At 33.4% G+C, this 52,325-nt stretch overlaps 2 protein-coding genes across 2 annotated transcripts; both read right to left on the bottom strand.

The window, feature by feature from the left end:
* Positions 1-13,015: 13,015 nt before the first annotated feature.
* On the bottom strand, positions 13,016-20,607 carry LOC132738057 (fibropellin-1-like). Its single transcript, XM_060725480.1, has 7 exons — positions 20,510-20,607; positions 19,445-19,551; positions 17,260-18,840; positions 16,428-16,907; positions 15,406-15,596; positions 14,015-14,409; positions 13,016-13,551 (listed from the first exon to the last, which is right to left on the bottom strand). Exons 1-7 carry the CDS (start codon positions 20,605-20,607, stop codon positions 13,374-13,376), a joined length of 3,030 nt encoding a protein of 1,009 aa, XP_060581463.1. The 3' UTR covers positions 13,016-13,373.
* Positions 20,608-20,722: 115 nt separating this feature from the next.
* LOC132738056 (uncharacterized) lies at positions 20,723-28,934 on the bottom strand. Its single transcript, XM_060725479.1, has 10 exons — positions 28,819-28,934; positions 28,191-28,435; positions 27,165-27,267; positions 26,249-26,415; positions 25,429-25,580; positions 25,077-25,227; positions 24,176-24,368; positions 23,761-23,900; positions 21,976-22,105; positions 20,723-20,860 (listed from the first exon to the last, which is right to left on the bottom strand). The coding sequence occupies exons 1-10, from the start codon at positions 28,852-28,854 to the stop codon at positions 20,723-20,725; spliced, it is 1,455 nt and encodes a 484-aa protein (XP_060581462.1). The 5' UTR covers positions 28,855-28,934.
* Positions 28,935-52,325: the final 23,391 nt, after the last annotated feature.

Raw genomic sequence — 52,325 nt, 5'->3', positions numbered from 1 at the left:
CCTGTACATTAAACAGAAATTATAAAGTAAAGGCAAGTTATGGGAACATTGTAATTTAAATTTCTTTTTCGGTAATATTACCCCACCCACTTTTAAAAATCTACTCTTACGGCATAAATGCCCAGAAAATAATTTGTTTATGCTTAACTTGTATATCTATGTTAAATTTATAAAGTACACACATTTTAAAGGCATTTTCGTTTATATTGTATAAATACGGAAAAACGAAAGTCATCATATTGTCAAAAAATGCTATTTTTTACAACTTTTTTGGTAAATTGATAGTGATAATTTTAATGTTTGCCATATAATTGTTATTTTTACTTGATTGAATCATAAATCAGCCATATTTTATCTGATATTGTGCAATTGAAACTACTTTGTACCAAATCCGTATGTAAAAAATCAAGAAACAAACATTATATGGTATTTTGTAATTTATGGCGGCCATATTGGCGGCCATCTTGAATTTTTGTACTTTTGCCCGGGCTGCCTAACTTAAGAATTGAGTTTTTAGAGACTACAAACAATTTGCTTTATAATGACAATGTTTCTTTTGGTGATACGGTAAATTGCAATAAAACCCCGCCATCTCTTGGACTATTACCTAAAAGATTCCTTTTTAACATATTTGATTGTGTGTGTAACTGGTGTTAAGTATATGTATGTAATTTTTTCAAGAATAATGGTCTTCATAAAACTTGCTGAATTTTTATCAGTAATGTACGTGAAAAAAAAAGAAGATGCTTTTATTAAATATTGTAAAAAAGTGAACACAATTACAGTGTTTATTACAGTGTGTGCAATGTTTTAATGATCTGAATGAGTGTATTTATTTGTTATATTATATTATCCCTATTATCTAGCCCTAACTTTGTCAATGGACCCTATAGTGTCTCAATTTGACCTTCAGCACCTTCATGTAGTGACTTATGTTTTTGATATTTGTAGCGGTGGTGTCCTCAATGGACCTCCATTTTTGAATGAGGATGAGGACTTTGGAAAAGTAATCAAAAACAGCTAAATTTACCTTATTTCCTATTTTTCCTCATAGTGAGACCATATTTAAAGCATTGTCAAGTCAGCATCATGGATCATCTCTTAGTGTTAACTGATATTCTCGTTTTTTATTGTTTTTTTTTTTACATGTGATATTTGTTGCTATGGTAACTTTGTTTCAGAACAATATGATGAAATTTTCACTCTAGCTATCTACATACTGCATGTCTATTGTTTGTGGGCTGAGTCATTGGGGATATGCTTCTAATTTTGGTGATTAATTATGCAGGAAATTATTTGGAAAGTCTCTCAAGGAAGTTTATATGCAGTTTCAGTAATTCAGCTGCGTTTGATTTTTGTCTAATCATGGAGAGGGAAAAAAACTGATTTGATATTGTTTAGTGGTTATTTTTTTATTTAGAAAAGCAAAGTACAATAAGTTATACATGTGAACATATTAGTATATATTTTTCTCCTATTGTACTGATTGTAACAGTCTAATGAGTCAGATTAAATGTTGCCTGCATTTAAGTCCTGTAATTTTTATAAACTTAAGTATAATATACAGATGGTTCTAACATATGTTTCATTCCCATTTAGTTATTCAGATATGATATTCTAAGACTTTTCAATGTTTTTTTAAAGGTCTTTAACCATTTGAGCATTTTTTTAGTAACATTAACATGATTAATGTCAGGCCTTTGCCAACAGTCTAGAGCCAGGTCAGCTTACTCTTCTCTGCAGTCTGAAAAGACCCTGCTGATAGCAGTTACTGTATTTCCATATTACAATATTAAAGTCCTATAAGTCAGAAATGATAATACAAAGTTCAAATGTACAGAGCAAAATTCATATGAATCGTGCAAAATTAAAATGGATTGTGTTAAATTTTACTAGTATTTAAACATTCAAAGCAGTATTAGTCTGTTAAATCCATTACAGAAATTAATGCAGGTGAGGAGTGTGAAATTATTGTAAAAGTTGTAGATATGTTTGAACCTTGTGACCTTCATCAGTATGATAAAAAGGTAGAATTAATTTAAGTTTTTGGGCTCAAGATGGGATATTTTTTTAACATATAAGGAAGTTAGTCAAGTAGGTTTACATATAGAATATATGAACTTTATTATCTTTATAGTTTTACTTGTATTTAACTATTTCCCTTTAATGATAATGAATCAATTTCATTACAATTTTTTTCTCCATAGAAATCTCTGAAATTTGGTGCCTCTATTTTGTGATGAAATTTATTTTACATTTATTTTTTTCTTTGTCTTTAACCATTAACCTGCTTGCAGCACCGGAATAACCTGTACATCTAGTGCAGAACAAGGTCAACTGGCAAAGTGTTTGCTATTGAGTCAGTAAATATTCTGCAGTTTTCCCATACAGAGAAAATCAGGAATGCTTTAGTCCAGATTGAAAGACGGAACAAGTTTACTTAAGATATTCAGCTTTGTAAGAGTTATTTAACGTATTTTTGTATATGTTCAACGGCTAAGTTAATTGGCATATATTGTTAGCTTGTACAAAATTTATTTAAGTGGTACTGCCCTTAAGAACTTTTTAATTTTTTTTCTACATTTGCAGGTGGGCAATATAGATTGATTTGGGACTCTTGTTTCATTTCTTCTTTCACTTACTGTTATTGTCCTGTTATAGTATTTCGTTGTTTTTATTCATTTTGTAAATCTGATTATTTTATTAGTTATCTAATGTTTTAACAAGTTTTATCATGTTTTACTATGTAAATGTACAGTAATATAATTATATATATATTTATTAATGTGTTTTGCTTAGTAAAATACTATTACTGCCAATGAATGGCAAGGATGTGCATTCCTTTATAACTTTTCAGTGTGCAAAACCATAATAAAATTTTTAAAACCAGAAGATGTGTCCATTCTTCTTGTGTGTCGTTATTATTCTGGTATTTACATACACAATGTAAAGGGTAGAGCAGGTTTCTCTGGGCAAGTTTGTCTAGTTAGTGTTCCTCAAGGTTAGAGCGGTAATGAAAACACACACACACACACACAAACGGTACAGCCATTAGTTTCTTAGAGAATCATAACAAAAAATTATCTGTTATTTATTTGTTAGAACTACACTGAGGTCCGACAGGGAATTTGATGCCAAAAATTATAACACATTTTCACATAAATCACTGTTTTATAACTAAAATGACAATTATTTACAATATTACCATTCCCTTTACAACAATTACGCTAGAAAAATGAACATTTCACCCACGCTTTTGATGCAAATTACAAAGCGTTGCAACGCTTTTCCTACGAAATTGAAAAAAAATATACATTTCAAACGAATCCAAGCAATGGATTGGGCCATTCTTTTATTTTACTTTTGAAGAGATAAGTATTCTGCCGTAAACAGATTGCCAAATACAGTTTTATACCTTTAATATTTGTTCTTCTATAGTATAATTGGACATTTTAGCTCCACTTTCCAAAGAAAAATATGAAACTATTGTCATGACCGTTGTCGGCGTTGGTGTTTGTTTACCTTTTCGTTAAGGTCCATTTTCTTAGAAACTATTAAAGCTGTTCAGTTGAAACTTGGTATACATGTTTATTGACGTAAAATAGAGAATCCTAAAATTAGTTTTTTAAAGTTGTGCACCTTTTTTATGTTGCTTTTATTTAACTATCCAACACTGGAAAAAGAATATTAGAGCGGGGACAGTTCTTATTTACCAATTGTTTTCACTTCTGAGAACTTGTAAAAAAATCGAGCAATTTTTGACAGAGTTATGAACCTTGGACTTAGAAAAAATCCAATTATTGAAGTTTCCGTTCATTTTGCTTCGCAATAATTCTTGGAGATTTTAATGCGGATGCCAAAGGACCTAAAATGCTCAGCTATAAGAACTTAAAGGAAAACATAACGTTACATGAATTCTGTTAAGGAGCATATCCAGGGCACATGTTTAGATTATGTATATCTATACTACTCAAAATTTGCTAAGGATCACTTTTTCTACAGTGTACTTTTGTGTATTTGTAATAAATGTGAAAATTTATTTAAAGGAATTAAACATAATTAGTTGGGAATTGATTTTAATGAAAATAATGTCAATGGAAGTGTTCCTTGACGCGTGTATGTTGCGGAAAGAGTGGCTGGTTTTGGAGATCACATAGTGGAATAAAAATATCTTGCAAATCAGGAAATGGTTGACGTAGGGTGTTTAATACCGAGTATGGTGTCTGCGGGCATAAATTACGGCGGACCTTGTAATGAGGAATCGTGGCCCATTCCTCTTTGATTGCACAGAGGCATACTGTAGTGCCTTAGCTCCTGAACTGTTGTTGGTTGGACGTGGCGTGAAGAAATGGCTGTCTGCGGCATATCCCAAGCGTGCTCGATTGGATTTAAATCCGGGGACCTCGCTAGCCAATCCATGCGGACTATAGATGCCTCCTCAAGATATCGGTTTGTGATGTGGGCTCTGTGTGCACGGCCGTTGTCATCCATAAGAATGAAATCAGGGCCGATTGCGCCAGCGTACGTGCGTACATGGACGTCTAAGATTTCATTGACGTACGTTACTGCCGTCAGTGTACCGTTTTCAATGATGTGTAGGTCCGTTTTCCCCTGAGCGCCCGCCCACACCATGACTGAACCCCCGCAAAAACGGTCGTGTTCTGCAACGCATGCTGGAGCTAAGCGTTCATTTGGACTTCTCCAAACCCTAGCTCGTCTGTTCGTGAAGACCACACAAAACCTAAACTCATCAGTGAAGAGGACCGGGGTCCAATCATTAACTGTCAATGTGACATGAGTCTGCGCCTATTGCAAACGCTCTTGAATATGGCTTTGTATCAAAGGAATGCGAATTGATGGCCTCTGTGACCTCCATCCATCATCATGCAACCTGTTTTTAACAGTTTGTATGCTTACACGCACATCAGTTGCATTCTGGAAGTCGTTACGTAAGGTCGTAGCGTTCGAGAACCGTTGGCGCTTGGCCTGAAGTGCAATAAATCGGTCCAGAGCTTGAATCGTTGAACGTTCCTGACCTCCGGCGTGGCCCCGCAAGACATTTCTAGTCATTTGGAATCGGTTCCACATCCTGGAGACAACGCTTTGGGATACCCCAAGGACATTGGCAACGTGCCTTTGTGAACGGCCAGCCTCCAACTTTCCAATACCCCTGTTCATCTCATCTTCACTAAGACGACGTCTAACCTGTCGATTTTCCATAGATTGTTAATTTCGAATACAGTTTTGCAACAAGAACTCCGCGAGTCGGATGTGTCGCCTTGTGAACAATATAGTTTAAGAGAAATGGCAAAGACAAAAATGAAATTTGAAAATCAACAAAGGGCAATAACTCTAAAAAAAAGAAATGCAGATCAGCAGTTTCTGTGCACTGCACTTCTTATCAATAAAATCTGTCATCCTATTAAGTTTCAAGTCTAAAGCTTTTATAATTTATGAGAAATGGCCTGGACAAAAATAAAGTATGAAAATTAACAAAGGGCAATAACTCAAAAAATAAGAAATGCAGATCAGCAGTTTCTGTGCACTGCACTTCTTATCAATAAGATCTATCATCCTACCCGGTATTAAGTTTCAAGTCTAAAGCTTTTATAATTTATGAGAAATGGCCTGGACAAAAATAAAGTATGAAAATTAACAAAGGGCAATAACTCAAAAAATAAGAAGTACAGAGTACCGATTCTTGTGCACTGCACTTCGGGTCATTATGAGAAGCATGCATACCAAGTTTGAAGTCAAACCGACTTATAATGACTGACTTATGCTCCGGACAAGCTTTAGGGGACGCCGACAACGACGCCGACGACGACAACGACGCCGACAACGACGCCGACACCGCCGACAAAAGTAACCCCTATATGTCGCCTTTTTCAAGGCGACACAATAAAACGAGAGAAGTCTTGCTGCTTGTACACGTTTTAAAGTGAAAGCACTTGGCCATAAAACACCAAATTTCCATGGGTCAACTTAAGTACACGATTATGAGGTCTCCGTACAGGTGTATCGTTAGCGGAAATGTGATTTTAATATGATGATAATAGGACTGAAATATGCAATGCCTAAAAGGTGATCCTTAGCAAATTTTGAGTAGTATATTATTTGACTTGCTAAACACATACCATGCCTGCTATGAACAGCCAACACATTGCTCCGACCACTACTATGTCACTCTGCAACTACAGAGGTCATCTGATTTAACAATAAAAAATAGTTATTGATATTTAGAAGTACATTCAAACCTGTCTAATGGTATATAATAATATGTCAACCAAGGTTTGTGCAGCATTGATTAAAAAAAAACATTTTAGCTTAGACACGTCGTTCTCGATAGGTTGATGCATTTCACATATACCGACAGATAATTCCTATTGATTTTAAGTTCAAAGTATTAATTTCATTTCCATGTTACATGTACAGTGCCCATAATGTATAATGCCGGGGTGGGAGCATAAGTGTTTCACAAACATTTCTTGTTGCTATTTATTTTGTTTTGCAAATTCATGGACCACATGAAATATACAAGATACTGTATATTTGTATATATAATACATACTGTTATTACCTATAACATACCTAAAATTAAAGTAAAACAGAAATGTAAGATACGCGCTTATATCAATAAAAAAAAGCAAAAAGATAAAAAAAAACCTATAACATAGTTTTCGCATTTTTCTTTTAAATTTTAAATCTGTTATAATTTATGGAACATAGATTTTACATAAAAAAAATCACAGCTTAAGTTTCCTTTTAGTTACAGTCTGACAAATTTAAACACAACAAAATAAGTTTGTTATTTGGCAAAATACCTGAATTAGTAGATTTAATATGACTAGGTACACAAGTATAACAAATATTTACAAAAGTACCAGACTGTTACTCATTAACTTCAATAAATCAACACTTAAGTTTGTTTTTGACGAATCGTCGGACTTTAGGATTGAAAATAAAGTAAATGATGGGATTGAATACGCTGTTTATGTATACGAGCCGTAATGCAGTCTGAACGCCAGCGTTCATCTCAAATTCGTCACTTCCGGTACCAAGTCGTAAAGTTATCCTGATCGCAAAGTAAGGTGTGAAACAAAGAATGTAAAGTAGGGACACCACTAGCATCATAACAGTTAGATTGTGTTCCTTAGATTTCTTCACACAAGATATCTTTACAGTCTGATTTGTGTCTAAATCTTCCTCTTGAATTGCGATATTCGATTTGCCGGTATCGTTATTGATATCGGTCCTACATTTATCTGTTATATCGGAGAGCCTTTTCTTGTCAATATCTCGGCCAGTTGCATAATTTATCAAGGAAACCTCGGTTGTATTACGTGTCATTCCGGAAATATCCGAAGAAACACGAGTGAAGCGTTTCGGTAATTTGTTTTTTAAAATTTCCTCAAATATTATCAAATTTTGAAACGTGCGTTTCCTCTTTTGACGAAGTTTTACTAGCGTGTAAATAATGTTTGAATAAGTGAACGCCATTGTTAGAAAAGCCACCAATATTAAACAAACGTCTATGCCATAGAAAGCTAAAGTTATGCTTCTGTACTGTTCATCTTTATGGGTCGTACAATACTGTCCAGTAAGCGTTCTGTTATTGCTAAAATCGTGTACATTTATGGGGACACTATCAAAAGTAAAAAAGTTTTTCACTGAAAGTAGAAATGTGATAATAGCTGTTGCACACATTGCTCGCTTGACCATTGCAGGAGTTATCTGTTTATCAAACGGTTTACATATTTTCCGATATCTGTCGATTGAAATTATCCATATAATTGCACACGAGCTGGAAATAGTCCACCTTGTGCTGAAATGTGATAGTTTGCACATAAATCCCTGGTAATATGTCAGACTTGAAAGCATTTCCAAAACACATGGGACAATCAGCACGCATACTGCAAGGTCGACCACTGCCAGGCTTACTATTAACGTTACTGATGCAGTAGTCTTTTGTTTCCTAATATAGAACACTACCGTGAGACAGTTACCGATTAATCCGGATATACCTAATATCACCATACATATTATAACTGGTAGAAGATGCATGGAAATTTCGTGCTGTTTCTCCAGAAGATTGGCCACCCTTTCCTCCATGGTGTTATTTATCTATGTTAACAAAAGGGTGGTTACTATGTACAAGTATGTCTCATGTACTAGAAGACCATCAAATGGTATTAAACAAAATAATCGTACAAAAAGTTAATCTTTCCGTTATGTATCTATTGAAATCATTGACAAAATAAAAATTTAAACAATAATGTAGGAAGTTTATTTCTCGTTACGACACTCCTTTGTCAGCAGAAAAAGGAGAGCATCCCTTGTAATTCAATCGGAACACCTCGGGCGATCTCCGAACTTGACGGAGATTGCCGAGTTGTTACGATTGCTTCGTAATTGTGAACAAACATACACGTATTTTGAAAAGTGAAACTTTACAAATTTGATAGTACATTGTATATTGTTTAAGAAATCCATTGAAATGCTTAACCTTCATCACACTTTCTATATCGTATGCAAATACAACAACAATTGTATCTTCTCTTTTTATTTATATAACCAAATTTCGGAGTTACCATTAGGGTTATTTCAAATGTTGACGCCTAACTCATATTTTTTATGCTTTGTCTAATCCTTATACCTACAATAACGCTTCATGTTGTTTTGCTTAATGACAACAATTTTCAAAACATTTTACTAAAAATAACCCGAATCTGGAGGCCTTTTGATCTGTTGAAACGTTTAATCGGAAATAATAGCAAAATTGTATACATACGACTATATTTGTACACTTTAGCTATTAAGCACCTGCGATATATATTTAGATGAAATTTAAAGCTTAACATATTATAAAAACATCAGATAGGTTTGTTACCCCGGACATTTTATTTCCTTTTTTTTTTTGAAAGATGATAATTACCAACAAGCAACTTACCATGAATCTAAGCGACAACAAACGCGAGCGTTCCTGAATTCTTATTTGTTAAATAAAAAAAAAAAAAAAAAAAAAAAACATGAACAACAATAATAGTGAAATGAACTGCGTATGATTCAAAAAGATGGTTTTCACTTTCATTTCAACTTTTTTCTTCCCGTTTAGGGAATATTTATAATCATGTTGATTTTAAAATTAACTATACAAAAAAAATGGAGACAACCAATCACCAAGTGACTAAATAAATAAAGCAGTTTCAGAACCATTATCCAGGAAATTAAGGCAAGAAATGTTAAGTCAGTGTGTTACTACATGTACTATATAACAATAAATACATTTATTTGTTTTACATCTCATATAATAAACATCCGGCAGTTTCAATATTGTGATATTCCATAAAAAATTATTATTGGATCCAATCTTATCACTTTTAGCCTCAGTTTTAATTCCCCCCCCCCCGTCAAAATACATATCAAATGCATATTGTACTCCTTCTACGTACATGTTCTAGCCTCGTTTTAATTTCCAGAGACTAATAATAAAGTCATATCAAATGCATATTGTACTCCTTCTACGTACATGTTCTAGCCTCGTTTTAATTTCCAGAGACTAATAATTAAGTCATATCAAATGCATTTTGTATTCTTTCTAGCATATTTTTCATTTTCTGAGCCTAAATGATCCATATCAAATCTATATTGTACTCGGTGCAACATTATCTTTAATTTAATACAAACACTGTTGATTTTGCGATTTCTTTAGTTCAATCTGGTTTCTAATTGGTGGTTTGAAATAAAGAGTTCATTACACATTGTTTAGAACCATACCTATTCTATTAGACGCGTACACAGTTGCTAAACCTATATTGCACTGGTCTAACCCCTTCTCCTGCCTGTTTTAAATGTCCTGTTTATGCAGCATCATTTATAGGCCTTCTGGTGTACTCACCAGCGTATGTTCCACTACTTTTCAGTACCTTAACGATAATGTACTCGGGTAGCGTAATTAGTACGAAGTGAAAGTTCCGTAAAAAGGGTAGTACTTAACACCGGTGTATTTCTGGAAAATGTAGACACGTGTATTACAAAATGTGTACCCGAAAATATACCAGAAGCCATTGAAAGAATGACTGGCATTTAACGCTCTTGCATGTTTTTCTAGAATATTGTAGAAACATGAATTTTAACATGACCGTAAAGTACGCGGGCTAACGGGCTAGCAGTCTAGCGGGCTAACAGTATGAACTGAGCGGGCTAGCAGTCTGGAGGGCTAACAGTGTGAACTGGGCGGGCTAGCAGCCTAGCGGGCTAACAGCGGGCTTAAATCTAAAACTTGCCCGCCAGCCCGCCCAGTTCACACTGCTAGCCAGCTCCACTGCTAGCCCGCCCACTTCACACTGCTAGCAAATGTATCATCACGTTTTCATGTTCAATCAGTGAAGTTTTAGATTTTAACCCGTTGGCCCGCCAGCCCGCCCAGTTCACACTGCCATTCCGCTAGACTGCTAGCCCGCCCAGTTCACACTGTTAGCCCTCCGGCCCGCCAGCCCGCCCACTTCACACTGCCCGGCAATGTATTATAACGTTCTCATGTTCAATTACATGTAGTTAAGTTTTAGATTTTAGGCCGCTGGCCCGCCAGCCCGCCCAGTTCACACTGCTATCCCGCTAAACTATTAGCCCGCCCACTTCACACTGCTAGGAAATGTATCATGTGGTTTTAATGTTGATTCAATTAAGTATTAAAGTTTTGCCCGCTGGCCCGCCAGCCCGCCCAGTTCACACTGCTAGCCCGCTACACTGTTAGCCCGCCCAATTCACACTGCTAGGAAATGTATCATGTGGTTTTAATGTTGATTCAATTAAGTATTAGAGTTTAGCCCGCCAGCCCGCCCAGTTCACACTGTTATCCCGCTAGACTGCTAGCCCGCCCACTTCACACTGCTAGGAAATGTATCATGTGGTTTTAATGTTGATTCAATTAAGTATTAGAGTTTAGCCCGCCAGCCCGCCCAGTTCACACTGTTAGCCCGCCCACTTCACACTGCCAGGTAATGTATCATAACGTTTTTATGATCAATCAATAAAGTTTTAGATTTTAGCCCGCTGGCCCGCCAGCCCGCCCAGTTCACACTGCTAGCCCGCTACACTGTCAGCCCGTCCAATTCACACTGCTAGGAAATGTATCATGAGGTTTTAATGTTCAATCAATAAAGTTTTAGATTTTAGCCCGCTGGCCCGCCAGCCCGCCCAGTTCACACTGCTAGCCCGCTACACTGTTAGCCCGCCCACTTCACACTGCTAGGAAATGTATCATGAGGTTTTAATGTTCAATCAATAAAGTTTTAGATTTTACCCCGCTGGCCCGCCAGCCCGCCCAGTTCACACTGCTAGCCCGCCCACTTTACACTGCCAGGTAATGTATCATAACGTTTTTATGTTCAATCAATAAAGTTTTAGATTTTAGCCCGCTGGCCCGCCAGCCCGCCCAGTTCACACTGCTAGCCCGCTACACTGTTAGCCCGCCCAACTTCACACTGCCAGGTAATGTATCATATCATTTTTATGTTCAATCAATAAAGTTTTAGATTTTACCCCGCTGGCCCGCCAGCCCGCCCAGTTCACACTGCTAGCCCGCTACACTGCTAGCCCGCCCACTTCACACTGCCAGGTAATGTATCATAACATTTTTATGTTGAATCAATAAAGTTTTAGATTTTAGCCCGCTGGCCCGCCAGCCCGCCCAGTTCACACTGCTAGCCGGCTACACTGTCAGCCCGTCCAATTTACACTGCTAGGAAATGTATCATGAGGTTTTTATGTTGAATCAATAAAGTTTTAGATTTTAGCCCGCTGGCCCGCCAGCCCGCCCAGTTCACACTGCCATTCCGCTAGACTGCTAGCCCGCCCAGTTCACACTGTTAGCCCTCCGGCCCGCCAGCCCGCCCTGTTCACAATGTTATCCCGCTAGACTGCCAGCCCGTTCAGTTCACAATGTTAGCCCGCTAGAATGCTAGCCCGCTCAGTTCACACTGTTAGCCCGCTAGACTGCTAGCCCGCCCTGTTCACACTGTTAGCCCGCTAGACTGCCAACCCGCTCAGTTCATACTGTTAGTCCGCTAGACTGCTAGCCCGCTCAGTTCACACTGTTAGCCCGCTAGACTGCTAGCCCGCCCAGTTCACACTGTTAGCCGCGCCAGACTGTCAGCCCGTTAGCCCGCGTACTTCACGACCATAATTTTAACTTGTCTTTGTGGAAAAAAACAATATCTATTTCATTAATTTTGTAGCGTTTTTTTTTTCTTCAGATCGACTAGAATTTAAGACCCTAGCTTGCACGTTCTGAAATGGGGTGAAAAATATGTAGAACTTCTATTTCAAAATATTGACCTAAAATGCACCAGAAGCCACCCTATAACATGAAGCATTTCAATGGTAAAAGATTATACTAAAACAGAAACATTTCTGTAATTGTTTATATTACAATTCTTCCTAAAATTTGATAACAATCACATTGGTTTACTTTTTCCCTGATAATTGATAAAATTACTAACATTAAATTGTTGTTATTTATTTATGGCACTTGACATGATGGTTATTTTAAAAGTGACATTGAATTAATGACCTTGACCATCAAGATCAAACATGAAATTTCAATTTTATCTATAACAATTTTTTTTTGTTTTGAAGGAGTACTCTTTACCATTATATTCTTCCTTAGAAACAGGAAAAAGTGGAGCATGGGCCCCGCGAGGCAATGGCTCTTGTAAAAATGATCAACTGGACTTGTGCGTTTCAAGATCAACAGCCTTTTACTTGAAGTTATGTCCATATGTGTTTCAGTTTTGCTATAAGTCATGCACCCCAGTTCGTAGGTTTTAAATACCATGTTATATTGGTCTAGGACAATAACTTGTGTGCACAGTTTCAGATCATTCGCTCACTTCGTTTTTATCCAGGATAGTTATTGTAATTGGAAAAAAATGACTTGAAATTGAAAAGCGTTGCAACGCTTTTCACTACAATTGAGCAAAAAAAATAAATAAAAAAATACGATTTACTTTATATTTGAGAATAATTCTTCATTATCATTTGTATACCCTTTTGTTTGATATGCTCAAATGTTCTAAATAAGAAATTCAAATTTTATACTTTTTAAACTTTTGGACCTCAGTTGAGTTCCTTTAAGAGAGCATATTAAACTGTTTCAGCTGACGAAATAGCAAACAAGTTTGTTAAGTGTGATAATCATCAGTTGAGTAAAGAATCTGATGTATTAGAAAAATGTTTTCCACATCATACTACACAAACACAGCCATATTATTTCATTTTTTTTGTAAAAATATTTTTTTTCATTCATACACATATAATATATATTAGAATCTAATCAAAATGTGATAAAATAGAATCAGTCAATAAATAGTTCAAGGTAATACACAGGACTGGGCACATCCGGGCGAGTAGTCTTTTGTATCACAGAAAGTAGCGTTGCAGTGGATATCTAAGCCTTCCCGATTGGTGGAATATTCAAAATCTTGGAATACAAATTTGGTCTCGTGTGTCGACTGTGATATAATGTGGGTATTGCTGTCAACCTCACACCTGTAATATAATCCGATAACACATCAATAACAATTAATCCCTTACCCATTTTGAACCAAAAGACACCAGGTATAGAGCTAGAGCCAGACCGGCCTGAATCTTCCATACATCCCGATAAAGCTCTGTCTATACTGTTGGCCGACTGACAATAAATTTTCATCTAAGTATCCCAATCATTGACAATAGAAAGTTCCTAAAAAATATCAATAAATGAACAATAATGCAAAACTTTGACTGACAGTATTATTTAAAAGAAAAATGGCGTAGAATTGGTCTTCATCATCAGTTTTTTTATATATTCGCCAGTAATTCTTGAAAGAATTACTTACTCATAGATGCTTCTCTTAATACAATGTAAAACATGATATTAAAAAGGTATCATCACCAACTAATAATTAAAAAAAGATTATGGTATGCAATTCGGGTATCAATATATTGCATGTAAAAATGTCAAAAAGCTTACCCATTTTTGATGATGAAATAGGTCATATTCTTTCCCGCGGCGTCATTTGGCGTCGTGTAACATGTGTGTAGCCTCATTTTTGTTGTCCAGTCGTTTGCCATAGTGTACACTTTAACATAAATGTCGTCTCCAAGATTAATATGTAGCGGATTTCCTGGTAACTCTTGCATGAAATTTACGTCTTTATAAAAAGCCAAATCTATCCGATATTGACCAGAAACTTCTATATGTTGTGTGTTGGCGTCATGATGAACGTGCGATGACGCTGCCTCATTCCTATCGACGTCACACTGAACTGTGAACGTCCATTCGTGTCGTCGAATTATATACGGGTTGATGGGATCATAAATCACGTAGAATAGATCATTTATGTACAGTAGCATATTACCAGATATCTGCGAATCACAAAAAAACAACAATATTTATGATAATTATCTGCAACAATTTCCCTATCAAAATAGTTCTGTCTTTTTAATCGTACCACACTTTTACTTTTTATTAGAAACATAAAATACAATACAAGTTCTATTAAAACTACATGTATAATGTATCGAATTAAGATGATTTATATGTATATTGTATTCAGTGATACAATCTTAGTACTAAGTAATGTTAGTCCTCTGGTATTTTAACACCAATTCTACACCTTTAATGGTGAGTAAATCTGATCATTGTTTAAAAAGAAATAGAAAATTAATATCTATAATCTTGACAGCGAGTAGAACTCATATTACGCTTCACAAAACAAAACAATATGTGAAAATATTGAAGTATTTTTTTATCTTTATCATTGTATAAATCTTGATGTATTTCATAAATTTGTTTTGTATATTGCATTAAGCATTAGTGTAACATAAATTGCTAAATTTGGAAAATTATATAATAGTAGATTAAAAACAAAGTGAAACTATAAGAAAGTTACAAAATATATTTTCCGGTTTCTGGCCGATGAATAATCCAGAGCAAAGTATCATATTTTATTATAATAATAGTACTCTCCTTTGGGATTTACTTCTGTGTTTCTTCAATTTGATTATGAAATAAAGAAACTAGTACGTGGTCTTGAGAAATAAGACAAAGTACATAATTTACAAGTATTTCTTGCAATAAAAGAAGCAAAAATCAAATATGATGAACATTACTTTGTAAGAACACGAGAAAGAGTGAAACAAGTGCCCAATTTCTAAGACTGTGAATATAAGTTTGGAATTCATTTGATCTTTAACGTTATAGATTTGCGTGCATTGAATTCCAAATAGGGTTTAAAGGTAGTCTTATATCAGATACAAAATTTGATTGGCCAACGTTATGTGCAGACTGGACTGGCTCTATGCTTCAAGCAAAGGTCTTTCACATTTAGTACCAGAAGGTCAATGGTTAACAGAGCATACCTGTTTATTTGTAAGGCACTCTTGAAATCCTTGCTGGAACAACAACAAGTTCCCGACTTCTTTGCCACCACACGCATTATCCCCAAAATGTATGTTATTTAGAACTATCACCGGATCCAGTTGTTTCAGTAAAGTTATATTAACAGTTATATTCCAACCAGATCCTGTGCAACCTGCGTCTATAGCGTCTCCTTTAAACAATACACATTTGAGCAGCGTTTGCGACCAGCATGGATCCAGATCAGCCTGCGCATCCGCGCAGTCTGATCAGAATCCATACTGTTCGCTATCAGTTTCTCTACTTGTTATAGTGTTTGCAAGCGAACAGCATGGATCCTGATCAGACTGCGCGGATGCGCAGGCTGGTCTGGATCCATGCTGGTCGCAAACGCATTACGTTGGTTTTGTCGTGACGCGGCATATTGTTTTAAATTGTAGAACAGAAATGCAAAAACACCCTACATATATCATAGTAATTGCTCATGTGTTTCAAGTAACACCATACAAAGAAAGAAACAAACAAAAAATGCCAACATTTTGCATATGAAGTGCCTATCCAAACACCATTTGTAGATTTCAATCATGTAAGAAAAAATAGAATGAAAAAATAGTAAATGTAATCTGATTTCAGCGACCTTACCCGCTAACAAACCATCACTTCACATCTTACTTGTATAGCATCTATGCATCAGAATATCGCCAGCAACCGTAAAGATCAACAGACAATACTAATATACCCTATACTTAAGTTTCAAATAAGTTGCTTTGTAACTGATATTTGACATGACGAATTGCTATAGTATTACTTTCACAATCCATTTTTGACGACCTGTATTAAGACCTTTTTGTATTAAAATCTGGAAACAAAGTGATCCCTTCGGATTTGTGATGAAAGTCCATGTAAAAGTTTTAGACATTTTTAAAAAGACAAAGGGATATCATTCTTATTCTTACAATGTACCTATGTTATAGTCATAAAATGATCGGATGCTTTTGAAATAAATAAATAATCTTATACGTACTCGTTTGTAAAGATGAAATTGATACAGATTCACATAGTTTGCCTGTATAGCCAAAAGGACATTGACAAATAAAAGCTCCATCAATAACTTCGCATGTGCCATTGTTTTTGCATGATTCCTCAGAACAAATCTCGGTGTAATTTTCACAATTCGGTCCAGTATATCCCGGTTGACAGATACATGTATAGCTTGATTGTTCCTCAAAGCAGGTTGCATTATTCTGACATGTATTATATGTACAATAATTGATATCTATCTCACAATTCGGTCCAGTATATCCCGGTTGACAGATACATGTATAGCTTGATTGTTCCTCAATGCAGGTTGCATTATTCTGACATGTATTATATGTACAATAATTGATATCTATCTCACAATTTAGTCCAGTATATCCCGGTTGACAGATACATGTATAGTTTGTTTGTTCCTCAATGCAGGTTGCATTATTCTGACATATATTATATGTACAATAATTGATATCTATCTCACAATTTAGTCCAGTATATCCCGATTGACAGATACATGTATAGTTTGTTTGTTTCCTCAATGCAGGTTGCATTATTCTGACATGTATTATATGTACAATAATTGATATCTATCTCACAATTTAGTCCGAAATATCCCGGTTGACAGATACATGTATAGTTTGTTTGTTCCTCAATGCAGGTTGCATTATTCTGACATGTATTATATGTACAATAATTGATATCTATCTCACAATTTAGTCCAGTATATCCCAGTTGACATATACATGTATAGTTTGTTTGTTCCTCAATACAGGTTGCATTATTCTGACATGTATTATATGTACAATAATTGATATCTATCTCACAATTTAGTCCAGTATATCCCGGTTGACAGATACATGTATAGCTAGTTTGTTCCTCAATGCAGGTAGCATTATTCTGACATGTATTATCTGCACAAAAACTGATATCTATCTCACAGTTTAGTCCGGTATATCCCGGTTGGCAGATACATGTATAGTTTGTTTGTTCTTCAATGCAGGTTGCATTGTTCTGACATGTATTATTTGTACAATAATTGATATCTACCTCACAATTTAGTCCGGAATATCCCGGTTGACAAATACATGTATAGCTTGTTTGTTCTTCAATGCAGGTGGCATTGTTCAGGCATGTATTATTTGTACAATAATTGATATCTATCTCACAATTTAGTCCAGAATATCCTGGTTGACAAATGCATGTATAGCTTGTTTGTTCTTCAATGCAGGTGGCATTGTTCAGGCATGTATTATTTATACAATAATTGATATCTACCTCACAATTTAGTCCGGAATATCCTGGTTGACAGATACATGTATAGTGTGTTTGTTCCTCAATGCAGGTGGCATTGTTCAGGCATGTATTATTTGTACAATAATTGATATCTATCTCACAATTTAGTCCGGAATATCCCGGTTGACAGATACATGTATAGTGTGATTGTTCCTCAATGCAGGTGGCATTGTTCAGGCATGTATTATTTGTACAATAATTGATATCTATCTCACAATTTAGTCCAGAATATCCTGGTTGACAGATACATGTATTGTTCGTTTGTTCCTCAATGCAGACTGCATTGTTCAGGCATGTATTGTTTGTACAAAAATTTATATCTACCTCACAATTTAGTCCGGAATATCCCGGTTGACAGAAACATGTATAGTGTGTTTGTTCCTCGATGCAGGTTGCATTGTTCTGACATGTAATATTTGTACAATAATTGATATCTATCTCACAGTTTAGTCCGGTATATCCCGGTTGGCAGATACATGTATAGTTTGTTTGTTCTTCAATGCAGGTTGCATTGTTCTGACATGTATTGGTTGTACAATAATCGATATCTACCTCACAATTTAGTCCGGAATATCGCGGTTGACAGATACATGTATAGTGTGTTTGTTCCTCAATGCAGATTGCATTGTTCAGGCATGTATTATTTGTACAATAATTGATATCTTCCTCACAATTTAGTCCAGTATATCCTGGTCGACATATACATGTATAATTAGTTTGTTCATAAAGACAGGTAGCGTTGTTCTGACATGGGGCAGTGTTGCAATAATCAATGTCCCTGTCACAGTTCAATCCTTCAAAACCGTCATCACATACACACGAATGTATGTTCACATCATTTGAACAACGCCCATGTTTGCATAAATTATTGTAACAAAAATCTCTCTCGTCGCAATTGAAGTTCTTGTATCCATCTTCACAGGTTGTATTACTTGTTATGTCATCCAAAAAATGATACGTTTTGTTGTAAGGAAGTATATAGTTTGATACCACGTTACATCTTTCCCCTGCAAAACCATCTGGACACTGGCATACACCGTGATTACATATTCCTTTCCTACAGTGATAGTCTATTTGTAATGACGAGGCATCTTGGTTAATGGTATGTAAGTCTGTAAAGATTACAAATATATAGCATTATCATAAAGTTACTCTAGCGATTTACTTAATAATTTACGATAATAACGTTGCCAAGCTCTTGAAAAACAAATGTCAAGCAGAATCATTAAATTATTTTCTAGACATAAATGTATCGGCCTGCAAGGGAGTATCCCTGCACTACCAAGACTTTTCTGTGTGAATAGAGCAATTGCCTTCCTCGTGTTATTTGGTTAGCTAACTCTCAAAAGTTTCGTGATAAATTAAAACCCATTTGACAGCCGCAGTGTTTTACCGCTCATATACAGAGGTACTATCACCTACATCAACAATCTTTCAAAAAGCGCTGTTGGTAGATTTAAGAATTTAGTGTAATTCATTTGAATAATGCAATTTAATTCATTTATCATTCAGTCGAACCAATACCAATTAATCTCTTACAATAAAAAAAACACGGATTTTCAATATAGTAGAACATACGATAACTTTTTATTTTATTTCAAGTATGTACAACGTCTGTAAGATAGTTATTATTATGTCAACTGGATCTTTGACCATAATTATGAAAGAGTGTCTTTACAATCTAACGTTTGCCTCATAAATCAGTAAGATACATACCGATACATTGTCCAATGTTGCAATTGATGTTGTCAGTAGGACATGTCTCGTTGCAAGCTTTACCATAGAATCCAGTAGAACACCAGACCATTATTTCAATATCAACACTTAAATGAAATATATAATTCAGCATATCTAAAAATTGGTATTCTTTACAATTTAAGTCATTAGTGCCATCGCATCCTATATTTTAGAAGCAAAAAAGGAGAAGATATATAAAGCATTTAACGCACTTCACTTGCCACTAAATTACGTTACTGTCCGAACGCTGAAGTCGATATTTAAAAAGATTATATTTCCTTTTTGGATGATGGGTTTAACGTCGCACCAACACAGTATAGGTCATATAGCGACTTTCCAGCTTTACTGGTGGAGGAAGATCTCAGGTGACCCTCTGTACATAATTTCTGACAAAACGGCACCTGCGTAGAACCACCGACGTTCCGTAAGCTAGCTGGATAGCTTTGTCACACGAAGAATCCGCTGGCGCGGCGAGGCAAGTGGTTTGAACGACTTAAACCACTTGGCCACGGGTGACCCATTGAACGCTTAGAACTTCTGTACATAGACCCATACCAACCATTCTTTGATGTCTGGGAAGACTTAATAATTTTGTTACTTTATTTCTATCTTAAAAAGAAAGAAAATATATCAAATGCTAACAAGGAAAAAAATGGGCTGCTCAAAATATCAGATCAAGAATTTAGCAGCATCTAGATCTGTCGTGAGCAAAACAATTCATCTCACAACAAATTGACATCCTTATCTGGTTTCATTTGTTTGTATGTCGCTAGACAATGATTATATGCACAAATCAAAACATTTATCAAATACCTACTTGTAATGGAGTTAACGTTCTAATACCATGTAAACCTGTTTTAAATATGATTCCGGATGTTTAAACATTGGTAAGTCATTCATTTTTCTAATAATTGTCTGATAAATAATGCACGTATACTTCGAATTGTCCTTTATATGAACAATTCTATTTTGGTAAACTTTTCTCCCTAATTACAATTACAATTACAATTCGAGTCGTACAGCATACAACTAAAGAAAACTTACCTGACATTTATGAAAATGTTCGTCTTACTTATCAATATAACTCTTGCTAGAAGATAACTTGAACTAACAACGTCAACATTGTCTAATTCGATGTCCATGAACGCGATAGGTTCTTTGTTCTTGTCGGTTTGATAGATTTCCAACTTGATTTTGTCATTTTTATCCTGTATAAAAAGAGGGGGGGGGGGAAACATACAAAACGTTTAATACAAGTTATGTGATTATAGGTCTTGCTAGAAGATAACTTGAACTAACAACGTCAACATTGTCTAATTTGATGTCCATGATCGCAATAAGTTCTTTGTTGTTGTCGTTTTGATAGATTTCCAACTTGATTAAGTCGTGTGTATTCTAAAGTGAAAAATAAAGGTTTACTAGACTCTTTTGTGCATTATCAATTACAAATATACAATACAATACAATACAAATACTTAAATTGCAAATAAAACATTATTACAATGTTTATAGCAAAATTATATATGTACATATCGTATTATTAAAATTCAATATTTTCATGTTCCCTAAGAATTTGCGATATATTAATGATAACAGTATAAATACAATTATGGTAAATCAATAAAAACTATAGTAATAAAACTACAATAAATTACAAAAAATGAACATTTAATATAATTTATATAGATAATTCTACAGAGAAATAGAGTCAATGTATGCATATGTACGATAATTCTCATTCAACTCAATAAAGCTACAATAGAAAAACAATAAAAAGGTACACCGAATGAATCAACTCAATGGCGCTTTGTAGTTCTGTGATCTCGACTGATAATACAAGCTGAATTGTCCGGGTCTTCAATATTATACTGTGAATAATATATATCAATGTGCGAATCGTACGACCCGGACGCACCACTAGCAAATGGTTTTGTCAATCTTTTGAAGGACAGCATGCCAGCGGGTGGCTATGCCCAACTACCACTTAAATGACTTACTTTAGTAATTAATTGACACCACTGTTATTTTCTTTTCTTTACTTTTTATATGGCATGCGTTAAATACCATAATCCATATTGTCCATACACGAATATATGATATTTAATTAGGTAACTCTTTCTCAGCATAGTATGCTGGTATGAATCTAAATGTGATTTGTCTTTTAAATAAGTACATGTTCTTTTCCTTCCTTTTGGTGTCTTTTGTTTTTAATTTCCAATGCTGGCACTCGTGAGTATACAAAAAACTAATAAATTTAGCTTAGCAAAATAAAGCCATATGACATTGCAAATATTTATGCATTTACAGAAATTGTGCTGTATTGATAAAATGGGTAAATAGATTTACTTTTTGACCAAAAATAGGCCAATACGTTTGTTGATAGACAGCTTTATTAAGGTGAATCTCTAAGTTATCGTTGGAAGTAAGGAAATATTGTCCTTAAATAAGTGTGAAATACATATGATTTAAAACATCGGCATAAGGTTTTATGAATAATAAGAAACAATTACCCATGTTTTACTGCTATGCCAAAACAGGGTGTTATTTGTCTTTTCCGTCGGATTCAATTCGTCAACAAGGTTCCCAAAGCAATCCATTAGATTAGTAGCCGGGGAATGTTTACGAAGTGTATGCTCAACGCTGCAAATTTGTAATGAAAATGAAACAAAAAATCAGAGTATTTTCACTATTTGCTTTAAAAAGAGTTTTATAGTTGAAATAAACTAAGGTATTACGTTAAGAGTAAAGGAAATCTTGTATACACTCCTCCTTTATTGTAAATATAATTTATGGAAAAATGACATATCTATCCCAATACCTATATTTATACGATCAATTAACAAACGTTCAGTGTGTTTCTCTATATTTAACAGCAAACTAAAGGCTGTTTCCCCTAGCCCAAAATAGGGATAATTTCCCCTTAAAATGCTTTATTTTCGCCTGAAATGTCCTCTGCACATTCTTCACTAGAACCATGACTCAGCAGCAGCCGACTAACTAAATTTTACTGACTTAAAGACAAAAAGCGAAAGCAGATACCCTCTGCAATGTAACATGGATCTTGAATCGAAATTGAAAATTCAATAAAATGTGTGGATAAATTCCATTCATAGCTGTTAGAATTTGATTTTAGGATTCGCCCATTTTTGATTTAGCATGCTTTATTCTCCCATTTAGATAGCCACGGTTTGATTTGAAAATTGAAAACAATTCACTGACGTTAAAATCGTCCGAATAACGTGATAGGTCGAGCGTTGAACTGTGAATATGGCGACCCGGGAAGTCACTTTCGTTGTGAATGACCATAAATACCTTTTTACGGTTATTTGAACAGTGTCTCTGCTCTAGTAATAAGTAACAAGTTCATTGCGAAAGTGGTGACAACTAGTACTGGTAAACTACTTTACAGCCTGCCTTTGAACGATGCGATGGCTGAGCTGTACTTTGGTAAATTCAATGTGGCTCACTTCAGTGATCCGAAAGGTGAACTACCAACACCAACAACAAATTAATAAAGAGAATTATGAATAAGACGGCAATATTCCACCATACTTAAAGAAACAACTTAATATTTTAGCGTATTTCACTAAACAAAATCACACATATTTAGTACAATAGAAATGATGAGAAATTCGACATGAAAGGAGAAAAGGCAACCTATTAAATTCAATAAATTTGATCTTATAAATTTGATCGTCTGTTACGTCTTTGCCGAGTTTATTACATTATGGTCTATTCTCTCAAACACGTTTGAATTCAAATTAAAAAGTCCTTGTTCTTAATTGTCACATATTATACATTTGAAATGCTTCATATCTAACGATCGTGATTTATTTCTTATTCAAATGACACAAGACCACGATTTACCTTACACTTTGCAATGAGTTATTTGCTATCTTTAAAACATATTCTTGCTAGAGTAATTTATTTTATTTAAATTTCAGAATCTATTTGCACCACCTTCTGGTACGCTTCTTTGACTTAACAATACTGGTGCAATAAGAAGATTCACGATAGAGTCTGAAACTTCGTTGATTTGTCCAGAGTAAGATATGCTAAATATTAATTTCTCATAATTTATTACAAATAAGTATTTTCTTAGAATCTGATACTTTGTAGTTTTAACAACTCTTTACATTTCTTATAGCATTTTATCTTAAAATTTTGTAAATCGTATAGCATTTAAAACTGCATTCCGTCTTTATAAGATTATTCAAGTCTTATATAGGTACATGTATATTTTATTTAGTACTAGTTAATTACACTTCTTACATTTTTATTCATATATCACTTACCCTTGGTATGTAAAATGAAAAGACGGTGTACAGCCACGTGCTGGACAATTTTGCTTTGTTAATCCTCTGAAGTCATTTGTGAAGTATATGTTGTTAGGATTCTCGAATCGTTTTAGTCGTAAAAGTAGTTGAAAATTACCCTGAAAACATAACGAGAGGTTTAGCAGTGGATAAAAATACAACAGAAAAATAATTACACTTTTCAATTATTCATTCTTTCATTTTGTTCAAATGTTTATAATTATGGCATAAATTTGACGCTATGCATACATACTTAACCTTTAATGATTGATTTACAATAACATCAGCATGTTACTTAGAAGGTTTTATATTCCTCGAGATAGACAATGTCATTTTTATAGATGCATGGATAAACATAGCACATACAGATATTTGTATATGAAAGAGGCATTACCAGATTGTGAGCATTACTGAAGTCATCACGCAGAACAGGGTCTATGAAATATTGTCTCTCCTCATATGAAGACAGGAACATCAGTGCTTGCATTAACTTGAGGTCGGATACTTCGATAAACTTTTTGGCTATTGAAAGTAGTGACGAATGGCGCAGATTGCAGTGGCTGCTAAACACAACTCTTAGTAAATTACTGAAATAATTCAAAAACGAATTTAGAGGACAATGTGCGGACAAAATAAAGTAAAACAAAATCCCTAAAGAAAGCCCAAAACGGCAAAATTGAAAATGTGAATTGCAGGCTCGGTTTGATTGAGCCTGTTCATGGACGATTCTGGAAAGTGCAGGTAACCATCCATGGCCTCTAGCACTGGCTTAAGCAGAATTCAAAATTTAAACACGAAAATGATGAAAATGTTGAATTTAGAAACATCCTTAGATGTGCTCATACAGCGGTTATCATGGAACCTTCAATGTGACACAGTAGTGCCATTCCATGAAAAGCAGCGTATTGTCCCCAAGTAAAAGAATGCGAGCGCCCTAAACGAAATATCAATGGGCGGAGGAAAATAAAATTGAATTTTGAAAGGGGATTTGAGGTTATGCAGCCTGCATACTGCAGATAATTCAAAATAATACAATGTCTTGTAAGACATTTCAAAATCATATCCCAAAACAAACCAGAACTATAACATGAAAATGCATTATTAACTTATGAATAAAAGGAACAGTATTGATGAAATAATCACTTCAAAAGAATTTGATGAACAAGGTGCAATGCAGTATTATATATGTACATGTATATGGTTTATTTCTATACAATATTTATTTAATACAAGTAATTTCATTTCAATATATGGTCCTCATGAAAGCAAGATATATCTGCTCGTTTAATACAAACCTGTCATAGCGTACACTCTGGATCTGTATTGAAACGTCCTTAGCTATTGAAGAACAGACTCTGTCAGCTATAAACCTTGAAAGTTGTGCTTCAAGAATCTGTTTGGTAAATTTGTATGGTCTTTTGGTTATAAAAGTGATCTTTGACGTTTCTGTAAATCACATAAAACAGGTAAAATTTATAATGTATAGTTTATTCAGAAATTCTACCGCTCATATAATTTTCACATTCAATATACATGTTTCATAAACATATCGGATGTCATTTCTAAAATCGTTATTACTTTTAAGGCTACATAATGAAAATGAAGATTGAGGGAGTTGACATTGTTAAATACTGATTATTTTCCTACCTTCAGTCGTACAATCGAGTTCTGCATCAAACGTTCTATTCCTGAAGTTGTAATGAACACTTTGAAGATTATTTGTCGGTATATTTTCGGAACAGTGTTGTCGAGGATCGTACCAGTTTGATTCACAAAACGCTGTTTTTTGTAGATCTATCCTGTAATATTAATATAAGAATATGTTCAATATTGATTTTTTTAAAATACCGAATTTCAAACAAAATAAAGTTATTACATCTTCTTAGCATGAATGTTGTCTTTGAATTGTTTCCTTCTTTTCAACGAATGATATGTTTACATTGATAAGAATGATATCCAAGACAGGTTATCGGAGCTTGCTACTTACAGGCCCATTATGCCTCAGAAATGATATCATTTTTATTTCTCAAAAACTTTTGATTTTAGTATCTTGTTACAGTTTTAAGTTACAATTTAAATGTTACAGTTGCAACATAGATGTATCTTCTCCTTCTGTTGGCAATGGGTATAATTACAGTGATTGTGCATTTTGCTTGGAAGGCAAAATACTACTTTGTTTACATTTTGCTACTTTTGCGACACATTACTGCACATTCAGCGCAACTTTCCTCAGTTGTTAAACACCTAATTTGCTCTAAATCCAATATCAAAACATCGTTAAACACGTGTTTGACATTTCCAAAGAATAAAAATATGGATTTCTGAGGCATAATGTGCATGAATAAGATATTCATTGATAGTGTTGATAATTTGCTTGTTCTCTAAACATATCAATGATAGAAATTATCTCATTTAATATAGTTCAGTTTTATTTTCTATCAAAACACCGAGTGAATAATACACATACGACGATGCATTGTTTTGAAGTCTGAAAGTAAACATTCGGCTTAACCAGAAGGAACCAGACGGTGGTCGACTGTACTTTGTGGCAAAGCTATCAATTTTGGACTCAATGGTCAAACCAGTCCGTATATTTGTTTTAACTTCAGTTACGTCAATATTAATTGTCTGATCCTGAAAAAAAGAAAATAGAAAAATCATATAACTTAAAGAATATCTTTTAGGCTAGCTATGATATTTTTGAAAAAAAAGAGTTCATATTTACAGTTGCAATTATTTTGACATAAGCAGTCCATACACGTTATTTTAAGAGCTTTTTTTCATTAAACAAGCTTTTGAATTACATTACCATCTTGTTAAGATGATATCAAGGGGTTTTATTTGTGCTCAAAGTGATCCTGAAAAAAACATGGTTACACCTGCACATACAGAAATAGAGAATGTTTTTCTTAAGATGAAAACATAACAAAAAGTACGATTATTTGATGAATGTGAGAACTGTCTCTTTTTGCCTCGCGCTCTAAGCTTTTTTGTAGAAAAGTCAGAAATTGTTCGGGCATTAAAAAGATGGCAATAACTGTCGAAGGATACCCATATCTCTTTAGTGTTATATTGTCATCTATCCCTCAATACACAAAACTTATACCATTAATTATATTAGCCGCGTCATGACAAAACCAACATAATGGGTTTGCGAACAGCATGGATGCAGACCAGCTTGCGCATCTGTGCAGTCTGATCAGTATCCATGCTGTTCGCTATCAGTTTCTCTACTTGTTATAGGGTTTGTAAGCGAACATTATGGATCCTGATCAGACTGCGCGGATGTGCAGGCTGGTCTGGATCCATGCTGGTCGCAAACGCATAACGTTGGTTTTGCCATGACACGGCTAAAATCAAAAGTATACAACACAAGTATTTACCCTGATGCTTTGAACGTTGAGCCGCTCGACGCCATAATTCTCGTCGTAAATTCTACCAGTGTCGTAGTTATAGGTAATATTGAATAGGTATGTGTCACATTTACTGAAAAATAGTAAAACAATGTTTTACGTTTCATTGAATCCAAAGAAGATTTAATTTAGTTCCAGACGGTGTCGGGAGGGGTGTTGGAGATGTCTTCAAAGTATTTTTTCCCTTCTCTACAGTTAAGAGATTAAACCTAACCTGAAACGGTTATTTTTTCATGTTTCTTGATGTTATCTCTGTTTCAAATATTATTACACCCTTCATAATATTAAATACCACTGGTCCCCAATTTCAAGAAGATCTTGCTTTTAATCACGTGAACAATGGAATGTAGTTATCAAGTTTGACAAATGACGAAAAACTGAATATAAGATAAGTGATTGAAGGTATTGAATAATCAAAAAGCTATTGAAATGCTTAGTATAATTATAGCAAGATTTTTATGACAGTTTTCAATATTCTAATCATGAATTAACTTATTCATTATTTACCACTAGATCTGAAACCTTCACAGTCCTTCATTCAAGTTTTGGTCATGTAGTTTCAGGATGTAAATAAAGTTCAGTTATATGTAAACATTATTCAAATCACTTTTATTGACTGACTGCTTATTTGAGTTAGCAAAAGCTTTTTTCTTTTAGGGTTTTTGAGCTTAGAAGGTTCTATTCAAATCGAAAGCTATACATTTAAAAAAAATGGGAATAATAGAAGTTTAGTTTGAAAGTAACGGTCTTTTGAAGCATGATCTGAGCAATGGTGCTTTCTAATTTGGCTTGTTTGTCCTGTTACAAAGTATTTTTGTATTGGTTACACTATCCAACAAAATATAGAATAACTAATAATTCTTTTTATTCGATAACATAGCAGTCCGGATTGGTTTTCCGATGACATCATACGAGCTGGAAAATGTTATAAATCTATTACATTGTACATCAATGAAAATAATTCATATATGAACAGTTACATAATCAACACCTTACCTCTCAATACAAATAGAGAAGACAGTTTTACAAAAATGGGCACAGTTTTGTAACGGCATCTTATAACAGCACGAGTCAGATCCTGATGTAGATACAGGCATGTTACCACCAGATCCTGATGTAGATACAGGCATGTTACCACCAGATCGCTGTAGTATACCGGTATTTGTATAATTCAGTATTTTCACATAGAGCATAGTATGATAGACTGTTTGGTTGGCACATGCGACTGATAGTGGCAGCATCTTAAAGAAAAAAGAACTTCATCACTATTTTATGGCTCATCTCTTTCAGAAGGCCTTTCGGACCTTTTGGAAATAACAATAACATTTCACAAAAAGGTAATAAAGACATAGCAAATGAAAATGAATGTTTCATCATTTATTTTGTATTTGTATTTCTCTTATTCAAAATTTAGATAATTAACAGAGAAGCGACGATCGAAAAAAAAAGGCATAAATAAAAACATGAAACAATAAAATACTGATATTGTAGTTCATAGCCAACATAAATTGCATACAAAAACACAAAATGAAATATTTTTGAAACAAAAAAAAAGAAAACAAAAAAAAACCCCAAAAAAACCAACAACAAAAAACAACAGAAAAACGCTAATATATGTACATACCAGAAAGCACACAACAAAACTTTTTAACACAGCCATATTTAGGTAAATGTTACGTAAATTAACCTTAGAATAATCTTGTTTGGATAAATATTAACAAATATATTTGTACATTTGCACATCATATGCAATGTAACATCTAAATTTAAAATACACTAAACAACTTAGTGACCGAACGCACTGAAAGAAGAGGTGGTACATTATGGAAAATTACAATAAGTCATATAATATTATGTATAATTCAAGTGATCTCTTGACCATACTTGATAATCAAACATTCTGTAACAAAGAATAATCTTAATGCAGTTAAAGAAATGGATGCTTAAAATGAATTGGTCTTGTAAAACATCTCTTTTCTTTTGTACAGAAGTATATGATATCTTTAAACGAGTGTTTGCTAGTGTACATTCTATCGTCTATTTCGGTCGGGTGAATGATAATTTTATACAATTGAAGTGCAAAATGAGAGGAGAGGCTCAGTTTCTTTTATCAATAAAAGGTCAAATAGGTTTATCAAATGTCGGCAATATCGGCTAATTTCGCCATTTTCCGATTGAAACTAGAGTCAAGATAACAAAGAGCTTAAAAGTTATTGTTCACTCACTGCTTTAAAAATGAATATAAAAAGCAATGTTTTACACGTGACGTAAAAATGTGAGGATGGAGCATAAGTTTTAGAGTGAATCTCAAGCTTTCGTTTACATTGATGTTAATACACAAGGATAAATAAACAAAACTAGAGCTCAGCTTTTTAAATGTAAAACTAATGCACATCGTGTTGTTGCAATCACCAGATGCTTATCTTTTTTCTGGTAATTTTATAATCATTTCTGTTTGTTTTGTTTTTTTCGATGCAAGAATTTTGATTAAATTCGTCTTTATATCACATAGAACATTTCTGCAATAATTAATGTTGTTTCAAAAAAGCCAGTTTGGGTGATCACGTGATATTTGTTAACGATATCATTGTGTCACAGCTATTGGTTTATCCTAATGTTTCGTAATAACTAATATTCGAATAATGAACATACACCTAATCATAGTACATATTCCTCACAGGTTGCCTTTTTACTTCTTCCTACATGATTGAAGACATTTCATCAAACTATTGCAGCAAAGAAACATTTCTGCAAGCATAACGGAAAAAAGTTGAAGAGCAACAATGGAAAGTTCTATACCATTGGAATCAGCAATTGTGGTATTGAGTGATTTTATCTTTCTCTCTCTTTTATTTAAAAACACAAACACAACACAACCAACGCAACACCATAACAATTAACTAGTTTTAAATACATAACATTTCGAACAATCAATTAAATTGTAGACTGTTTCTAAATTCAACTTATATTTATATTTTAATGGTTTGAACTAATTATTGTTGTCATAATTCTTATTATCTTTTCTGTTTTTTAGTTCCTTGTAAACAGGCTTAATAAGATTAAATTTTACCTTGTCCGGTTTGGCGAATTTGGCCCCCCTCATTTCCCATGTTAGGCATGAAGCATTTCTATAGCATTTTCAAAGTTTTTTCGAAAAGAGATTGGCAATATTGATTTTCTGTGATAACTGTTTCGAATAAATTGGTTTTCTGTTTGTTCCAACTTGTTTTGAAATCATGAAGAATTATATTTGATGTTTTATTTGTGGATGCTGAATAACAAATGAGATAAGATGTGAATTTCGTCGGTTGGACACTTGTCTCATAAACCGATGATTGTTTAAAAACCAGTGATTAACGATCAAAAGAGAGTAATTTTAATGAAATATGATTACCGGACGACCGATGTTTGGGATCATTATATGGAATTAAATGATTATGTATATTTATATGATTTATTAGGGATGGCATTAGAATCTATTCGTTTCGTGATCTAATATTGCATTTTAGATTGTATTGATTATATATACATTTGTACAAGACAAATTAAAGTTCATTTGTATTTGCCAAAAAGTTAGTTTAAATCAGTCTGCCTTTAGATTATGTTATGTACCTGTATGTTAATTAAAAGCGTTGAAATCGGTATTGTTAAATCGCAGAACTTTATTTCTGAAGGTCGTACAGTCTCGATCTTAAAGTGCTATCTCTCTGGGCTTAACAAAACCTGGGCTTTTTATCTAATTAGTTTAATATACACACTACAACGGTATGATAGAGAACAAGGTTTACATTTAACAAGGTTCTTTAGGGATTCTTATTTTCTCTATTTTATCGCCACACCAGCGTTGTTTGTGCCGTGTGGAGGTTGTAAGTCGCCCGTAATTCATAGAGATGTATATTTCGATCCCTTAAGATGATAGGCACGACATTGATGTTGTTTGTGGTATTTAGTTTTAACTTTTCGGCATTTTCTAGTTGCAGATAGATTAATATGGGACCTGTGGGGGCCATATGGGCACCTATATGGGTCCTTTGGCTGCCCTGATGGGCCCACATGGGGAGGCACCGGGTTAAATGGGGTCATCTGGGCAGCCCTTTTATCACAATATGGGATTCACATGGGCCAATCTGGGCAGCCATGTAAACCAATATTTGGGCGCCACATGGGACTAATGGAGCTTGTATAATATGGGTTTCAATGGAGGCCAGATATTCTTATGGGTAGATTTATCGGGGGTGATCTATTTTTCATTATTCCTTATAAGCTTTGCGGTTACGTTAGATAGGCAACGCTTGTACGGGCATGATTTTGTACTTTGCATTATTTCGTTTGATGTTTTAACTCTTTCGTTTCCTGGAAAGACGATTTGGGCAACCTTTATGTCATGCAGATAATACAACAATGTATATGCTTTAACAGTACTTTATTATAGTATCTCACTTTATGGTAAGTGTATATCTATACTACAGATTTCTCAATATTCTGTGGCAGCCTGATGTCAACAAGAACCTTCTTATTGATTATAAACTTAAATATTTGTAAATCACGATTTTATTTTGACTAATGTTTTTATTAAATACCGATATATTATTTTCAAAAAGTTTGTACGTAAATATTACTTTGGTACACTTAATAGGCAAACATGTTTATGGAAAACTGTTTATAATGTACGAACAAAATAATTAAAAATGCAGTTTCATAAACATTAGATACCAAGGAAAAATGAAACTTATGCTAGACACTGGTAAAACTTTACAGAAGTCTTTGGAACTCCAAGAAATATATGTGTATAATGTTTAAATTTCAGTGAATCAGCAGTATGACCCCAAATGTCTTTTTTCAACTTTCTACATTAATTCATAGAAAAAGTATTATACATTTATTGTAATTCATTACAAATTTCTATCTACCAATTACTTTCATTTTCAAATGATATAGATCTACAATCAATTAATATAAAAAGTTGTTCATTAAAACCATGTATTACACTTTAGTATGGTAGTGCTGAAGAAAAAAATGTTATGCAGCTCGTGAAAGTAACAAATATATAAAACAAAACCTTGGCACAGTTGTAAAACTGTTCATAGATGTGTAAACAAAAATATTATGCAGCTGATGAAAAAAAATTAATATAATTAACAAAAAACCTTGGCACGGTTGAATACTGTTCATAGATGTGTAAACGAAATATTAATGCAGCTGATGAAAAAAAATAATATAATTACACAAAAACCTTGGCACGGTTGTAATAACTGTTTATAGACATTGTGGACAAAAATATGCAGCTATGAAAGTAACAAATATAATACATAAAAGGTTGGACGGTTGTAATTCTGTTAATAGACATGTAAACCTAAAATGCAGCTAATGAAAAGTAACAAATAATATACACAAAAGGTTGGCAGTGTTGTAATTCTGTTAATAGACATAAACAAAATATGCAGCTAATGAAAAGTAACAATATAATACACAAAAGGTGGCACGGTGTAATACTGTTTACTAGACATGTAAACAAAAATATGCAGCTGATGAAAAGTAAAAAATAGTTTTGTACAAGTTGTAAAAATTTCAATAATAATTAAGATGTTGATATTACACAAAGATCAAATTTGTTTTGTGAAGAAATTCATTAAAGAAATTGTCCCAGTAAAATAGTTGGTTTCAGTTTATTTCGTCCGATATTATCAAAGTTTCAACAATAACAACAATAAAGATTACAAGAATCATAATTGTTTGTATTTAACTTTTTTTTAGGTTAATTACCTACTTATTATGTGTTTGTTAGTGTCAAGTTTTGCCGAGATGTTTGATATTGTATTGATCATATCAAAACATTTCACCAAGCATTTAATGTCTTGATTTAAATAGTAACATGTTTTTTGTTTGTTTGTTTCTTTTACGCCTTTTACGTCATATAGGAGGGTAGTTTCCTAACCATCGTTTCTGGGAGTTTACACCGTTACTAGACTACTTCCTCCTATGCAGTAAAATATATATATGTTTAATGAAAAAAAAACGCATATAGCAACCCAGAACGCATTATGTCAACAAAATATGCGCAGAATATACATAGAAGGGAAAATTTGATAGACCAGTTTGATTTACAAGAAGGGCTGTTGCTGATGACTCAAACTTAAATTAGCAACAAAAGTTATAAAAGATAAACAATTAGCCGCTTACTGTAGTTCTGACTTATACTTTAAATCCTTGAAATATTGATTTCAATTTTCAATTTTTTGGGGTATTATTGTCGATTGAAGTAAGGTTTGATATGTAAACATAAGTCATTAATATTTTTATGTCTTTTGGAGTGTTTACTGATGTATCCGTGAAAATATATTTGATTTTCAGTGGAAATATAATTTTCAAACTTTTCTTGACGAGACTACTTTTTAAAGATTTTATATCATTTTCTATTTTTGAAATTCAATAATAAATTCTGGTAGTTCACGTGATTGTTAAACTTATTTTCAGCCAGATTCCTGTATGGGATTGTTAATTCAATAAATGTGTTACAGTGGGAACGATTATATTAACGTTAATGAGAATTCATTAGATAAATAAAAAGACATTTTTGTTTGTTGATTGTAAGATGTATTTTATATCATTGAAGGACTTAAAAACAGTGTTTTTTCCGAGGCATATGTGATCATGAGAATATGTTTTTTAAGCCTCTCTTGATTGATAAAAAAATTTCTCTACACAACAAACAAATATTCTATATTTGCATTTTTAATTTAACATGTCTAGTCATTACCTTATTTTTTTACAGGTAAGGTCTGAACTTTGCTTCTTGCTTTCTTCCCCTCTCGTTCCCGCGCCCAGCCAGCACTTTGAACTCATTCAACATCATTCTTGTCAGCTTTGTTCGCAATCTTGGAACAATTCTACAAACAAGCATTTTTTCCTTAAGAATGAAATGAAGTGAATGAAGGTATTGACCATTCAAGTCATAAGCACTTGTGCTTTGGCAGTTTATTGGAATATAATAATTCTGGTTTATGTGTTTTAAATTGTGTTGTTTTCTGGGTTTTACTAGCTTTTTTAACAATTATTTCTGTGATTACGCCCTGCAGTCAGTTGTAAGCTGAGATCTTCTATCGGTGTATCAGTAAGATGTATAGGTAAGCAAATAACTTGTTTTACAGGGAAGGTGATTTCTGTGTATTTATGAACAACAATGATGGATCTTTACAACAGATGTAAATATTCATAATTTAGTCAAGCATTTCTATTAAGCGATACCAAGAACAATACAAGATTTCTTGGATATTATTTCATTTAACTTATTAAGACACCACTTTGCAAAATTTCATAAAATACACTTACTAAACATCATTCAGATTGGAGGCCCCCCAAATTTGTCGGCTATCATTTCGGATTCTTTCCCTTCTTGCAGCGGTCATCCAGTTTCCGCACATCAGCACATCCATTGAGGAGGACGACTATAATAAAGCCCCCCCGAAAAAAATTTTTTTCATGTAATTTAACATCTAAGTTTCAAATTTATTATGTGCATTTGTCATGGGCTGAAGTTACAAGCAATAATTGTAATGGATCAAACATGATCTGAGAAACTGTTAGATTTGCATTTAAAGATCTTTCCCCATATATTTACAGTCTAGGACAACACCTTAGTGACCTGGCCTTTATTTTTGTCCCCTCCACAGAGTGCTATGGGGCACATTATCATTTGCTTTTTTTAACACAAGATATTTATTTTTAATATATAATAACAGTCAATTCTGGATTTTTGGTCTATGTCATCCTTGGTATTTTGAAGCTGCCAGCTTGGTTGTTAATGAATATGTCTTGCCTGGGATTATTCTGTTTAAATTGAGGCATGCGATGTTTGTGTTTTATGGTATTATGCAATATTATAATAGATAACTGTCATTGATCAAAAGTGTCCGTTTGGACCCAGAAGTCGACTATTTTTAGTTTGCTTGATTAGTAAAAAAAATGCTTGATACAGTTACCTCCTTCCTGTTTACAGGTTTTGGGTTCATGTGGTGAAACAATGTGTGCAAGGTTTCAAAGCCATATGTAATGGACCTTTGATATCTTGAACTATTACAAAACTTTAACGTAATTCTAAGTCGAAAAAGGGCTAATTCTTGTCAAATGATTGATAGAGTTTATCATCTTGTCTTAAGGTGGTGTTCATGATGCGTGAACACGTGTTGAAGTTTCCCAGCCATATGTCCAATGGCTTATGAATATTGAACTATTACCCCCAAACGTTTAATAGTGTACGGCGGACGCATTGGACGCCCTACCGCCCGAATGACGCGAGGTCGGGTGACTACAATAGCTTACTTTTCTTATCGATTTCGGCTAAAAATTAAAATGCCCCAGTATTTATCGAATTATGCAGCAGTTGTCCATTTTGCAATATTACCAAATAAATTAAGCAGAGATGTATAATACGTTTCATCAAGTGCTCACACCGGACCATTATGTTCACATTTAAGCATGTGGATATGGGATATACTTTTACAGTATTAATTGGAGCAATACTTACTAAACTAAGCTTTAATATAACAGTTTGTCTTGTTCCTGCAGAACGCTCATGGAATGCTTCATCTTGTCGGTGAAATAGGAATGTTTTTAGGAGCTGCGCGGCTGGTATTGCATGACCTTGACACAATCGCTGTCTCCTCTTTTTCCACGATTCTCTCGCATTGTCTCCAGCTCCCGGAGAATTGTGTCGATTCTGAAAAAAAAGGTTTAATAGTTCTAGGCCCAATAATACTTTTTAGTTTAAGTAAACAGTTGAATTAAAAGAAAAAATTAGATTTTTAAATTTTCCTCGGGCTTTACGGTATTACGCTAAAATTCAAGGGATTGTTGAGTGTTGCAAGGTCAAAAAATGTTGAAAATGTAAGAATATGAATTAATTAATATTTTTGATGGATTTTTGGTTGAAATAACATTTTTGACTTTCGCTGGACCCGTGATTTGGAACCAGTAGTTGGGTCAGGCAAATAGGCCCATTTACATCACGGTAGAAAACACAGCAATATCCGATTTTTTTTGATATTTTTTTAATAGGGTTGATAAGGTGAAACTTTCCATTTTGGCGTGTTGGTCATCGATCCAGCTGTTAGAAATTTATTGGTAGTTTTGAGGATGAAATTTAATAAGTATGTACTGTAATGAATATTATTTTACAGCTCGAAGTTTATACTTCTGGGCCATATCTGTCACGGGAGGGCGTTCAGAGGACCTTGTATTCCAAAGAGGGCGTTCAATGGACCTTGTTTCACGGGAGGGGTATGAAGGATTGTATTCCACGGGAAGGGCGTTAGATTGTATTACGGGGAGGCGTAATAGAGGACCTTGTTTCGGGGGGTTATGAGGAGGACCTTGTATTTGTTGAGCGATTCCTGTCGCACCTTCATGTTGGCCTCTGCAATGTGTGTAGCCATAGCGAGGTGGAGGTGAATTACCGGTATGTTTCGTGCTGTTTTGGCGCTTGTTTGTTGGTCATACTCTCGTTTGCTCTCTCTGTGTCCTCTATTCTATCGTGTTATACTATCGTCATCGCCTCTTTTGATGGCTATTTAACATTAATATGATACATTATAAGTATTTATATTATTACATTTAGATGAGTTTGCGCGTGACAATAACCTTGATTAGCCTTACTTTTTTTGGCATTAATTTAAAGAGCTTGCCCAATGTCATGCTTATTTTGCTTTTCATATTACAGTGGAGGCAGTATATGTCATTATGGGCAATCGCCTTGCTAGGGGGTGATATTTATTTTCAGAGGTTAACAATATTGTGTTATTGTCCATCAAGCTTATTATGTTTCTCCATACATTTGTACATAAACTTATTTTAAAAATAAATTGATGTCAACGAATTTAAATGCACTAGTTCAACGTACCAAAATCTCGACTAAGATTCTTTACGGTTGTGTCTGACTATATCTTTGTTGATTGTTTTCTAACTTGAACAAACAAAGACAAAATACATATTTCCGCTTTCTATTTGTTGTTCATCATCAGATGTTTGAAGATGATGTTTCTTCGGACGCTTTGTTTTTTTTACTCTTTCCAATCTCTAATAAAAAAGTTTTACATATTAATGCAGGCATTTTTGTTATTATTAGTTTAAGGGCCTGTTTAGAGCGTTACTGTTATCAATTTGCATTTGTTTTCACAAACTGAGGATAAATTTTCGCAATTCCTTGAGATTTCAAACATAATGATAATAGAGATACTTTAAGATAAATGTTTCTTACCAATAGTAATTGTTTTGACTTATGTATTATTGCATTAAATATTTGTGAATCAAGAATCACATTAGTTTCATATTTAATTAGTATTTTACCATTACTTACAGAATCTGGTGTTTTTTCGTTCTCCATTCTTCAATGGATGGTGAGTCTTCTTTGGAAAGCATTATTTACCGTAAAAGTTTTTGTTGGTGGCATATACCCAAATTTCTTTCGCGTTTATGTGGACCAATGGACTCATGTCTTATTACCTTTAAATTCCAAATTGGAAACTAATTGGATTCAGTTATCTACAGATATAATTACCTAGTGATCAATTGTACGCGTTAATTGTTTTACAACAATACAATTTGTATATATTTGTTCTTTTAATCTTGATATAATTTACGCTTTGCTTGTTCACGATAACCATTCCTAGGAAACCTAATTTAAGGAAACCTAAGTTGACAAAGTCAAAGGTTGCCCATTCCGTTTTGACATCCCAATACATGTTGCATAATTAAATTTATTTTTATTATACCAAACAATTAAGCAAAGAAACAGTTATGAATGTTTTCCAATAGTCAAAGAGGATGGGATTGGAGGGAAATGGAGGATTTTATATGATTGTGACAAGTAACTGGGTGTAATTTTTTTGTTCAAGGTTTGATGGTTAATTGACCAGTGATTTTCTACTTATTATGATCGAAAAGGCTCTTTCCATTTGAATATTTTCTTTAAAATATTTGCAGTTTTCCAAAATTGAACTTAAACATCTTTTTTATTCCCAATGGAGAATTTTTAGGCTAATTTTTCCAATCAAGAGGTAAGGCTTTTGTCAATTAAGTTAGAAATCTGAATAATATCATTGCCACCTTTGGTTATTAGTTTTTCTAAAATTTTAAATGTTTTTAAGTTGTTACAACAACAATTTTACATTAAATTTTTTTTATCCAGATCTTATTCTTACATTCAGTCCACCTTATAAATTATTATCTATTCATCCATCACATATCTATTAATCTTTATAAATTTCCCATTAATGTATTTCTTTATATTGTCTGTTCTTCTTGTCTGACTTAGGCCTACTGAATTTCCACCCAGATTGTTATGTCCAAATTTTACCCAAACAAAGTTCTGCCCCCCTTTTTGATTTATCCAATCAAATCTAATATTTCTTATCTAACTCTGTCTTCATAATAGTATATATTATGTTTGATATTGCAGCTTTTATTTTCACATTAAAGGATTTCACCTATGTGATTTTCTTTGAGAGGGGAGGGAAGGACAAATTTAATTTTGAAATCTACCCCTAGCTTTTCCAAAGAACCCAAATATGTATTATATAAAATAGTAAATTCCCTGGCTCACATACAATTAGGTTGGAGGAAATGAAAGTTATATAACAATAATTTGTCAATAAGGTTAAAATCATGAATTTCAATGTTTAATTGCGGATCTTTTTTTGCCCTTTTTAAATTTGCCTTATTATTATTTTTATTGGCTGTTCATTTTGTTTTGTATTTATATAATATTTTAAACATTAGAAAAATTAAATACAGGACATATAAATGGCTAACATATAAGAAACAAAGATTTTGTTAATTTAGTTTTTTTTTTAATTACAAATTATGTTTATTTATGTGTTGTGACTTGTTCAAAGTGCAGTATTTTATTAAATGATTGTGATAGTGGAACACCACAATATTTTGTACGGTTAGCAAACACTTGCATGTTATATTTTAGTGAAACTGGCAACAGTATTTCATGTAGCCGGGAAACTTGACACTTAGTCAGAGAGTGAGTGGTTCATTATAAAAACACTTTAACAACGCCACATCCATTGTACAACCAAAATTCTTTTGTTTGCTTCAGAAGGGACAAATATTTTCAAATCCATTATATACCACATACATTTTCCTTGTGAATGACAAAATATTTAGGTACAAATTCTTAAACAGGCCATATCAACATATTCTGAGACGAGGCCATTGTGATGTCTTTTATTAACATACCTGAATTTGTTTTTGGTCTCATTTTGCATTACCCCAGACTTTGGAAAGCTTAGAATACTTGTGAAGCGATTATTTGGCTTTTTACGTTTCTTCAACTGGCCTAAATAACTCCCCAAGGGGGAACAGGAGTAAGCATCAAGCCAACTCGATACATCATGGCTAGATGATAAGCATGAATGTTATAAAATTAACTTTTTGGTTTTCCTCCACCAACCATTAAAATTGAGTTGAACGATTACAATGAAGAAAGTTGTTGGCAACAATATGGATGAACGAGTTTGAAAGGAGTATATTGGAGTAATAACCTAAAATGTTTATTAGTTATTTCTTTAGGCAACAATTCCTTTCAGAACAACTAGTCCAGTATACAGCAAAAATGTGCGAAATTCTGTAGCTTTCCACCTCTCTAGTTCCTTCATTGGTCTACCTTTTCTAAGAAATTCCTTCGGCATATATGCACTCAGACAAACAAGCTGATGAGAGACACGCATGGTGAATGCTGGACCAAGCCTTGAAGCACCCTTAGTCCACAGACACAAGAGTCTTTTCATAACCCCTAAGCATACTAGATGCATGTAGTCAATTGGGAACTGAGTGACAAGACCCAAATTTGTATCCAAGAATGGAGATCGACCAATGTGATGTTCTTCATTTGCCATTTCATTGAACTGGACATCAGTGCGCAAAGGAGCGTTAGTATCTGGGAATGTCATACGGTGGTTTACATAAAGTCCCTTTTGAGAGCACTTATCACACCCAAAATACCCTGCGTGACCTTTACTTTGCTTCACAAAAGCTCTTGCGGGAGTATCACACAAAACACAAGAGATTTCAATTTTAATATGGTGACCAGTTTGCGGCACCTGTAGACCAGTGGCAGTCAAGTTGTTTATATCATCGACCAAATCCCGTAAATAAACACTAACATTATTAGGTTTTTCATTTCCCAAGAAAATGCCTACAGCAAACGGCAATGAAATGACAGGATGAACTGTTCTAGCTAAAATAGGCCAAAACTGACTGTTTGTACTCTTAAATAACGGCAGACCATCTATGTTGAGCTGTACACGCAAAACTTCAATATTAGTTGGATCGAAATTCTCATCAAATGGAATGACAGTCAACAAGGAGTTTTCTAATCCAAAATGATAATATGAACCACCAGCAATACTTTTCACTTCATAGTTGGTTTTTGTTTTAAGGAGAGTTCTTGGATCTTTAGGCAACATTGGATGAAAAGGACGTAAAGTACACAAAAGATCTTTCACAGCATTGTGGGGTATGTTAAACTGGGAAGCCCAAATGCTTAAGTTATATGCTAGATCAGTGTCGTCTTCTTGAGAATTTTCAGAGTCCGACAGATCTGAATTAGATATTGAAACAGCATCGTCTAAATCACTTTCAAGAAATAAATTGGAACTGTTGCCTAAGATATCAGATGATCCTAAATTGCTGTCATTACCTGGAAAAACAAACTCATCTGAAAAGTGGCAATAATCTTCATTTGAACTCGTCGGATTGCTTAGATTCTGAAAAGTGGCATTCAAATCAGAAATACCTCTTTCTCCGACGCAGGAATTTGGCTCAGACCCTGTATTATCATGATTATTGAATTTATCACTATTTATAGCGGATTCTGTACCAATGGTTGATAAATGTTTAGCAACACTGGACCTCACTCGCCGGTAACGCTGCCAATACTCCGACGTTCTTTTCATAATGGAATTTCAGTAGCACAACAGAGGGTTGGTTGGTACTTAACTTATACTAAAATACTTTGTATTTAATATTTTAAAATGCTTATGAATGAAATAATGGTACAAAATGGATGGGACCTCTAAGGCTAGGAGGGGACACTGGATTTCAAATGATGGTATCCCTTTAAAAAAGGATCTCTTAAAATTTAGTCTATAGAAACAATATTATTAAAATGTTAGTGTCGACTGCGTCACAGTTAAGTTATTAAACAATGACAACTATACTGGCATGCGAGCAGTTCCCGTACAAAAATCGTAGTTACTTAAACATTATTTTTTATTACGCTAACTCACCAAAATTTGAATGTTACACATCAATATTCGGCTCGTCACACAAATCATGGAAATTCCATCATGTTCTAAACATGGAATAACCCTTAGTTATGAGGCCTCATATGGGGTACCGAAATTATCCATTATTTTGTATGAAGAGAAGTAGTTCCCGTACATAAAATTTAACCCATTATAATTATACAATTTTATTATATCGGACCTATTTTTCATTTATAATCGTTGAACAGACCATTTTCTAAGAAATAAATAGATGTAATTCAGGAAATAGAAAGTAGACTAAACGCGTGTATCTATTACCCGGTACCGTTACCCCCAACGCATTCACATGCGATTGCATGCTTGTATGCATGATATTTTACGCATCAAAGCCATAAAATTATTTTATATAGTAATATTGGTCAAAATTCTGATAATTAAACAAGTTTTCATCACATTGCCTTCTTATCTGTAAACAGGTGGTATTAGTGGAAAACCCTTTAACATGCCTCACGTGTAAGTATGTTTGCGCATGCGCGCAAGGACGGAATCCCCCAGATAAAACAAGGTCACGTTTTGACAACGCACAGGTGAAAGTGATTTAAAATGAGACTTTTTATACGTACTGCCGAACTGACACTTAGATTTTGTCTCGTTTATGTATCTGCTTGATTTGAAATGAATTTTTGAAGAATGCATGTAAAAATCAAGCGTTTAAATGAAAAATACGGGTACTGCTTCTGTACGGGAACTGCTCGCATGCCAGTACACATGCATAAGTCAGCTAAAGTGCCTAAGAAAGGGCGTAAATTCTAGAAAATGTTGAAAATTAAGAAAATGTTGCAAATTAAACTGACAAACGACTATCGCGAAATTACATGGCAAAGGCAAAACCAAAAACTTAACGGCGTTTACAGCTTACCTACACACACAATAAATGTGTAAGGATATAATATAAAAGTTCGTTATACGAAATCGTTGTTAAATGTTCCAAATTGAAAAGAAATATTTTTTTTGTGTACAATTTTACAATTAACCGTTTCAATACACAATTTGATTTTCAGCGGCAGCGGAAATCACGTCTACGCATGCTCGAAATTATTTTTTTCATCAAATGCTGATTTTTATAGATTATTTCTTAATTTATAGTCTAAAACACATTTTTATATATTCAAATTATAAAAATTAAAACCAATATAAAAACTAAACAAATTAATTTCTCGCACCTGCTCAGGCATGCAAATATTTATCGGGGTTGCCCAAATCGGACCCATATGGGTCCCTCATGGCTTGTATAAATGTTAATGCTACGATTTTTATAAAAGATAACACCAGTTTATGTCAAGGTGGTCACACTTTTGATCAAAGTAAACGAGTTCTAAAGAAATAAAGAAATGAAAAATCGTTTTTCCTTGAAGTGCTGTAATATGGGACCCATATGGGTCCAATATGGGCGTACCCAAATGGGCATACCCATATTGGACCCATATAGGTCCTATATGGGCATACCCATATGGGCTTGCCTAGATATAGCCCATATGGGTCCCATATATGCATGTTTGCTGGGTGGGTGGTTCCAATATTCCTACTTGAATAATGTTGAATCACCCTTAGGGTGTGTTGCCTGCTTTTTAACTTTGTCTTTTGACGTCTAATCTGTGATATGCAGGCTCCATAACCTCTGATCCCCTTTCAAAATTCCATTTTATTTAGTTCCGCCCATTGTTTTCTCGTTTAGGGACCATACGCCGCTTTTCATGGAATGGCACGGAAGTGTCACGTTGAAGGTTCCATGATAACCGCCGTATGAACACATCTGCGGATGTTTCTAAATTCAAAATTTTACCATTTCATGTTTAAATGTTGAATTCTGCTTAAGCCGGTGCTAGGGGGCGTGGACGGTAGTTTGCACTTTACAGTACCGTCCATGAACAGGCTCAATCAAACCGAGCCTGCAACATTTTCAATTATGTTGTGTTGGACTTTCTTTAGGGATTCTTATTTTCTCTATTTTACATTCACATCATAATTAAGGTTAGCATTATAATCAGATGTATACGGAGTCAGACACATAAGTAAACATATCATTACATTAAGGGTTACCCAGTAATCATGAATTAAAGAGTTAATGCCATTTTGATAGATTAAGTTGAACTGTTTTTGCAGTCGAAAGGTTACTGATGCAGTCAGCAGCTCTTTGGCCTACGAAAATGGTAGTTTTCGACAAACTGTTAAAATTGTTATTATTGTTGTTAATACCGAGAAACATCAACAAAAAAATGTGTACACATTCACAGATAAGGCATAAATAATCATTACTATCATTATTATTTGTAACAACGAGATTCGTTAGGTGTACAAGTTGAAAATAAACTTTTCATCATTATAATCATCATCATCACCATCATGATCACATTTATCATCATCACAATCATCATCATAATTATAATAAAATAATAATTATAATAATAATAATAATAATCATCATCATCATCTTCTTCTTCTTCTTCTTTTTCTTCTTCTTCTTCTTCTTCTTCTTCTTCTTCTTCTTTTCCTTCAGTTATCTAGCGTTGAGTGTGACATTGTTTAAATAACGCGATACCTGTGATTGTTTAACCAAACAAAGAAATGAAGACAGCTATTTGTTATCTGATTGTTCACTGATAACATGCTGATAATCTAGTATATTATTTCATCATCTTTTACGTTTGATAATTGTAGTCTCTTCCATATAATTTCAATAATATATAGAGATAAAGAGCACTTTAATAAAAGTTATTTTCTTATATGATCTGTTGCTTAATATTGTAATTTCTATGTACTGGTATCATGTTTTATAAAACTGAATAGAAGATTCTATAAATTGTACCTTTCCAAAGTTTGCAATACATTTTGAATTTAAAAGATTCGCAATAAATGATACAGTGGTTCTGTACTATCGATCTAAAAGATGGAAGATTTCAACTTCGCTAGGGCGTTTCAATTTTCGTTTTCAGCTTGACTTTAGATACATGTACGTGCAATTTGACCTGTTTTCCCTATAATTCACTGGACAGGTAGTCTATGAGCTATTTTGTCTACCTTTATATCAGAAAAATAGAACCAGATTTTTCGACCAATGGTTAAACAAGCTTTACAACAATCAAGTATCTGTTTTTCAACGGAAATATTTGTACTTGAAAACAACGACAACAACAAACTCCCCCATCCCCCAAAAATTAAATAAATTACAACAACAACAACAACAAAACAACAACAACAACAACAAAAAACAGTATAGAAGACAACAATTAAATGGTTGTATAGATTTTTTATATCATATTTGATCGTTATACTCATGAAAAGCAAAAAACTCTTGTTTGTTTGTTTGTACGTAATGGATAATAATGGCGCAGTAAGATTTGGATTATTACCGTTTATCAATTGGTATTACTTAAACGAAGTAGTAGTTCAATATTTGACAATACAACGTTTGAAACAATACTCAATTATTGTAAAGATAAAAGATGACAATTGAACGTTACTAATTTATTGATAATCACTATTTATAAAGGAATATTTTTATTTTGTTATTTAGACTATTCAAATATTTCAATCATCATTAACCTGAAAAGTGTTATTTGTTATGCTGTTTTGTTTTTCAAATCATGGAATATTTAGCAATATTTATTGTTTTAGCAGCTTTTTCTCAGGTAAGTCGTATAAAAACTTTAAATATCAACTATTTAAACAACTGAATGTAAACGTTCTTATAGACAAAAGTATAATTTATATGTTGTAAATGTACCAAGTGATATTCAATATGTAACACATGTACGGTGTTCATATATAAGAATTCTCATTAGATATTGAATTCCATTACATATCCATGTCGTTTTTGAGGCCCATTATGCCCAAGAAATGCTTATTTCCTTTCTTAAAAACTTTTGTATTTGGTGCATTTAATGGTATTCAAATAGTCACTCTTTGGCAAATTACGGAACCATCTTTTCAACTGATCAACTGACATTTTGACAATAGGTACTGTTATGAGCCAACGACAAAACCAACATAATGCGTTTGCGACCAGCATGAATCCAGACCACGCAGTCTGATCAGGATCCATGCTGTTCGCTTACCAACCCTTTTACAAGTAGAGAAACTGATAGCGAACAGCGCGTGGATCCTGATCAGACTGCGCGGGTGCGAAGGCTGGTCTGGATCCCTGCTGGTCGCAAACCCATCATGTTGGTTTTGTCGTGACACGGCTCAATTATTTTGTATGGAAGCCAAAATGCTACTTTGTTTATATTTTTCTACTTTTATGTCAAATTATTTCACATTTTTGCTTCTTTTTTCAGGTAACAAGCATCTAACATTTCTCTCTTAAACCACCATTAAAGCATTATAAAATTCATGTTGCCCTTTCTGAAGAAGTAAAAAAATATTTGTTTTTGAGTCAAAATGTACATTTTATGTATATTTCAATAATAAAACAAAATTTGCTCACAGGTAGTTGCGCCAGTATATAACGTAATCTTTTTGATAGCATTAGAAATATCATCGAAATTTTAGTTTAAAATAAGCAATTATAACAAATATAACACCACAATTATTAAAAAGATTTCTATTAAAATGTAATAATGTAGACTAAATATCTGCTGTACTAGAAATGATACAAATAAACTTTATAAGTTATGATTTAGGTCTATAATTTTGAGTACTGATGTAGAATTAAGTTCCTTTTGGCTATGTTTAATAGGGAACAATAGATCAATGTTGATAATGTAATAATTGGCAAATATCCGCCAACACATACTTTACCTAAAACACAACTGCTTAAGTACAAACATGTAACTTAATTTCGTTCATCAGTTCATAAATCAACTATTGAAACTGGACATGTATAAATATGGAAATGTTCAAACTGGGTATATGTTTTTCATACTCTAATTCAAGAAGAACGTTTTTGAATAAATCACCCTGGCCGACAATGTCTAAATGTGTATATCTTTTAAACTCTGATAATAAGAGAAAACACTAATAGGTTGCTAGATTGCTGAAAGATTCAATAAAACTAAGTAAAGAAATAGTCAAAGAATAATTTGAATCAATGTAAAATTCATGGTCGCATATTGTGTGTTTAGTGCATGAGTTGTTGTAGGTAAATGAAAAATAAATGTGCTACTTAAAGAATTGCTGGTAAAATTAATGTTACAATTAAACTAATGATCATCAATACGTATCTAATGTATGTAATGTATGGACTAATTATTATGAATATCTGGAAAAAAACTGATCCCTTGGAAGCATTTAAATCAGCATATTACATGGAAATTACATACTCGGTTTAAATGAGTCTGTATATGAGAGATAATTGCCTAATAAAATTATCTTACAGGTACAACCATCGGCGGTGTCCGGGAGCACACATGAGGCGACGTACCATACAATGTTGTACATTAAAGTCATCAATTACACGGACACTGGTCAAATCTCAAGTAACAACTTAAATGGTACCTGCTGCCGTAAGATGCCGCTACAAAACTGCACACATTTTTGTGAAACGATTTTCTCTGTCTGTGTAGACGGGTATGTTATGAACTAAAGTAATTAGCTTTAGTTTTGTAATTACAAAAGATCAGTCAAATGTTATAACTTACTGTTGAGATGAACAGAAAAAATATCTGAACACGTGCGTGCTAATATAAAAGGAGCTAATAACCGCTTTTATAAGACTCAATGTCATTTGATGACTTGTTTGTAATTAATTTTTATTTCTGAGAATATAACACTCAGCCTAGAAAAGATTATTCTTTTTAACAGATACAGATTATTTCGTATTGTTGAATCTGTATTTCATAAACTCATATAAGATGACTAACAAAATTAAGTTATCTATATCATAAAGAAATAGTTTTAGAATATAAAACAAGGATTACTTATTTAGTATCACGTATCCATGGATTTTCAGATTTTTGTATTAGCAAAACAATTGAATATTTAAAGCTGCATGCCTCCAGATGAACTAGATTATTTCAAGAAAATCAAACTTGAGGAAAATGTACTATAATTTACAGAAAAGTAAAAAAATCCAAGATTTTAGTAAATATTTTCATGCTATGTACGATTAATGACTGATTTTACAGTATTTATCGCCAGATTTCAGTAAGGACTTTGTTTTGCATATTTGTTTTACCCATTTTTGGTAATTTACATTGGTTATTAGTTCCGTTTGCAATGTATAAGTTTTTCTTTGTTCACTTCACAATATTTTACTTTTTCATAAATTTTCAAAATTTTCATGAAAATTAGCAGGAACCTGGAGGCGTGCTGCTTTAAATTGTATTGATTTCTTTTTAAGATGCCAAAGTAACAGATATATTTTCAATATAACATACAACCCCGATAGCCAAAGGGTTTATGATGAAAACTACGGAGTAAACCGTATTGATGTACTTAGCATTAAGGTAAATAACAAATTTGTGTCATATTCATGCATTAACTTATAATGTCCATTACTTATTTACTATTATAATGTACGAGCAAAATTGTGTTGAAAAATGGAATAACCTAAATGTTTCAATAAAATTAAAATGTAACACAATGTAAACAAAAGACGTGGTCGCCTTCAAATTAAATGAAATTAGTCGATAGATTTTGATATAATTAAAATGCCTTCATTTAGTTTCATCATTAAGCATAGGGGAATATGGTTGAATAAAACTTATAAATGCTGTTTAAGTAACACATATCCATTTTGTAATTTATATATATAATTACTTAGATACAGAGTATATTTTGTAATAGAAGTAAGACGTGATTTACTTATGTTTGTTGTTGTTGTTTCTCTCCTAATGTATTTCGTAAATAACATTTTTGTTTTATAATCATACTGCATTTCAGGACAAGAATATCATAATATTCGTAACAGAGAAACGTGTAGATCTTAGTACTGGGAAAACTGAAGAAGTGACAAATACAGTTATGTTAGAAAATATAGCCGTCCCCTTCCGGTAGTTTCTGGCTATCAAGGATAAATCCATTTCAATTGCGAAAGGATAACAGCACGTAAGACCATTTAAACACCACTACAATTATCAATTTTGATTAACAGATATTTTATGAAGCTGCGTTAAAATTAGTACTTATTTTTGGATCGAAAGAGAATAAATTCTTTTCTTCGACTCGTTACCGTTCACAAAATATTAGTATAGATATTTTTACTACACGAGAACTCGAGTTTAGAGAAGTTATGAAACATTAATTCTGTTTCAAGAAATAAATGTACTCTGAAATACAAAATAGAACAAAAAGTTCTTAACGGTTAATGTGCTAACTACTAGAGATAGACCTAAATAAAAAAATAATATTGAGTACCACCGGACTCTACCTGTTAACGAAAATTGAATGTAAAAGCAAATTGAAATGACCATAAAATGAAATTTCTTATTAATTTAGTTTGTCTTTTTTCATATTTTTTCTTGCAAAATAATATCATTTATAGTGAAATTATAAATTATAAATTCATGAATATAATTATGATAAATTTGTTTTGTCCCAATTTGATATAAGTTACACTCAATTTCTGATAAAAGTTTGAACTACTCGTCGAGGAATAAGTTATCTCCCCTGCATATTTTTTACAGGATTGATCTACAAATGATAGCATTTTGTGAATCAAACTGGTATAATCCTCGACAAAATTGTATTGACTATATACAGTCAAATGATCTTCAAGGTGTTCATTACAACTTCAGAAATAGAACGTTTGATGCAGAACTCGATTGTACTACTGAAGGTATCTACACCCAAAACATATCATATGATTACCCCTAACTTTGTTTGTAATGATTGTTTCCCATGGGCTACTGGGGGTTATGCATACTGTTAATGCAGGAGTAGCAGTGACTAAGGCATTTGTACTGTTACATAGGTAACTCTCATAGCAGTATCAATTCTGGTCACGTGATTTTTTTCCAAATAAAATGTCCGCCATTCTCTTTCTCGATTCAGTCTCTTTTTCGAAGTTCACCAGGGGGGGGGGGGGGGGGGGGGCGTTGGGCATCACCAGAGTGACTATGACACCCAGAAAGTGTAGCTGTTTGCGCCCTACAGAATACAGAAAGCTTTTTGCGTCTTGTAGAAATTTACTGATTGTGAGATATCTGACTTCATAAAATACATCTTCAAATGCGTCAGATTATAAATTTTACCCCTGCCGCCTTTAACTAAAATTCAGCAAACCAAACATACACGTTTTATTTCTTGAATTAATTGAGCGTTTTTCTAATGGATCCCTTTTTACTCTTTTATTGCCGCCTTAAAAAATTTCCTCATAATCCAAAAAGAGCTATTGTTAAATTAACGTTTATAAATGATACTAAATTGTCCATGTAATATTTGCATTTATAGAAGTGCATTATAATTTTTCGCCAAATTCAGTCTAGAATATAGAATACCTCAAAGAGAGATAGATTATTTTTAACGAAAGAATAAATATATTGAATCGGCGGAGCAGTTGTTTAGGTGTCTGCCTCAAGCTTTACTCAGTCACGACCATGGCACCAGTACTGGTTAGTTCCAGGTAGTGTTCTAGAAAGTGATTTATATAAGTTGCAAGAACTTGTTTTGCAATCAGCTTAAATGAATATGATTAAACTTATTATTATTATTATTATGATTATTATTATTATTATTATCATTATTATTATTATTATCAAAATGAACTCTAAAAACTAAGCAAAACTAAAGACGTGCCCACCTAACTGATTGGTATTGCATCCAAAGAAATAACATTTTATGTAAAATTATTGTATGTTACAGAAACGTCAAAGATAACTTTTATAACCAACAGACCATACAAATTTACCAAACAGATTCTTGAAGCACAACTTTCAAGGTTTATAGCTGACAGAGTCTGTTCTTCAATAGCTAAAGACGTTACCATACAGATCCAGAGTGTACGCTATGAAAGGTTTGTAAACAAGATTAAGAATAACTACCTACGTTGATAAGGAAAGTTAGATTTGAATTAATTTTGCAGTGTACATGTCAATAATTCTGTTTAAATATAAATATGTTTGCAGATAAAGTACTTTGATAATAAATATGAAACGTTGCAGGCATTTTTAAAGTATATGTTTTTAATAATTAAAAAAAAAAAAAAATAAAAAAAAATGGCAACATGGCAACGAAAGAAAATGAAATTTTGTTTGTTTTGAGTGAAAATGTCAGAACGATATATCTGTGTATAAAACACACTGGGAAGAAAGGAATTGCAATTTACATTGTATCTTTTCTTTCCGATCCGAGATATACAATTTCTTTAACAAAAAACAAAACAATTTTATTTTCAATTAATGCCTATATATCAAACTATCAAATTTGAGCATGCTATCAACACACACACACAAAAACACAAACAACAACAACAACAACAAAACACACACACACACACACACACACACACACACACACACACACACACGCACACGCACACAAACACACACACACACACACACAAAAAAAAACAACAAAAAAGCAAAATTTTCCACTGTTTGTCATTAAAGCGAAAGTAAAACTGACGCACAACTTTTATGCAAGTTTCAAATGGGGATTTTATTTCACGGTTGAAAACCGGTAATTCATTGGTTAGCATGAAATTCAACTGCATAGCGCTGTAAATGGAATATATTTTGATCGTCAAATGATAATTGTGTTGGCACCATATCGATAAAAATGTTGAATCATAATTGTTAAACATTGTGATTGTACTTGAAGGAATCCTTGCATCATCTTTGCTTGTGACTAAGTTAAACATGCTTCACTTATAACATGATTTTCGTGGTTTTGTTTCTAACGATACAAGTTGAATAATTTCAGTAATTTACTAAGAGTTGTGTTTAGCAGCCACTGCAATTTGCACCATTCGTCAAAACTTTCTATAGCCAACAAGTTTATCCAAGTATCCGACCTCAAGTTAATGCAAGCTCTGATGTTCCTGTCTTCATATGAGGAGAGACAATATTTTATAGACCCTGTTCTGCGTGATGACTTCAGTAATGATCACAATCTGGTAATGCCTCATACATTGATATATATCCTTCCTAAAACATAAATAACAATGTATTTATACATACCGGTATATAATAAAATTAATTGAACAGCTTGAAATGTCAACTGAATTGTACAGCCAATAGAAATATCATTTTCCTTTATTGATTAATGATAAATAATCACATAATATTAAGAAACATACTCAGTTGCAATTTGTTGCTTGGAAAATCTGTACACTATTTTAAGTAAAAAAATAGGCTAATTTGGTATCAAAATTTGTAGAAATGTATTGACTACATACTGGTGTACTTTGTATTTAGATTTGAACATTCGGTTTTGTGTAAATAGCGGAATGGCTTTAAGTAAAAGTTGCGAAAATGTGGCATTTTTATCGTTTTTGTTTGGTCCAATTACTAGACAGTTTATCATGATCTGTGTCGTCCACCTCAATACCTGATCATCTAAAATGTTTGAGACTTTATGGAACTGTAGTAAAGTCAAATGGATATGGTATTTAATGTTGTACTATTATATCATACATAATTATAATGTATAGTTATCTGTTGTTCTTAAACTTCACACAGTGTCGCCTTATAGTATTGAAAATGTTTATGTTATCACATAAAATCTTACTTCGTAAAATGTTTAGGACAAAAATACTATGTATTTGTTTTTACAGTACTCTTCTGTTAATTATATAAACATGCATGTATTTCCATTACCACTGAACTGGTTATATTTTGTATGGCTATAAACTGTTATTTGTTTTATGCCAATAAAATTATTTTAGTTGAGCTATTAAAGGTATTTTATGATGTACCATTAA

This window comes from Ruditapes philippinarum, unplaced genomic scaffold (genome assembly GCF_026571515.1).
Source record: "Ruditapes philippinarum isolate M1 unplaced genomic scaffold, ASM2657151v2 ctg1031_1_1_1_1, whole genome shotgun sequence".
NCBI classification, from domain to species: Eukaryota; Metazoa; Mollusca; class Bivalvia; order Venerida; family Veneridae; genus Ruditapes; species Ruditapes philippinarum.
This window is presented reverse-complemented; position numbering and strand designations above follow the sequence as displayed.

Coding starts and splice junctions, on each gene's coding strand:
- LOC132738057 (XM_060725480.1), bottom strand. CDS start 20,607: ATGGACATCGAATTAGACAATGTTGACGTTGTTAGTTCAAGTTATCTT. Junction 19,552..20,509: donor AACATTTTCATAAATGTCAG/GTAAGTTTTCTT, acceptor ATTTCATTTAAG/TGTTGATATTGAAATAATGG. Junction 16,908..17,259: donor GGGATATACTGGACTAAATT/GTGAGATAGATA, acceptor ATTGTGAGATAG/ATATCAATTATTGTACATAT.
- LOC132738056 (XM_060725479.1), bottom strand. CDS start 28,854: ATGGCTGTGTTAAAAAGTTTTGTTGTGTGCTTTCTG. Junction 26,416..27,164: donor TCAACGTTCAAAGCATCAGG/GTAAATACTTGT, acceptor TCTTTTTTTCAG/GATCAGACAATTAATATTGA. Junction 22,106..23,760: donor TTTCATTTTACATACCAAGG/GTAAGTGATATA, acceptor ACAAATTTGCAG/CGTTGAGCATACACTTCGTA.